General features: G+C 38.0%; 2 protein-coding genes across 4 annotated transcripts in view; both read left to right on the top strand.

Moving 5' to 3' along the window:
- The window catches only part of mgll (monoglyceride lipase), a 31,162-nt gene extending 24,668 nt beyond the window's left edge, over positions 1-6,494 (top strand). For all 3 annotated transcript variants that reach the window (XM_008413205.2, XM_008413203.2, XM_008413204.2), the window contains 4 exons: positions 2,602-2,712; positions 3,099-3,188; positions 4,799-5,014; positions 6,074-6,494. In XM_008413205.2, coding sequence (XP_008411427.1) covers positions 2,602-2,712; positions 3,099-3,188; positions 4,799-5,014; positions 6,074-6,205 — 549 coding nt within the window. In that variant the 3' untranslated portion in view covers positions 6,206-6,494. The remainder of the gene's footprint in view (positions 1-2,601; positions 2,713-3,098; positions 3,189-4,798; positions 5,015-6,073) is intronic.
- A 10,225-nt stretch (positions 6,495-16,719) lies between these two features.
- On the top strand, positions 16,720-58,951 carry prkar2aa (protein kinase, cAMP-dependent, regulatory, type II, alpha A). Its single transcript, XM_008413198.2, has 11 exons — positions 16,720-17,410; positions 18,859-19,130; positions 43,059-43,094; positions 50,304-50,440; positions 51,796-51,902; positions 54,511-54,652; positions 55,009-55,110; positions 55,230-55,304; positions 55,404-55,469; positions 55,746-55,884; positions 58,121-58,951. Exons 2-11 carry the CDS (start codon positions 18,893-18,895, stop codon positions 58,243-58,245), a joined length of 1,167 nt encoding a protein of 388 aa, XP_008411420.2. The 5' UTR covers positions 16,720-17,410; positions 18,859-18,892; the 3' UTR covers positions 58,246-58,951.
- The last annotated feature ends 5,677 nt before the right edge of the window (positions 58,952-64,628 follow it).

Raw genomic sequence — 64,628 nt, 5'->3', positions numbered from 1 at the left:
TGGATGGATGGATGGATGGATGGATGGATGGATGGATGGATGGATGGATGGATGGATGGATGGATGGATGATCATGTTGGGTGTTAAATAAAACCGAACACATTTTCACCCTGAAGTAGAGTGATAATTCAGGTATCGTGTAAATGTTTTTATTATTATTATTATTATTATTATTATTATTATTATTATTATTATTATTATTATTATTATTATTATTATTATTATTATTATTATTATTTATTTTCATACATTGAAGTTTTACTGTCGATATGAGGAGGGATTCAGGAAACCAAACATGGAAGAAACGGGCTACTCGTTTCCTAAAGAAATGTGCGTGTTTGCAAGCGGACATGTTGTCCTGTGGGAAATGGCCTGTCTTCCTGTGGTGCTTCTTTTCATGAAGTGGACCTGTCATTGGCCCTGAGCTGATGAATATTCACACAACTGACAAAGAGTGCACAGATAAACAAAGATGAAGGCAATTAGTTTCTAGTGAGAGAGTGAGAGAGTGAGAGAGCAAGAGAGTGAGAGAGAGAGAAAGAGAGAGAGAGAGAGAGAGAGAGAGATTTGCCCAAGCAGGATGCCTGTGTGTGTGTCTACCACTTGTTGCACACAAGGAGAGGAACTGTACCAAAGTCATCCATGGCTAATTGATTTTAGCCCTGATGGTCACAGAGCTGCTAATTATCATCAGCCAACATCACAAGGTTCAAATCAAAAACAGGAAATGTCTGCATAGCTGTCAAAGTGTGGACTTGTCCTCATGTGAAGCAGCGAAGCAGTGCGTGTTTCACCCTGAGGGCTTTTCAGTCACATTTCACTCTCAGTGTGTGTGGATTACTGAGAAGGCGGGTGGAAATTCACACCCAAATAAACAAAAGATGGATTGTTTTGTGTTGGTCTTGACCTACTGGTATTTTTCCCACTGCTCGTTGCATCAGAACCTCTCTGGAATAACCTTCCCATTGCTGCCACAGGGGAGACGAATCTCCCCATCACTTGTTACAGACAGATGGATCATAATATTGAACCGTAACACGTAACTTCGCATCTATTATCTGTTGCCCTTTCCTTTTTTTCTGTATTGTCAGTATCTGTGCATCTTTTACCCACGTTACTTGCTAAGATCACTATAATTGGTTTACCAGCACATCTCTGAGGACAGCATGTACGTTCAGCACTTTTAACATCACAAATCATGACAGCATGGTAGTACAACATGAGCTGTTATTAGTATAACATGCAGCCATTTTTATCTTGCAGATAATCTTGGTGAACTACTGATTACATAAAAACATTTATGTGTATTTTACTTAATTTTCCATTTGTCGGCACTCATGCAGTTTAGACAAGTTTTTAGTTCAGGTGCCTCATTCTGAACCATTAAATTTGTTTTCAAGTTTCAATGTGATAATCCGTGAATTACAAATCTTGAAAGACTCTTTCTCATTAGAAAGAGCCTTTTATTCTAATGTTATTCTGAGAAATTGTGATTGAAAATGAGGATAACTTTTTGATTGGAATAAAATCCACAAAAAGCCTGTATTTATGATCAAAATGACTAGCTTGTATGGAATTACATCTGGTAACTTCTTTGCAAATCTAATGAACTGGATTGAGTGGGAATATTAAAATCCGATATTAAAGAAACAAATTAGCCTCCCAAGCTTCAGCTCACGTCTAAAGATTTGCAGAAGGCACTAAAATCTCTGCCTTAGTCGACATTAATGCAGACTGGAAGTAGAAAAACAACATATTGACATTGAAATTTTTCCCATTAAGCCTTTTTGTATTGAACAGGAGACGGGATTCCTTCAGGTTCAGCAAGTTATTCATATCCAGAAGAAACAAAACATGTTATGCTTGACTGTTTCTATGATTTATTTAGTTGGTTTTTTTTCTTATCTGATGTGTTATGTTAATTTTACAGATTCTCTTACGAAAGCCTTTGTGCCCAGTCTCTTTCTTTTTGTTAAATCAACAACACTGACAAATCAAAAACAAAGAGTCATCGATGAACTCTTGGAGTAATTTTGTCAGGTTCTCCCTTCCTGTGAATAATTTTCCACATGTGGATAGTGGCTCACACCCAAACCTTGGAAAACGATTTGTAACTTCTCCCTAACTGATAGACATTGAGGACTTTGTCATCTGTGCTTCGGTTTCTTCATGGCGAAATGATGTGTTGCTTTTTAAGATCTTTGAGCCTACTTCATATTGTCAGACAGGCTCTGTTTAATTCTCTTGAGGATACATTTCTGGGAGTCATCGGGGATGAATTGAGACCAAAACCAGTGATAATTTATGATTTCATAAACGGGGCAAGTTTCACATTTAACCAAGTTCTTGATAGTTTTCTTCCCTTTATTAATGGATTCATCATGTGAAAATGGGTTAGGGTCTTTACTGAAAATTTCTGTCTAAATTATTACATTATTAAAATTAGTGTGATGATGTGAAACTTTAAGGAGCCAAATATTTTTTCACAGTTCTTTATAGTCACAGTTAATCTGAAGGGGTGTTTAAGTTCCAGCATTTACTACTGCAACAAAAACAAATTAGGTGAAACTAAAGCTTTATCTGACGTTTACTCCTCCTTAGGGTGGTGCTATCGCCATTCTCACTGCCTGTGAAAGACCCAGTGATTTCACTGGAGTGGTCCTGATAGGCCCGATGGTCCAGATGAACCCAGAGTCTGCGACGCCGTTTAAGGTACTGCCTCACGGTCTATGTGTTTATTATCAGAATTGCACTTCTTTTCTCTTTATTTATGTTTTTCTTCCCTTTCCTACTGCTGTCAATCAGATTTCAGTTCCTGCAACCAGTGTCATTTTTTCAAAGCCAGACTTCCGCTAAATCTAAATCTTTAATGGGACAGAGAGGGTTTGTTTGACCTAGATATTTATTTTAATATGAACACATCTGTTTGTTTGTTTGTTTTTTTTAATTGGTGCCAACTTAAAATAGCAAAACACTCGGATGTGAAGAGAGCTGTGAAAATGTTCAGACAAAGTAGGATTCTCCTGACGAAGGTGTCAGATTGTGAAAACAAACTAAAAAATATTTAAAAAATCTCAGCCGGCTTTTTCTCCCCAAAGGTTTTCGTGGCGAAGCTCCTCAACCACATGCTGCCGAGCCTCACTCTGGGATCCATCGAGTCCAAATGGGTCTCAAGGGACAAAACACAGGTGAGAGACAGACACTGGTTGCTGTGAATCTGAGTAGGTATGCTCTGTTGCTGATGTATCTGACTTGTCAAGTGGTTTGTGTGTGTGTGTATGTGTACGTGTGGGTGTGTGTGTGCGTGTGCGTGCGTGCGCACGCGTGTGTGTGTGTGCGTGTGGGTGTGTGTGTGTCTGTGTGTGTGTGTGTGTGTGTGTGTGTGTGTGTGTGTGTGTGTGTGGGTGTGTGTGTGTGTGTGTGTGTGTGTCTCTCATGGGAAAATGTGTTCAGTAGTGTACATTCATGTGAAGTTGAGCAACTTTTGAACAATCCCAGGATGAAGACCGCACCTGTTTGACAAAGACAAACAAAGTGCATTTACTTTTTGTGTTACATTTAAAATAGCTGCAGGTTGAACCACGAGGGAGCCAAATACAAACATGCCATCACGTTCACACACCTGTGAAACCACGTATTCATGCAGGTTTGTGAAACTTTACATGCATATGCGTCTCAGCGGCCACACATCCTGTTATTTCTGCTTCCTATAATAAGACAGGGAAGTTTTTGTGTTTAACAATAGGAGGCTTTAACCCTTGCATTATGTTTCGGGTCAATTTGACCTGTTTCAGTTTTTGTGTTGATAAAAGTGCAGGTTATACTTTCATTTCTTTCCGTGAAATGTGATTTTTTTGCATCTAAGGTCATGAACTGCTGCGTCAAATGTCTGCATGCAGTTTGCATACAAAAATGATGTTGCGGGTCAGATGGTAAAACAACACGGTCAACATCACCACACCAAATCCCAGGTAGATTGTTGTCATCGAAATGACTCCTGGTCCTACAAGATTTGCTGTCACAAGAATTGATGATATTGAATTAACATTTCAGCTCTTTATATCCCCACTCGTGGAGAAGATAATCCTCGACATGATTAACTTGGAGGGGAGGCGTGTCTTTAAAAAAAAATGGAAACCGCTGGATCTAACTGTCTTGTATGCATACGTTTTAATCCTGGTATTAGCTGGAATATACAGGTCAAAGGTTTGAAGCAACTGCAAGTTTTTGGAATGAGATGACAGTAAAACAAGTACCTCTTGTGTGAGATGCAAGAGATACATCTGCAGAAAGCACACAGTTACATTCTGTCTATCATGTGGGGAACAATGAAAATGTTGAATACTGAAAACCCTAACCCTAACCTTAACCCTATCTGCTCCAGTAGCCAGCCTGTAACCAGCTGCTTCACCGACACGAATCCAAAACTGCAAAAATCACCAGCGACCCAAGAAAAACAAACCATAAATCTGTGCTGGGAAAAAAAATGCATAACAGTAAGAGCAATAGAAAAAAAAGATTTCAAAAAACATAACGACTAAACCAAAAACATACTGTGTAGATGAAGATGAGTTGTTGGTTTGGAGGTTATGTTTGCATCTATTATCATTGTGTTTCATAAATCTCAAATCTGCTTCTGGGTTTATTTTACTGCCATGTGGGATTTATTTTCTTTTTGTTGTTCTAAAACATTGCTTGATATCAAAGCATGGAGGAATGCTGCATTAACAACGTTACGGAGTCCGTCCAACACTGTTCTTTCTGCTCACAACTCTTTTGTACGGCTGTCTCCCGTCAGGTGGAGGCGTATGACAACGACGAGCTGAACTACCACGGCAGGTTACGGGTGTCATTTGGCATCCAGTTGATGGCGGCTGCCGAGAGGATCGAGAGGGAGATCCCATCCATCAGCTGGCCCTTCCTGCTCCTCCACGGCGACGCTGACAAGCTCTGTGACATCCGAGGCTCCAAGATGATGTACGAGAATGCTGCAAGTTCAGATAAGAAACTAACGGTAGGTGTGAGTTCTCAGAGAGGCGAGCCCTTCTGTTTTTTGAGAGGTGGAAGAAAAACATGTGACGTGATATTTTTAGCTGAGCAAAGTGTGGTAGGTTTATTTGCACAGCATCGTTGAAAGATAATGTAATTCAAAGTGCTATGCAGGAAAATCAACAGCACAGAAGTAATAAAAGTCACATTTATATCCAAGACATGCTAAAAGAATTGTTCATTTCGAAATTGCATAAAAAGAAAAAACCTCAAATTTAAGCAAATGAACAGATGAGAAATGACATAAACTAACTGATTAAACTGTATTTGACCTTTTGAAGAAAGATACAGAAAAAATTATGTTTTGGTTCTGATCTATAAGAAATAACAGTTTATGAACTAAGAGTTTCTTCCTGAGCTGAGGAGAGTACTGGTAAAATATAACAACTTCTTTCTGATTTTGGTTAGCCGCAGTTCATTCAGGATCAACTGCAGCTGCCATGTTTATGTATTTACGGTGACATTTAAAGGCACAATTAAAACAAGCGTACTAGCTTTTGTTAAAATAAAAGCTTATATGAATTTTTTTGTTGTTGTTTTATTACAACAAACATCTATTCTGTCTGTTTTAGGGTGTAATGGTTGATTTAGTAATAGATTACCTAGTTGTTAAATTTCAAGTCCTACGCCATGGCATCAAATCTAGTTAAATGATGACTTCTAACTGTGCATTTTTGTGACTAAAAACAATTATTTCTGAATTAGACTGAAGTTTTGTAAATTGAAGATTTTGTAAGGGTGAAAGTGAGAGTGCTATTTTTGATTATGTCAAGGTTTCTAAGAACCTCCAGACATCCGGTCCACACATATACAGTACAAGGTTTTTAAAATATTCACATTTTCTCACCAAAACTCACCCTGAAATTGTGTTACTCCTTACAACCCAAACAGATTCAGTGATTTAGATTTAGTGCTCACCAAATGGCTGCCATATTAGAAAATGTTCTGTTTTCCTTAACAATAACAGATTTCAGAGGGGTTTTTATGCATATCGTTTCTCTAACGTGGCCAAATGTTTTCCCAGATCTTTGAAGGAGGATACCACGCTCTCCATCACGACCTCCCTGAAGTGGCCGAGACTGTGCTGAAGGACGTGACGAGCTGGATCACAGATCGACTCCCTCCAGCTTCAACGCCACCGCAGCAAGGCTCGTAGATCTCCAACGTAAAAAAAAAAAAAAAAAAAAAAGAACTCAGTCAGCGCTCCAAGGAGACTCCCAAACCGTATCCCGCCAGATGTACATCCTTTCCCGAAGCCATGTGAGGCGTAACACTTCTTTCCTGTCCAAGTGAGGTGTTTGCGCTCACTGATCTGACGTCACGTTCTCTGTCTGAAGGGTTTACTAACATCATTTTCCATCTTCTTTACGAGGATGATGCCATCACAAACTTTGATCCTAGAAACTCAGCAAAAATAAAAAAAAATTTCCGAGCAGCATCTACAATCAGGGATGTGCCTCATGCGGTCCGGCTGGTGGGTGTGTTGGTTTTGTCATCATCTCCTGGTCTCCTGCACTGCTCGAGTGAAGTTGAAATCACATTAAGCTATGGTTCTAAGTGCAATAATGACATTACCCTCTATTAGTTACTGAATTGATCTTTTAGATACTAATACCAAATGTAACACATTGCGTTACTGACCCGAAGAAATATCTCTTGCTTATCCCTCCCTCAAATTCACAATACATCAAAAGGTCAAGTTGTTGTCTGATCTCCGCTGGGGGCCGATGGCTAAGGTCACCTCAAACTGTCAATAACTGGTTTCTCCAATATTCCAACATAAACGCTGTCATAAATCTTTCTGAGCTTTCTTTATATTATTAAGAAATCCTATCTTTTCTTCTTTCATATGTCTCCTTTGGCCTGAAGACAGAAGGTCTAATAAATGGCTCAAAATCAATACTTTTTCAGTAAAGAAGATTCAGGAAAGTTTTTTTTTTTAGCTGATAGATTTGAAGACATTTTATACATGGCATTGTTTACCTTTTTTAAATAAATGAGTGCTTTCAATGACAGAATCGTGAGCACAATCGTTTCTAGGAGGCAATTTGACCAGGTGACGCTGTTGTGACTTTCTCTGCAGATGGGGCCTCATACTGAGAGGTCAAAGGTCAAATGTTTTGACCCCATTTAAGGCCACGGTTGACTTCACTGTTAGTGGTTCATGTAGCATCTGTTTGGTGAATAGGGAATACCTCAAAGCTGTGAGAGGAATTAACGTGGTTTTCTCGGGGGAAGAAGCTCCACTGTCTCACAAAACGAATCACACCCTTGAATTTAGTCAGATTTTGTCAAACACATTCTGTTGGACTTCTGTGTGACAGAACAAGACAAAGTAGCAGCTAAGGGGGAAGTTGAACAAACAAATCTGAGCAGTCAACACTCTGTCAATGTACCTTTTGTATAATTGCAGAGCAGATCTTTTGAGGTCGCTGCCAGCTTTGCACATAACATTTTTTGCACCTTTTTGTAGGCAGCATAGCTCAAGTTCGGTCAGATGGTGGGCATAAATGATTGTCAGTTCAAGTCTTCCCACAGATAGATTCTCAGTTGGATTTAGGTCTGGACTTTGACTGGGCATACTGTGATGTGAACCATTACGCTGCAGCTCTGGCTCTATGTTTAGGTTAGTTGTTCTGCTGGAAGGTGAACCTCAGGCTCAGTCTCAGGTCGTTTGCTGTCTATAAAAGGTTTTCTTCCAGGTTGACCCTGTCTATAGCTCCACACTCTTCCCATCAACATTGCCTGGTTTCTCTGTCACAGCTGGAAATGTCAGCCCCGCAGCATGATGTTGCCCACCACCATGTTTCCCTGTGAATACGCATGTTCTCGGTGATGTGCGGTGTAATGTTTCTTTCCATCACAAGGGGCGTTTTTCATGTCAACCACAAAGTTCAATGTTGGTTTCATCTAACTTGGACTCCATTTTTCCACGTTTGTCCCCTAAATACCATGTAAAAAATAAAACTGCATATGGGACATTTTTCCCCTTTTAGTAAAACTTTCTTCTTGCTACTTTTTAAAAAAATTCACTTTAAGTGTATAAATATAGTTGTATGTCAGAAGTCAATATAAAACTTTGTTTTAAGGTAGAAAGCTTTGGAATAGCTGTCTTATTCTGAGTTTGAATGCCTGATAGAAATAATTACTACAATTATTCTAAAATGGACTTCTTTATAGAAAGCCACAGTTGAAGGAGTAACAGAAGCAGCTGCCACCTCTTTCATTCTTTGCCCCCTCCCCAAACAGCAGTGTGTCCCCCCTGAAGTCAACCTTGGCTTTAAACACCTAAGCAATCATGTCACAACGGCTTTTATTTTTGGTAGCTCTTTAATTGTAAGCTAAGCGGACACACACTGCGCCGCACCGTCCTGCGGACTGTAATTAGCCGCTGTCGCTACCTGTTGCTTTGAATCGTTCACATTGAGAAAACATTTTAGAAGTCAGGGCTCCAACATCAGGATCACAGTTAGCTCATTGTCGGTATTCACCACCAACTTTTTATATGCCCCGTTTTAGAAGAATTGTAGTTATTAGTGGTGGATGAGCTTAAATGAATCACACAGAGTTCAAAGACGCTTGTGCAGGAGACGTGGGGAACATGGTGATGACCGGCTGCCATGTTTATCTGCAGCAGCAGTTCTATTGTTTCAAACGCGCTTCACATGTGCCGTCACCAGGGGGATCCCGGCTGAAGTGACAGAATGAGAGGAATCTCTGGGTCCTATACATCTTTCCAACTTTTTCGTCTCCTCTGGTCACGCCTCGTTTTACCGTGAGCTGGGTCTGGCGTTTTTGTTTCGTCTTTCATCTTCCTCTCCTTTTTTTTTTTGGCTACAAGTGCTAACGATTGCTCTTTGTTCTATCCATCACGTACGCCTTTGCTCTGTCACAGATTCAGACATGTTGTCCACGGACACCCACATCGTCACACGCAGGGAACTATCTCGGCAGCAACAGGCTGCGGGGATGCTTTGTGGAGATGTTGTTTTTGCCTTAGAGCGCTCTTGTTGTCCTGTAGGATGTACAACTCTGGTAAACCTGAAAGATTTAGCTCAGCTTAGTGCCGGATCACACCACATAGTGTCCAAGTGAGCATCCTCTAAAATTTCTCTTCCACAGACAATTGTTGTTTTTTTTGTGATCATTTATTATCACATCACACAGAAGATTTACCCTCAACCTGCATCACCCTGTGTGCAGATATAGACAGAAACGTAATGTATTCCTGACTCTCAGCAGGAGTCAGACCCATTTACCCCCAACCAGAACCGCTCGCACTTCAAAGACAATCTCCTCCTGATTAGGCTGCAGCAGACCCAGCAGCACACAAAGGCTGCCCAGTCCCCAGTTGTATTCAAACTCCTAATGGCTCCCCTGCTGCACAGCATCAGCACAATGACCTCAGCTCGCAGCGTAATTTAGAAAAAAAATTACGCTGCGAGCGTGAGCTGTGAGCTCTGACAGGTAAAGAGCTCTACCTGTCAGACTACGTGAGTGGATATTACTGTTGTTTGCTTTGACAGTAGAGAGAGAAACCGGGATGCAGCGAGAAGAAAAAGCGAGGAAAGAAGCCAACAGTAACCATGGCAGCGCTTTCTGTTTCTTCTTCTTTCTCTCTCTCTATCTCTCTCCTCTGTGAAATCACTCAGTAAAAATAAATATCCTCATTAATTTTGTGGATCGTCTGGCAGACTAGAGGGTCTCGAAGCTTGTTGTCCATTTGCTGCTTTGAGGATTCCCTTTTTGTGTGAGTGTTGAGATAAGAGACTAAAGCATCATCAGCTCGCAGTGAATAATAAGAGCTGCATGCGCTGAATCCTAAACAGCAGGGTTTATACACCATTTTTGTCAAACGAGGAGCTTTCCTTGGACATTGTGTGGTTGGAATTTCCCTTTTTTTCTTCGTCATACGTTTGTTTAATTTTTTTACACATACATTCCATGTCTCTATTAAATAGTGATAAAATGCAGTCCAGCACTTTCCCCAATAGATTACATTCCTGTTCATCCCAACAGTCAACAATCTCTGGCTTCACTTATTTCAAAGCCAACACTCTTTTCCAGTGACATGCGTTGTGGTCAGATTGCTCACACTGAGACAGCCATGTGAAAATGCTCAGTTAATAACTGGTGATCCTTTCAACTGTTCAGATCCCGACTTCGGACAGATGCTCTATATTAAGTAACTGGGGAGGGAAATGAAGGGGGCAGAACAGAGCTGAATCCCAATTGGGCTGCGGCTTTTATAACAAAGCCAGATTCATCCTGCCTGCTGGTTTATCAATGGGGTCACTGTTTCTGTTTGAGTTTTCTTTTTTTCTTTTACGACTTTAGGACTGTTTCTATGAAAAGAGCTGTTATTTATGACGGAGGACTGAAGGGGCAAAGGCCAGTCTTTCTATAGTTTCATGAGATTAATCTGTTCTGAGGAGACTCCGTGAAGTGTTCCTTTAATGGGATAGTTTGCATTTATTTTTTGGAGTGAGGTTCTATTCAAAGATTATAAGCTGCTGATATCTTACATGTATTGAAAACCTTCTTGGGATTTATAAAGTCTAACTTAGTATGTGATACAGGCTAAGTCTGACAGTTTCTCTGAGAGGGAACGAGACCAAAGCAGATTTCTGCCATTTTAGAACATCTTCAGTCTCAAAAATGCCATAGAAGTTCATTCAAATGCTGTCTTTAAGACATTCGCTAAATTATGACACTTTTAATACAAAGTTGACATTATTCAAAATGTCTTTGTTATGACAACTTGACATTAACCAAGAAATCATTACTGTTTAAACTTTACCCTTAATAAGATAAAGTTACCTAATTTTTAAAGTGCAATCAGTAATACTTTTATAACAAATTTATATCAGTAATGATTTCTTGGTTAATGTCAAGTTGTCATAACAAAGACATTTTGAATAATGTCAACATTGTATTAAAAGTGTCATATTTTACCGAATGACACTTCATGACAGTCATAAATAAAGGCTTATTCATGTTCATGACATGTGTTATATCATGTTTATGAAAGTGTCATGTCAGTCTTATTCACCCCCCTTCAAATAAAGTGTTACCCCATAATGTGGACACATCAAGCAGAAATGCTGGAATGGACAATTGAAGTGTAACCATACAGTCCAGTAGAAAAAATGGAGCAGGAGTCTTTCTTCTTCTATTCAGTAGCTATTGTGACATTGGTGGCACACCACCACACCTCCATTTCCTGTGTAAACACTCATCAGCACTTTATTTAGATGAACCACCCTGGTAATGTGTTGATGGCCTAAAGGTCTTTAAAATAAAAACAGTTGTTTTAAAAGGCAGACGTGTTGTTTAGTCTGGATCCCGCTGTTTTTTATTTTTATTTTTTTTCAACAGAACCTCATCTCAAAAATGCTGAATTATCCCTTTAAGTTGCTCGTGTTGTTGTGCTCAAGCTGTCAGCAAGATTAGAACAGGCACTTCTCCAATTTGCTGCAAATACTAAAAATAAGTAAATAAAGTCATGGTAGTTAGTTTCACCCTTGTCCTGAAAGAGGTAATGGAGTATGGCAGCAAATTTTAGAACTCCTGTTCAAATCTTGCTGTTGTTAAGAAACCTTGTACAATTACTGTACAATAGCTTTGTATTTATAACACACAAAAATGACAATTGTATTGTATTTTAGCTATTTTTTATTTATCTTGTGTAGAGTACTATTAACAAAGAACTTCCTGTATTGGCATGTATGTACTAGTTACACAATGTCAATGCACGTTTTATACCAGAACCTATTCAGACATCCTGACGTTCACATATTCCCCTTATAAGCTGTATATGTAGTCAGCAATCAAACATTGCTTTTCTAAGGAGATTTATACGGTAAGGAATTTACTCCAGTACGTTTTAGATGGTGCTGGACGCAAAATGAAACTACTGCCACATCATTTTACAGAGTATTGAATTCATGTTCATGTTGTTAACATCTAAAGGTGATCTTACTCTTCAAAACGTAAAATGTGTCTGTGAATATGTCATGTTTAACAAATATTCAATGTAACTCAGCAGCTTTGAGAGTGTATGGAACTCATCCAAAATCTTAAGCACTAATCAGGAACAAAGAAAACCTTTGATTGCATTTCTTAATACACAATTTACGAGTTATTCGTGACAATACATGCATTGTAAAACTTTGTTTTGTCTATATTGTTTATGCCTTATTGCTGATGAATGTGCATATTATAGTTGTTTGCCTGCATTGAACCATAAGCTAATTAGAAATGCACCAGAACTGCTAGAGACTGGAATTAGACGCTTTGTCCTGATTGGCTCATCGATAAGGGGGATTGGCTAGCTCACATCTGATTGGTGCATATATAATAAAGATCTTTTAACATACATGAAGGTTAACATTCATGTTGCTCCTGACTTTCTGACATCTACTGTCGTGTCCACCTGCTTGCTCTAATCAGTCTCATTAAATGTATGTCTATTAGTCCTTATTAATGTGCAAACAAGGAAGCAGACATACAGTACATTAAAAACTGCTTCTGCTCCTTTTGATGCAGGATGAACTTCGCTACTTAAATACCTCCCAGCTTTGTTACACACCTGTTCAAGTCCATTTTATGTTAATACCAAAAAAAAGACTTTAGATGAAAACTGTTTGAGTTTACCAAGACTAATGGTAGCTAAATTACTGAGTTGATGCATAAGCGTTGATCAAAATTTTATAAAATAGATAAACCAGGGGTTTTATGTTGTTGTTTTTTGTGGGAGCTTAAAATGGAATTTTAAAATACAGTTTTCCATCAGTGTGACTACGTTGAATGATTGGTTAATTTGCACGTGTGTCTGGAGTAACTCTCTCCATGAATCATCCTGGCTTCTTTCAAGGGACTTTAAGTGTCTATGAAGGGAAACTCCCCGATGTAATACAAAGCCTGCAGAGATTAGATTGTATTTGTAGGGAAATAAAACACAGAGGATTGGATATTTAAGTCTTCCTTGTATATTTTCTGTGTTGATCTGTTTTAACATGTTGTAATGTTACTGAAGGACAGTTTCAATATTCCTGCGCTGGTGTTCTTCTATGTCCTCCAAGCTGTAACCCAACTTAAATTCAGGTATTAAATCTGCTTTTCGCTGAGATAATAGAATCACATCATTGGTCGGGTGTCAGCGTTTGAAAGTTTGCAACTGTAAATAAGATGGGTATAAAAAAATAACACTGAAAATTCTTTTGAATGTCAATCTACTTATTGCTAGACTGTTCACGATGTCCACATGTCTTTTAAAATAAATAACATGACTGTTTAACTGCCCTGTGTGACTTTTTTTTGTATCGTATTCTCTGTCTTGTGGGAGTTTAAATGTTATTTTACTCTTAACTTCATGTTAAAACTTATTTTAAAGATGAAAATGTTTCTGAAAAAGTAAAAACGCATATTTAGTGTAATGAGGGTAACTAGCTCCTGCATGGGGCAGATTTTTCCACAGCATATAAATCCTTGTTTGTGCTGATCTCAAATAAGCGAAGTAAAATTCATATTTATTTGTATTTATTTATTAAGCTTATATTATAGAGCAGACACAATAACATGGACCGACTGAATAAAGCAGCAGGTGTTTACAGCATGAGCCAATTTGCAGCACTTGTCCCTAGATGGGCTTTTATGTATATTAAGATAGTATTAAACAGTGGAAGGGTAATGAAAGAGTAACATAATTGAAAATAACCACACTTTATAGCCACAAACCAAAATCATAGATAGTGTCACATAAGGTTAGTCATTAAAATAGAAATACTTCTGATCTTACAGCTTCTTTATATTCTGCTCCATCTTTTGCTCACTGGAAATTGGAAATTTTGGAGAGGATAATCACCCATACTTCAGAGTGTCAAAAATTCACAGCAACACAGATCAAATTCTATTTGTAAGTATGTTGCACCCTCTTGTGTCAACATTATGCTTTCCATTATTATTAGGGTTATCATAATTGGCTTTTTTTTTTTTTTTTTTTTACTTCAGTCATTAACATTCCAAACAAATATTTTGGAATTTTATTTAGGTTTGATTCCTTAAACTCGAATTTTAGCAATTAAAACATCATCAGACTTTTGGATATCAACAAAAATGTTTATGCTTTCCCATTCCATACATGCAAACTGAAAGACTAATGTTAAATGAAAAATCGACATTCTCCCTCCCCCAATTGATTTCAGCAGTCCGGGAAAATACAATAAATACATATATATTTATTTTCAGTCTTATGTAATATTTTAATCTTCTGAGACTGTGACTTTGAGGTTTTATTAGCTGTAAACTATGTGAACAAAAATAAGTGTTTGAAATACATCACATGGTGTAATGAAATATTATAAATAAGCTTTAGTTTATGAATTGGGCTTTTCATTGATATTTTAGTTTATTGAGATGTGTGTGTGTACCAAAAACTATCTGGTATTCAGGTACCCAGCAGCTGTTCTTCACTTGTCTTATATTTATTGACCAATAGATGGCAGCATTGCATTGTAGTAACAATTAACGTCAGCCTATTTGTATGAATGTGCTGCTTGTTGAATTCATACATGCGATACATGAATGAACGTGGGATCTATTCAGAGATTTGCTTTGGGTGTGTGGCTTTGATTTTACTTTTGTGAGGTCAATATGTCACAAAAACGTCAAACACTGTTTAATTGCCTGCAAGTTTAAAGCATGTAGCTTGACATTTAAAAGCAAAATACCTATTATTTTGTGCTCTGATGTTTAAGTTATGCATCCTCTATTGGTATTGTTGTTGCTTAAATCTAACATCATTAAACATAGCTAGCCATATTGCAATATCAGTGCTTGATAATACTGTTGTCACTCTTTTTATGGTTTCTTTTTTTTTTTCTTTCTGTCCCATATTTCTCTTTCCGCGTCCCTCTCACTCTGAATATGTAGGCCTTGCAGCTCTCGTTGAGTCACTTTTGGAATTGGCTGGAACCACATTAGCTGTAATTCTCTAAGGGGAAACACTTCGAGGAAAGCCATGACCTGAATCCACACTCTTGTTGATTTTCGTCTTTCTCCATACATGAAGGATGCACTGCCTCTAACTCCTGCTCCTGTAGGTCCACGAGGAATTCAACATGCAGAAAAATGTATTCCCACAAGGAGTCCATTTTTTAACATCTCTCTGTTAAAAACAGAGAGATGAGCCAATCAGAAACCAGCTCAAGGAATTAAATAAGGGTTCTTTGTGGCCATGGCAACAGTTTTACCTCAGTGACAGATAGAAGGTGAAAGATAGAGATGGAAGAGGGGCTAATGCATTATTGCCTGGAGTCAGTGGGTTACTGCAAACTTCACTGGAGAGTTTGCAGTATCTTTACAGTAAACCTTGGTGACCTGAGTGCCTTTTGACCTCTTTCTGTCTACGAACTCTAACAGAAGACTTAACCAAATAATCAGAGAAAGCTAAGGTAAGAAAGGTGAACTGGAAAATGGGAGTCATCAGTAGTCCTGCAACTGAAGATATGTCATATTACAACAAAGTGAATGAGAAAAATTTAACATTATACCTAGAAAAATTAACCAATTAACCTAACATGGCTGTTAGGTTAATTGGTATCTCTAAATTGTTCTTGGAATACATGTTTTTTTTCTTGTCCTGTGGGTTTCTGTGTTGGTTTGAGATGGACTTCCAAGCTATCCAGCCTCTCACATTGATGGATAAATGGTGTGTATATGTATTCAGTCGCCCATGTCTTTGCACATCTAGCAATGGAAAAATTTGCCTGTTCAAAATAGCTCAAAGTCAATCAGAATAGTCTGTCAACATCACGTTTCAAATTGGGTTTCCACAATAATATGGTTTAACTTAAACCATTTCATTGTATCTCTGGCTGTTACAATGGAGGCTGCAAGTCTCCTGCAGTCTCCAACTGTTTTCCCAGAATTTATATAACTTGACAAAATGCAAGAAATTTCAAGGGTTGAAATACTTTTGCAAGGCACAGTTCATGCAGAGTGAGTAGATATGCACACACCTATTTGGAATGCAATGGCATTAAGCTTGAATTTGATTTTAACTAATTTATTTACTTGAAAGAGGACAGAACAGCTTAATAAAACACATGTCAATTTACGAAATAAAAGTTTATGAAATAGTGTAGGCTTATGGCCATGAAGTTAATATATTAGTAATATTTTTGTATTGTTGTCGAAACAAAAATGGTTGCTGTTGTTAAACTTCCATATCCTGGAACCTTAGCTGTCGTTTTTCACTTTTTAAATTTGGTCAAATATAAACTACCTGAAAAACGCATCTAACTTATTTTAAAACAGTGGAAATTTTTCTACCATACTCATTCAGTTTTTTCATTTAGAGATAAGTAACATTAGAGTTTGAGGTTATTTCAGTTTAATCAAATCGAGATTATTTTATGGGAACCTTAATGAACTCATTAACCTCTCGTAGATCGATTTTACTTTGTCTACTTTTAAAGTTCTTCAATTATAAATATGATTTAACATTTCTGTCAGGCTCTCAAAGCCACCTTTGTGGGTGCGGCCTTTTTTGGAGTGTACAAATATAGTTCTGCCTTCAATCCCACCCTTTCTTCCATGGTTGTATGCAATTGGCTGTCTTGCTATCATTCTTAATTTTTATTGGTTCTGCGTTCTGTCAGTCTGAGAAGCCCCGCCTTCTCACGCTTTCTGAAACCAGCGGTTCATCCGTGCAAGAGGAGCTGAGGATTACCTCTTTAGGGGGGAGCAGACCTGCTTTCTATTAATTTAGCAGGGTTTTTTTCCCCCATATCATTAGCCGTCTTATAAATTAACTTACCTTAAAAGTTTTGCGTTTTTTTTCTTCAGTGTTTCGGACAGCTTTTAATAATAGAGGTGTGGTGCTACGGTGTGAACGGAGAGCTCGCAGCAGGTTTTTGTGTCACCTGGCCGTAGCAGCTGACTCGTGTCTCGCGGAGATCGGAGTTGCCAAAGGAAAACTAGCGGTTGCTAGTTAGCAGGTCAGCCACTTAGCCCGCCAGCTAGCCTTACTGCCACACTAAGTCCCACCCTCACCGTGTGCGTAAACGTCGGGCTGCAGCGGTGAAGACAAGTATAATATTTTTGCTTCCTCTGAACTTGGCTAGCATCCTTGTATACCTGGCCGGCAGGAGAGATTAGCCCCTTCAAAGGTTAGCGTAGTTAGGTGGCGCTAACGGAAATTGGCCGTTTTTACGTTCGGAGAGTGTTCTTTTTTCTCTATGAAGGAATACTGATAAAGGGACTGGCTCAAAAAGAAGAGGCGAAATAAAGAGCGAGAACAAGGAAGACTGAGGAGGAGGTGACTGGCTTGTTTAGCCGGGGAGACACATTTGTGAACGTAAGTGACTCATACATAGCTGGTGTCGTGAAAGTGGCTTGTTAAACGGCTTACATGACCTGTCCAACACAACTTGCAGCGCTTGCATGGCAACGTTTATCCTGGATGCCGCTGTTCTGGTGGCTTAGCACCCACAGCCAGTGCGCCATACTATAACGTAAGCTAAAAGGGGGGTCGTCTCTCTAGCTAGCATGACAGCTTAGCACTGATGAGCTTTAAGTCGAAACAGCACTTCAGTCTTAGTTTCATTGCACTTTATACAGGTATCACGTTTTAACCAACGCTTACCAGCCAGTTTGGTTAAGTTATTTGTTTAGCTCTAAATCAGCTGTTTGCCAGTAGTATTAGCTTAGCTAGATGTGCTAGCTGCTCTGAGCCGACCACCCACCCAAGTTGACAGCTCAGTTTCAGACGATGCAAAGCACTCGTATTTGTGTGAACCCAACCAGTTTTAGTGAATTTGTGTCCATCCCTAAGCAAACTCATTATCTGCCGCTTGCAGCTGTGAGAACTCTGTGTTCTTCAGCTCAGCTTCAGATAAAGTCGCCACTTAGTTGTAGCAGTGTCACACAAGGCTGGTAAACTCTTTTGCGTTCAAAAGGCTGCGCGATGCTTTCTCCTTTTGGCTGTCAAACTTTAGCCCGAGTGCATCCTTTTTTTTTTTCTTTTTTTTTTTTTTTTGTCGTCATGCTAGGCTGTCATCACCTAGTGCGCCTTAACAGACATGCATTGTGTTGAAATTACAAGTCACATCTGTTTCAATCAACAGTCAGGCTGTTATAGATCACACCACGTGCCAGTCCTCGACACATGAAAATTATTTTGCCAACACCATTAGGGTTGTCACTATTATTCTCTATTAATGTAAATGGAAAGAAGGAGCAATTTTATTTAGTGTTTTCCAAAAGGCAGCATTGTGGTTCCCAGTACACCACAAAGTAAGATGGTAATAAAAAAATATACATCTGGTTATGACTGAACAATATTAGAAAAACATGTAGCTGCAAAAATTATGAAACATTATAATATACTGTTACAGTTTATCCATAATTTCTTACTCCTGCATTTTCTCTTTTCTTTCCATTAGAATAACTTAACCATTTTCTGAGACTCTGGGAGATAGATGTGCTGTTTCAGTGAAAAGCTAACAGAGATTTAGCTTGTAAAACAAGTTCAAAACTTGATTTGATTTTGTCTTATATACCATCTATGTCCAGTACAACCTTATTTTTTCAACTTAAACCTATACCATTGACATATTGTGTACTTTTGCTAACACAGCGGTGTAAGAAACGGTTATAATTTTTGCCAAAGTTTAAAACCTGAAAATGGTTTAATAAATTGTCCACAGATTGATGCCAAGTTATTATCCTAGGCAGCAGCGCTCAAAAGCAGTGTAAAATCAAAGAAATCCAACGTTCATGTCTTTTTGTTTCATCTTGTTTTAGATATCTAGGAGCTATCAACAAGCCAAACACAGCCATGAGTATTGAGATACCGGTGGGGTTGACAGAACTGCTACAGGGCTACACTGTGGAGGTGCTGCGACAAAGGCCAACAGACCTGGTTGATTTTGCTGTACAGTACTTCACCCGTTTGCGGGACTCCAGAAATCAGGATCGATCCGGTAAACCAGGGAAAGGAGTGGTGTTTGATGGGGAGCCCATGCAGACGGAGTCCAACGGCGAGGAGGATGAAGACGACGACTCTGACTTTGAACGTGAGTCGACGCTGTCGCTTTGTTAGACGGGTTTGTCTGAGAAAAATCAGATGTAGTATTTTGGGTTTCCATGAGGAGATAAATTGAGATTCAGACACTGAAGCAGTGTCTGAATCTCTCTTTTTGAGGGATGGGTTACTTTAGTATTTAATCCCATCATATTTTTATAGAAAGTATTTTCCTGGTTGACTTTTTGGGACTGTAGTCCTTTACTTGTCACTCTTCTAATTGACATGTTCTTCATCCTTTTGTTTTTGTGGTCATCAGACTTGCACATTCTATTCATGTTTTGAAGTTTCAGGGTCTTTAGATGTTTCTTTTCTAAGAATTTGTGAAAGTGGGGGAAAAAGCTTGGCTACATAAGAAGTCAAGGTAAAATTCTGCAGAAAATTCCTGTGGTTTTGTGAGTGCTTTTAACTTTTTAGGCTTTTGTCATGTATTTTTTATTTTTTTTTAAACAAAATGTCGGTTTGTTGCGTCTTTTCAGACCTGCATTGAAGCCTCCTGTTTAACACTGCTCAAAGATTGATTCCTTACATCGATGCAGCTCTATTGTGATCCTCCTCCTAGTATGTTTTCAGAAAAGGAAGAACCGCACATCCTGTGGCCTTTAGGTTGCGTGTTTGCACATCTGAAGGGTAGATTAATGGGACCCTGAAGTTCCCACACTGCACACAGCCTCATCTCTGGTGCATCACTCCCCTGTGTTTGAGACACTGGCACAGGATGTAAGCCGTTCCATAGCCCAGCTCTCTTCAGAGCAGTATGGCCCAGATCTACTCGCGTTCCAATGCTGTGAATGGGACTTTACAGTTCATGTATGTGCTTTAATCTATTTGGGGAACCTCTGCAATTCAGAGGTGTGCAGTGGAAAAAAAGTGAAGCAATTTATCTGCAAGTTAATGGTTAATGTTGTCTAAATGGTGCAAGTGTGATTGTGGCTGCAGAGTTTTTTTTTTTTTTCCCCCAAATCAACATTGGATGCAGTGAATTGGAGCGAATGTTAGATTTTTATGGCTGTTTGAAAATTAAGTTTTATTATCCAAGTCTGTCAGCGCACAAAAGAAATTCAGCTCTGGCTGCTGTTGTCTTTTTACCATGTTTTGATTTATAATGCTCTATTTCTGCACTAGGCTATTTACAATAGATGTTAAAGCTCAACTAACAGGGCAATAAAAGTAAGAAGTGAGGGCATGATGTGATGTTTGACAGAGATTGGACTGTCAGGCATTGTAAATGATGACGTTCAGAGAGAACGGGTTCTGGGACACCCGTTTTGCCCTCTTCGGTTGTAATTTTTAGTTTTAGTTTCACCGTGTTTTTATGAGTTAACCATCATCTCTTATGTAAATGTTATTTCAGGTAAAAGTAGCGTTGGCAGATGCTGCAGTCTGGTACAAACAAGATAGATTATGTATTCTGTGTTTATTCTCACACAGTTTGGCTGCTGTCTAACAGCTGTAACCTTAACCGAGAGAAGAGTGAGTGTGTATTCACACATGCGCATCTTCGGTTTCTTCTTGCCTTTGAGTTAATAAGTGAACATGTGTGTGCTTGTTAAGGCACATTGTTGTATTCCGACTTTTTCACACCGGTTCAGATTCCATTCTACTGACGTCACAACGCTCTTGTACCTCTGTGTGCCCTGAATAAACCTCAGCAGTACTCGTACAGCTCATCCAGTAAACGTAGAGTAGATACAGTCATGCTTCAGGAGGAAGCTTTACTCTAAATGCTTGAGGTTACACACATGACCTCCATGGCATTAAGTTATCCAAGCAGGCCTCTGTGTGTGCTGCTCCCAGAGGATTCTGGCTCTGTGGAGGCACACAGGACTGTATATTGAAAGAAATCATGTGCTGTTTGAAAGACGACTGGATTAGCCAATGGATGTGAATATTATAGATCTGCTGAAAACAAATCTTTAAACATAAATATGTGCATTATTAGCTACATTACTTCTTCTTTTAATATTTCAGCATTGTCTATATTTAGTATGTGGAAAGTATTCATAAACTACAAGTTGTATTTCTTTTTGAAAGCAAAACTAAAGCTTATCAGTTCAAAATGGATTGTTTTTTGCTGTTCTACTGTTATGCACGGGCTGGTTACTGGTAAAAATGAATTTAAAAAAAATTTAACTACTATAAGATACTGGGCCCAAACATGCAGTAAAATAATTTAAAAATCTGTTGAAAAATACTATTTACATTAAAAGCCTTCTTAGTGAAGTGGTTTAGAGATAAACATAGGTAGTAGAAATTAACATGCACATTTAATTAGGGTCAAACTGTAAGTATTACATTTAAAAACCTGTACTTTCATAAGCATTTTTTTTACTTTATCAGCTGCCACTGAAACTAAATGACTACATTTTTTTAAAGTGATTAAACTCCTTAGTACTGCAGAACTTTAGCAATTAAGCTAATCACACTCTGCAGCACTCAGTGACACTGCTCTAAGGATCATTGTGTATTAATGAGTATCATCACCTTTCTGTTTTAAATGCATCTCAACAGCTTTATAGTGCATTACCCATCATCAAAAATAAAATGTATATTTCAAACCTATTGTGGCTTTTCTAACCTATTTTGGTTTGAGGTTCCTGAAAGCACGACTGAGATGCTCTCGTTTAGAGGATGAGCGACATCGCTCCCCTTTTAAAGCATGTCAGAGGTATCTAGTGTTGTCTCACAAAGGCTTTCTGTAAGTAGGCCAATCACACTTTTGGGTGTTGACACTTTGTTTAAGAAAGACATAGTTGTTTCGAAATGTTTGAGGCAACTCAGAATCAATTTGCTCTCTGAAAGGTTGTTTGGTTTGAGCTGTGACTGTGTATGATACTTTTTGTTTCGCATTCAAAAATTTTGCCAGTTTTTTTTTTTCCTTCGTAGGCTTCTTACAGTTTTGATGATTCATCACTGTGCTCGTAACCTTTAGATTGCACCGCAGGAAACTGGTGTGTGTGTGAGAGAGAGCGAGCATTGGCTTAATGCTTTATATGTAAATGAAATATATGGGGTTAGTACACTGTAATCTTGAAAGCATGATATCATTTTTTGCATAGATTCTCTTTAGCTCTTGTAGCTTAAAGCTACTGCAGGATCAGTATATAAGCCTAAGCTTAGCAAAAAGGAGGTTTTGTTTTCAGTACAAACTATCAGACTGTCATTATATGCATCACTGTTGCTGATATGGAAAGTTGCCTCATAAGTTACCTGTTCAGTGACTTATCAGAAATCGAAATTCTACCAAGATGAACCAATGAATTTTGCTTTTACAGTATTACATTGTCTTAATTTTGGCACTAAATTGCCTGAAAAACCTGCCATCTCTTTATTCCATGAATTGTTTCCATTGCTTGTGTATTAACTTATTTTAAATAAAATAATCTCCTATTTGTGTTTATGGTGTACTTGAGCTGCAGGGTTATTTTGTGTGTGTTCTAATTTTCTCTATTATTCCAGGCTTTGTTTTATTACTCTTCCCTAATTAAGCTCCCTTAAAAAATTTACGGGCAGGCAAACATTAGCTTGCATGTAATTTGACTTGTAATATATTTTAATACAGTTCTAATTCATTATGTGTGACTGGAACTGACAGAAAAAGATGCAGGACAGCATCATCATTAATTATTGACTAGCATGCTATGCTAGCACACTTAGCTGGCACACTGATGCAGGTTTTAGTTGCTGAGATGCTAAATGTCAGAGTGGTTTGGACATCTTGATCTTAACATCACTAGAAGAGTTTTACTACCTCTTCTAGAAGAAGAGTTGGTAAAAACATGTTATTTGCAACCAATGTCATTATTTGTATTACTTTTGCAATATTACAGTTTCATGTTGTCTTTATACAATGGCGCCCTAATGTCTGCCTTACTTAATATATTTGCAGATTGTATTTTACATTTCTGCTGGCATATGTTTGGCTGGACACTAAAGACTTATTTCAAGAGTAAATGTGTTTGGCTTACAACAGAGTTATAAATATCTTCTTTCCTGAAGAAGGCATACTTAGGAGCACCAGAGCACAGGCACCATGTTTCCATCTTCCTAATATGTTAAGCCTTTTTCTTAGAGCTGGCCTGCGTAGTATCAGTTTAGCAGTGCATGTGTGTCTAGACAAACTCTGAATGAATGGACACCTTTGTGACTGAAAAGACTGCGGCTATTTATAATGAGATAGATGGGGGTGGGAGACGGTGTGTCCCAGTGATGATATTGGAAATGAATTAGATGTGTTTTTATATGAAAGACGGCTGGAATGAAGCAGTGGCTGTTGGAGGAAAAAAATATGTCAATGAGTATTCAGAGAGGCTCTCTGTCTATTAGGAAAACATCTGTGTTGTTTGCAGAACATGACAAAGCCATGCAAATGGATCAGCTACCTAGACAATTAATACCTTTTGTGTAAAAAGGGCTGGGGTTTTTTTTCAGATCACTGGGAAATGTTAACCAACATGATAATGGGGGTTTTTCAAACTATCAGTTGGTATATTTTGCTGTCCGTCTATATTTTTTTTTAAATGCCTCTCAGGTATGTGGTGATTATGCATAAACACTGGTATTTTGAAAGCAGAAGATGCATAACATCCCTAGAAGCCAGCCAAGTGTTTTCTTTTCATTCCAACAGCCCTCTTCCGTCAGTATATGCAAAACTCCACAGATGGTTGGTGTTTATTTTTGACAGCAGACCTTCTCTTACTGGTAAACACTTCAGTAAATAGGCAGATGAGCGTGGATCTGTGAATACAACCCAGACCAAATATTGAACATAAGCAGTTAAAAAAAAAAAAGATAAGAGGATGATTTGTCTTTACTTTATTTTAGATTTTTATACGCTTTATTAAATGTAATTAGATTCCTGTTATTTCTAGGGATTAGTGTGAAAAATCTGCATTCATAGCTTTATTTATTCACAGCTCACTCTGGTCCAAAGTAGTGCAGAAATCCATTAACTGGGAATAATGGTGAAATTGTGACAAATGCAACATGACTGTTTGTATTAATAACGGTAATACAATCTCTTTCAATCATTCCAATCCTACTGCAAGCCTTTATTTAATTTATTTGAGGAAATAAATGTTCACCAAGGACACCTAAATGCTATTGGCTTCTTAAAATCTTCATACCAAATACAGTATTTCATGGTGCAAATGTAAAACAAACTCTTTAGAGCATTGAAGCAAGTGATTGCCATTCTTCACACATGCGCTGGAATCCTTAGGTTTTGATGAGTGGCATGTATGAAAATAACTCTAGACAGTGATGCCCCACAACAACTGACGTACAGTCAATCTGCACAACCTACCAAACCTAAAGTTCAATCCTATATTTAAAGAAACTACCATAGTTATCGTCAGACTTTTAAACTATGCAATATTTAATTGACGTCAAACACTGACTAGCACTTTGCCCTTAACTAATGATAGCCTTTTTTCCTGGTACATTTGTGATCTTTGACTCTTTAGTAGTGATGTGTCGATCATGTTTTTTCCTGCCGATTCTGATTCTGATCACCCATGAGGGCCGATCACCGATACCGATCACATAATTATTTTTTTAATCATAAGCACTACCAGTTACATTATGTGGAAAAAGGAACCATGAAAAAGGAACCGATCACATAATTTATTTATGTTTTTAATCATAAGCACTACCGGTTACATTATGTGGGAAAAGGAGCCATGAATTTACCTTAATTTAGACAAAAACTAGTTTTTAATAACTTTTTCCAAGAAAAAAACAAAACAGACATTGTGCAAATTGTACTGCTATCGGTAATACTATCTTTAACAGACTGATAACATATGAAGGCTCTGAAGAGGCTAAATAATGCAAAAAGTCAAAATAAAACCTCTCAACATTGCCAAAGAAATTCAAGTATAAAACTTAACATTCAAAGGCAAATACAGGATCCATTACAATAAACAATCCTGAGATACTGAATGAAAACTTCCTGTTAGCATGGCGGCTAGCTGATTACTGCTAGTAATTATGCAGAACAAGGAGGAGATCAATTATTTTTTCAGAGATTATCTGTCTCATGTTAGGACAGCGAAAGTTTTAATACGTATGTAAAATGTATTATTTTAAGTTGGATGCCACAGCTTTAAGCAGAGGTTCGGTGTTAGAGTCTCTACCAGGTGGAGCAGAAGCGAAGCTCCGTCTGTCAAATATTACTACCTGTAGCGCGTAGCAGCGGTTCAACAGCGAGAACTGAACCAGCGTCTTACATCGCAGCTCGAAGACTTAAATAATTTTGCGAGTTATTTGTTTAGCTTTCTGACCGTCATGCTAATCCGGGTGAGTGTTTGTAGCTGTGCGCTGCTTTACCTGCTGAAAATGTTTTGTTTTTGTTTTTTTCTTCATCATAACGTCCGAGTTGCTTTTAGCCCCGTTCCGTTTTGTTGATTCAGCCTTTATACCTTAATTACCCAATTATTTTACTTTGACATTGTTGGAAAAATTGAAGACCTTTAGTGAGCTTCATTGTTTTTTCTTATGGACTGCTTCTGCACATGCACAGTAGAGATTAAAACTCAGAGGTAACATCTGTGAGCTTAAAAGGCACCATTACTGTATACAGTTGGGAATCTACATGTGTTTGAATGCATGCATGTGCCTGGTTTGAGTGTAATGCTATGCAACAGGTGACCTGATTAGTATGCAGCAGTGTGTGTGTCCAATGGGTTTGTAGCCTGTTGGTAAATCTTATGCTGCCTAGCTTAGAGACCAGGCTCACTGACAGACTGATGGCTCTAAGGACAGATTAAACTCCTCATACTGACTTTTTTTCTCCTTTTCTTTTTGGAAAAGAGTGACATCTGTCTTTTATACTAAGTAATATCATATCCATTATATATTTGTATTTTCCTTGAGCAACTAGAATTTGCAGGCTACGTTGGAACTGTTTGATTCTGTTAGCTCCAGTCTGACCCTGTGAAAAGGGGGAAAAATAAATGCAACTCTTTTTGAATTAATGGTTTAACCTTAAAGTATAGCATCTACTACATATTTAATGTATAATTTGCCACAGCTGCCAATTCCTTCATTATTTAACAGAGTAGCGATGGGAAGGAAATGCTGGTTATTTTGACCTTCACATTTCAGTGTTGCCCGTTTCCTACCCGACTGAATAAAGTTTGGGTTTGCAGTGAGACGGAGTCATGATTGGACTATCAGCAAGTTGCTAATATTCAAACAGGCGACATTAACTTAAATGCCAGCCACCTTGTTTAATACTTTTATAAGTATAAGTTAACTGACCTGTTTAAATTTATTAAATGGTGTTGTTAAAACCAAGTATGTAGAACTAACTAGACATTAACCACTAACAAGCTGTCACACTTTGAATAAGCGCTTACCTTTTTTTTTTTTTTTTTTTTCTTCCCCTGTCTGGTTGCCTTGCATCCAAAATGACCCCAAACACATTTGTCTTTTTACAGGAAAGGTGGTCAGAATGACTCGTTTCCTGCCATGTCTGTGATGTTACTGGAGTTCTGAACTTGTCAGCAACAGCTCAATATTTTTACTTCTCAGCCAATTCAGTATGCTCTCATACTGGTAGTGGTTTTGGCTTGTCTTTACATTCAGAATGTAAGTAAATCTTAAGCAGCTCCAACAGTTATCTGCTATAAGATCAGTGAACTTAAAGCCTGGATCAATTCAAAGTACCTCTGGGATTTTTTTCATTATTATTTTAATCTATGTAAGTGTTGTATGCTGGCGTTTTTATTGTGATGGTGGGCCACAAGGAAATGATTACTTTGAGCATGTTGTCTCTCAATTAAGTACTTTTGTTCTGTTCACTGTTTAAATGCATAATTTCTTTTCTACCATAAACACAGCTGCAACTTTTTCCTTGCGGTCAGGAGTTCATTAAAGCTGACAGAGCTTCCTGTGCAAGGGGCAAAATTTGAACAATTCCTAAATAAAGGAAGGAGCTAAATAAGATAATTACAAGTAAATAAAACGCAATGCACACAATCATAAATCAACCATGAGAAAAAGGGATGAATCAAATATAGAGGCACGTGAGCTTGTGTTACGTGATGCATATATGTACTGATAAAGATCATTTGAACTTTGTTACTTCCTCATCTTGTTCTTGGGCATCTTTGGTGGAGTTATAAAAAAAATGAGGAAATGGTAGGATGTGACATGCCTTTAGGAGGGAGTCTGCACTGTGCTTCATTGCTCCTTGGAGTGGGCAGGCTTCCTCTTTTCCCAGCAAAACAATATCCCTTCTGAATTGTAAACAATGCAATATTTCTTACTACGCTGAAATGTAGTTGAGCGAAACAGTTGAGCGTAGTAACTTAATTCATTTCTTGGTAGTCATCACCCCACTGTTGGACCCACAAGACTGGTTTGGTTTTATGGTAATCACAAACTTAAGAGTTGCACAAAAATCTAATGATGTTTTTTCCTAATTAAATTCAGCTTCACCTCTATTCAAGGTTTCAAACTGGCCTCCGCCTGACAACCTCCCCACTACACCAACAACCAATCAAATAGGCTAGTTGGGAATATTAATTTCATTAAATAGCGCACTTTTTACACTACCTATATTCACATCATATTATCAAATAAATGTACTTTGCCTGCTCTCATTGAACTAACAGTGAGCAGAATATGATCCCAACAATTCTGTGTAATTTCAGATGCTTCTAATTCTGAAGATGGGTTGTCGATCCATATAGGCTTTGTAATCCTCCACTTGTTTTTTATTCATTTTATTTTGGTTAAAAAACATCTTCTAGGTGAGGAATTATCATCAGGTTTGGTCACTCTAAATATTTTAGACTTTGAAGAGGTGCAAAAGCTTTTTGGATCTTCCAGAGGTGAAATTGTTTAACACCGACAGGAAGACGTAAACAAGTGGAGCAACTGAGAGTTTGTCTGTTCTTATTTCAGAATAAGTTTCAAACATAGATATGACGAAGAATGACTGCCAGTTAAAATGTTTATTATTCTGTGGACTCACTTTCACTTATGTATTCACCCCCAAAAAAGCCATTTCTAAATAAAAATGTACAATTTTCTTTTTTTTTTAACATAACTAAATAAAATATAAAGGTTTAGATTTTAAAGTGTGAAATAAAACTCATCTTCCAGCTTTACAAAAATAAACTGAATGGAAAACCTTGTTTATGCATTTACATAATGTGGACATTGATGAGATTACACTGGGAATAAACAAAAATCTGTTCAGTCATGACTGAATGAAATGAAAATGCTGTTTACATGAGGCATTTGCAGGGTTTTTCACATTTCTTTCCATCTGTAACGTCTCCAGCCCAATCCTTCTTATCTTTACAAACCTTGGAACAAGGGGCTTCATTTGTTGTTCTGACTTGCACCCAAATCTTTTCGTACAGCACCTTTTCTGCTCAGGTTGAGGACCTGCACCGTAGAACAGCTGTGAGTGTTTGAAAATGGCACAAATATCAATATAACGAGGTATAAAGCAGGCGAGCTCTGTTACTGAACATGATTGTGTTTGAATATTCTTTGATTGCTTAATTTAAACCTGATCTTATTTAAGCAAAGGTTTGCAGAAAATATTGTGAACATGGCAGTCTCCTGTGTAGAATTATTGTGTGTATGAATAGTTGTGTGCATGTAAACATACCTACTGAGAGAGATGGCATTTAAAAGATGAGGGAAAGAGCCAGAGCAAATGGCAGCACTGCTTTAGTTCTGTCCAAACTAGCATGCTAAAAAGCAATCTCAAATAAGAATAAAATGAAACATCTTCGACAGTATGTCTAATTATAAAGCGGGTACTAAAGAAACATTACTCGCTTAAAAATATGTAGACGTATTATCCTAACAGATATTGTTCAAAGAGAATTCATGATCATACACTCAAACTAATCTTTGCTCCCTGGTGCTCATAGAGAAAAATCCAGAACCCCTGAGGTTGAGTGTCATTGTGTTTGCATAAAGAAGCTGATTTTGATTTGACAAGCCAAATCTTTTCAATCTCATTAAATGCTCGAGATCTTGTAAGCTAGATAGAATGCAGAGCAAAATCAAGCAGTGGATTAAGAATACTTTAACCTTATATCGATCAGTTTGTTTTTAATTAAAATTGACTGCTCAGTCATCACAGAGGCTTTTACAGTTGATGAACTGACTGCAAGCAGTTGTTTGTGTTTTCCACGGAGTGTCAGATAAGCTTGAATTCACTCGGGGTTTAGGGTTATTCAGTGGCAAAGCGTTCATTCTTATCTTCAGCCCCGTGCTCCGGCAGAAAAGCCTCTAAAAATGGGTCACACAAACACATGTAGTTTGTCCTCCATTGTTGTTGAGTTGTTTGTCTATTTCTTAATACTTCCAGAGATAAGCCATGTGTGAGCCATGTGTGACATTTTCTCTCAAGGCCTGTGCATTCCTGGGTGTTTAATTAATAAAAAAAATCCATCACTCTCTTGTCCTGTTGGCCTTCAACCCACCTATGTCACATTTGTCCCCTGGTACTTGCTTTGCATGTGTCTGTCTTGGTGCAAAGCCCCAATCTCATTAGACCAGATGGCTTAGAGGGAAGATGTTATTAGGCCGGTTTAGCTGAATGCCTTCAGCAGGGTAAGAAAGATTTGACAAAAAGAGGAGAGAAGACAAGAAAGCATGAATGAGAAGAAGAAACTAAATGAATGTGGAAGCTAGATATGCAGTTAACCAGATATTGCCAGATTTGTGTAAACTGTAAACATTTTTTTCAGAGAACAGTTAAATACTCGGCACATGTGTTAAAATGCTTGACAACTAGCTGTTCTTAAGCCATTAGTCAAATTATGTTGAAACATTAGAACAATACATATATTTTAGTATTTTGTTCAGGAGCCTTGAGCTGAGTAATAAACTTTCTTCATGTGGTAACGGCAGAAGCTTACTGGCATGACAGATAAATGGTTTCCTGCTGAATTGGTTATTAGACCAGTCAAAAGGATGGTGGTAGACCTATTTACAGGAGCAATTTGGGTAGCATGAATTAGTCTGACAGGTTTCCAAGTAAACTTTAAGAGAACTCTAGTTGGCCCAGCTTATATAGAGTTAAAAATTGATTCTGTTAATGATATTCTGACTGAAGTTGTGTTTTCCAGAAGTTACTACGAAAACACATAATGGGAATGATGGCAAGGACTTTTAATTCTTTATACATGACTAATGTCACAATGAATCTTGGACTGAAAGTCCATGGCAGACTGGGCGCAGTAAGTATGGAGTCTACCTGACTGCAGGGTTTCCCCCAGTGTATTATAGGCCTGGCGGCCCGCCATGCTTTACTAGCGCCACCGTCAGGCTAAGCCTTTCTTGTTTATTTATTTTTTTTGTAGGAAAATAAAATAAAATAAAAAATCGCCTTTTCTTTAAGCCGGATTGCTCTGTTGCTCTGAGCGTTTCACTATCATAGCAGATTTATTCCTAAAAGATATGTTTATAGAAGATATATTTATAGTTTATGCATTTAAACCATTTAAACCCACTGCGTTAGCTCTGGTTGCGCAGCTCTACGTGAACCGCAGGAATATCTTGTAGTCGTGCTTTGAGGAGCGGTGAGAATGATGTATATTTGTGAACAAAACATTATGCGACGTTTACATCTCAACACGCTGCCCAGCGTTTGGCCCCGTCTTCCCGATAAAGTTTAGGTCTGTGTTCCTGGTTAGCCGGTGCGTTAGTGGTTAACGACCCAGTGCTAATCACTCATTGTGCAGGTTTAACCCGGTGAGGAGCTTTTGCGCTCTCCTCGCAGTCATGCATCACGCTGATTTTATATTATTTTATTATTATTACTAGTATTATTTTTCCGGTTACACTAAGCACCAAAGCCGTATCAAATGTTTTGCCCAAATAGTCAGAGTTAATGCGCGCGGCCACCGGACATCTGAAAAACTCGTCCAGAAACTCGACCAATCAATCAAATTTTATTTGTATAGCACATTTCAGCAGCAAGCATTTCAAAGTGCTTTACATCAATAAACACAAAAATTCTGAGTTTTGCAACATTGAATAAACAATAAAAAAACTAAATAATTTCTGTGTTCCCTTGTAAAAAGCTCTAGAGACACGAAATGAAAGAGCTACTAAAGCCACATTAGCAGCATTGAATTAAATCTCCCATTTGTTGCGCATCTCTACTCAGTGCAGCGGATTACTATATCATGCAGGGCCGGTCCAAGGGTGTATGAGGCCTGGAGCAGAATCTGACTTGGGGGCCCTTTTTGTTGATAAAAACATCAGCACCTCTAACAGCTTCTGTGTTGGATTTAGTGAAATCTAGGACAGGGGGAGTAGTTTAACCTAAAAAGCAATAAATTATAACTGCAGCTTAATCATTTGTATTTGTGAACAAACGGAGCTGAAACTCAAAGATTAAACTCACAGCATCAGATTGTAGCTGTGGCAACAAACCAATCTGACTATGAATATTGTTCTTTGAACTTCTACAAAGTAAACTTGCCAGCTCCTTAAAATCTTACATATAAATGTTAAATAATTTAAAGTCTTTTAATTTATATACGCTGAAACCATTATGTCCAATTTAGCAGCAATGATAATCTCATTGCTGGTCTATGTTAAAATATTAGCATTTATGGGGCCCCTGAAGCTCTGGGGGACCTGATGGAGCCGCTGACTTAATTTGGATTTAACAGAAGTGGACATAATTTATATTTATTTTAATTGTATTTTTTGATTAGTTGTTTTTAAGACTAGTTGTGGGTTTATATAGCAGTTCACTGACTATGTTTTCCCATAACATATAATTACCCAGTGATATTTTTACTTTTATTGTCTACTTAACATCTTTTAATACAAAAACACGGTGGACCGCCTCGGCGCCCTGACCACCGGGCTTAGCAAGTTTTCTGGGGGAAACCCTGTGACTGTTTAACATAATATTGGTACATAGAATGTGAATGTATCATACGGCTTTGAGAGGTTGTTGCATAGCTTTGCGATTGGGATATTAAACATACTGATACCACAATGGCGATGTTATGCAGCTCTGGTGGCTTACGTAGCCTTTTGATTGACTTTTAACAAAGCTGAAAGATGATCATTACGAATTAGCTGTTTGTTTGTTTTTTACTCCTTTTTTATGGAAATTAAAAATGGAATTGTAAATATAAACTTTAAGAAAATGCTTTTATGGATTGAGCAGCAGAGTAGAATATGTGGGTTGTGCGCTCATGAAAAACGTAGCCAAATCCTTTCCAAATGCCAAACTGCTCATTCTGCTACTGTCTTCTCATTGGTGTCTTTCTTTGGATTGGGGGATTGAAGAATTACTGGGAATGGAAAACCCATGCACAACCCCGACATCCTGGCACCTGCTCTTCATGCTGGCCACCAGCTTGGTCGCACACTGCTGTGGGATGGCATCCAATTTTCTCAACCAGCATGTTGCGAGTCAGTCAGCAGGGTTATGTTGAAAACTCTGGCATGAAGAGCACACCCAAGCTGATCCGAAAAGCGTCGAAAGACAAAGATCGGGCAAACTTAAATATCCTTGCTTTTTGGTTTCAAGTGGTTCTCATTGGGATTTGCGTACGCTGATGGCTTTGTAGATCTGTGAACCAACACAGTCAAGGTCACTGTAGTGACAACAGTCCTTGAAACCAGTTTCAGCCCATTTCTGCTGGTAGTAGCTGTGATAGGCGGTGGCCTCATTTTCTGATGGTTCAGATAACGAGTGAAAGGGTTCTGTGAACTACTAGATGCCTCCAAACATTCCCCTTCTGTAAATTTCAGTATCGTCACAGATTTTCTCAGTGTTGCAGTTTTGATTTATATTTGTTTTTTGTTTTTTTCATATTGGCTTTTTTTTTTTTTTTTCCTGATCAACTACAATTGTCGGTTGTTTCCCAAGTATGTTGTATACCCAAATCATTATGCATATTCCTTTTCTCAAAGTACCAGTCCATAGTCAAGATGCTGGCCCTTTACCAGGATAGCTCAATATGGGAAACTGTTTCACTTCCTGTTTGCTTTGCCTCCCTGTAATAAAAAGATAGATGTTGGGACTTTTCATGTAAAAATTGCCTTTGCCTTAATGATTCATCTCCAGTGCACAAGCTTTCTTAGTCAGAGTATAGTTTCAGTCTTTCTTCATGAAAATTTTTTATTTTGCAAGCTATTGATTGCTGGAGCTGAAATTTGCCACAAAAGAAAAACCTGGAACATCATGGGGCCATGAATCCTGCAGATCTACAGATTTGTGTCTCATTCTTCAGATGACTGATAGGAGTTAAGTGGTTCTTCTAGTTTTTAATTGTGCACGTTTTCACTGATGATGTTGAGGATTTTGGCAGATGGCTTAAACAAACTTTAGACTGGTCTAAATGATTTTAGTTGAAAGGGAACTCATGTGGTTTTTGGGGGCATAACCAGTCATCAGCAACCAAGGCGGCTTTAAACTTACAGAAATAAAATGCGAGGCAAATATTTAGATCTTTTTTTATCTTCAAAGGTAAAGTCATGCACAGAAAGCTCTGCACTCTGCATGTTTCTCAGCAGCAGAACAAGTTCAAATTACACCATGCATCAGCTTTGACGTCAATATATTAAGCAGTCATCAGCAACCAGTGCCTACCGGTTCCTCCACACATTAGTTACTTCTGGGAATCTTTCTGGCCAGCGACTTCTGAATGAAGGAAAAAAAAAACAACGTATTTCCCCCTGAGTAAATAAGGCTGGGAAACTAGATTTGAAACAAGCCACAGTTTAGATTCTGCTTTTGTTATAAGTCATAGCTGGCACCAGGGAGAGGTAATTATCTAAGCATTTGCTAGTATCATATACTTTTTTTTAGAAATAATTCTCATAATAATGATTTTATAGTGACAATCCTATGCCATGATGGCTGGAAACCAAATTTTTTTATTAACCTTTTTATCATTATAGCAAAACACATACCACACTGTATGGTAGTAAATGTTTTCAGTCTATTTCTAGAAGAAAATAACAATTACTACAATATTAGTGCTTTAAAATCTTTTTATAAAATTATATGTTAAAACTGAGTAAGATGAATTCTAGTAACCATCTAGATCAGGGGTGGGCAATCCTGGTCCTCGAGGGCCGGTGTCCTGCAACTCTTAGACATCCCTGGTTTGTTGATGTCTCCCTGGTCCAGCACACTTGAATCCAACAGTTGAATCACCTCCTAAGTGCAGTCAGGTTCTCCAGAGTCCTGCTAATGACCTCATTATTTGACTCAGGTGTGATGAAGTAGAGATGCATCTAAAAGTTGCAGGAGACCGGTGCTTGAGGCCTGGAGTTTCCCACCCCTGATCTAGATTTTAAGGTTTAGAATATGGAGTTATTTACGGAATGAGAGATGGGTGGTTTGCATTTCAAGGATTGGGGTTTAGGTGAAGACTACAGGTTGGGCATTCTTATTTTGATGTTATGTGAATTTCTGTGTTTTTCATTATTTTCTGAAAATATAAATGCAGAAAAACACATCTGTTTGTTTCTTTCCTCTCCATACTTCTAACCTGGTGAACGTAAAGGGAACGGCAGCATATTATCGGAGTGGGGATTTCCACGGACGATAAATGTCTTCTCATGATGCTCTAAAATGCTTCAACAGAGACTCCTAATGATGGGAATACATGTTTATGATGCTAAACCCTAATCAGGAGGTAGCTGCTGTACCAAAAAACATGTAGACGTCAAGTACCATAAAGTTTTATAGTGACAACAAAAGTGTCCAGTAACCGTAAATGAAAAGTAAGCCGATTGTTGCTTTCCTGTTTGTAGCCAAAAGCTGTTTCTCTCTGACTTTTTTTTTTTTTTTTTTAACAGAGTGAAGTTCTTGTCTTGTGAACATGTTTTAGTTTGGTGAGAATTGCAGAAAGGGGAAAGGAATAATTTCCCTCTTTTTTTTTAAGCAGCAGATTGGCTTAACTTTTCAACTCAACTGACATAATTTACCAGCTGTAATTTTTTATTCCCCCCCCACTTCCAGTTTTTTTCCCCACTGTTTTGGTCAGTGGATCCTAATGTTAAACTGAGTACACAATCTATTAGTAATAAATATAGAGTAAGAACAGGGCCTGTCAGGCTCAAAGTGGGTTAAATTACATCACCAAGAGTTGAAGTGCAATGAAAGCAATGCTGCCCAGCTATAAGCAGGCCAGAGTTACTTCCTTTTAAGGGCTTAAGTTTCAGCGAGTTTGCGATGAGAGGGTTGAAACACTGGGAAAGTAGATTGAGTCACATATGGGACAAGGGGAAAAGTTTTAATAGGAATCTTGCATATTGAGTTCTAAGAAGAGAAATGCTTAGGGTTAGTGGGAAGCTGAAACTTTGGATAAAACAGTAACTTCACATGATGAGCAGTATGAGAATAACAATGAGTTCCTGATGAATGAGAAAATGCTTTTGAGTTTCAGCTTTAGCCTTTTTAAAGCTCCTCTACATTGTCACCTCGAACATAAAGTTCAATGTAACCCTTTAACTGACTATTTGTTTGAAAGCTTCTTGACATAATTATCATTGAAGTATTCGTTCTAATAACTAAGTTAGTGTTTGTTTTTTTTTTTGTTTTGTTTTAGAGGTTAAAAATGTTTGAACGCTTGGGTAAATATTCTAAAACGGAAATAAACTTTTAATTTAAAAACCTCCAAGTCTTTTAATAATATTTGCAAATATCAGGGCTGTTCAGTTATGGGGAAGAAATAATTACTATTTTTGTGAATAATACAATCACAATTTTACATAATTGCTAATTGAGTTTGAAAACCTTTTTATACACTATAAAAAACACAGGCAAAAACTATTGTGGAACAGTAATTACTGTTTGTTGATACAATTTTCTGTAATTGATTGGAGCCAAAATTGAAATGCAGATTTGATTAATTGCCCTGCCCTCTCATTTAATAAACCACAAGCTTTTTTTTTTTTTTTTTTAGTATTTATTTTGTCTGATATGGTAATTGAAACATATTCAAAAGTTATCTTTTTGGTATTGTTGCCTGAACAGCTTTGGGAAAACTGATGTCTTCAACAACCTGAGCGATTCCAGTGTTTTGCGTTGGGCTCTTTAAACTGTGACAAAAATAAACAAAAGCACATTACTCTACTTTATATATCAACCTTACTCCGGTGACATCTTTTCTCAGCTGACTCTTGTCTGTCTCTGACGGCACACAATAAATTCCTCTAGCAGCAACAAACTTGACTGTAAAACACAATCACATTGACATCCCAGATACTGGATAAGCATTCAGCTCCTCCAGCTTGTGCTCAGTCCATGTAGTAAAGCTTCAATTTGCAAGAGGCAATAATTGGCATGTTGTTTGACACTCATAATTTGACTGTGGTATGACGCACTGCAGCCTGAAGACACACGTCAGCAGACCTGATGCCTGCATGGCACTACATATTTTACCTAGAATGATACAAAAGATGCCATCAGGATGATTATCTGCAGTCTATCTCTTGTATGACAAAAACAGTTTGGAAATGGATAAAAAGATACCCGTCCTTTCTACTGTGTGTGTCCAGTTTGGGTGAATTGGTTTTATTTGATGTAATATGGCTATAAAAGGCTTGAACTTAAAGTATTGAGAAAGACAACATAATCTTTTAAATGCATCATTACCCCACTGGAACAAGACTTTTTTTTTGTGGGGGGGGGGGGGTATTTAAAGCTAGATTTGACTGTCCCCTCTACAAGGACATGATGTACTGATTATAAAAAAGTTAAATTGTGTTTCAGAAAAGAAGCATTTTTATATAACTCCACAGTGAGGTTTCTAGTTCTTTAATCTACCTTTTGTCTTCTATATTATCAGTTTGTCAGTTTTGTAAAAAAAAAAAAAAAATCACAAACCTTTATTATGGAAAGAAAATAACGCATTCAGTTTCTATGCACCACAAATCTGGGAGAAAGTTCCATAAAATGGCAAAGATGCTGAAACACTGACTTCCTTTAACTCGAGGCTAGTAGCACATCAGCCGTGTAAAACAAAGTACACAGATGTTCATTTAGAATCACTAAAATGAACACAGAAGAACCAAAAAAAAAAAAAAGTTTTAGGATTGGTCATTTTGAATTTCAGTCCATGGTGAAAAAGCTGAGTTGCCTCTTACTGTATGTCTCTTCAACAATTCTTTTTGTACCGTCTGAGAGGAAGTATCGTATTGTGCCAGAGTCAAACATTCAAATAATGGCGGAAAACAAAAATCCCTTTGTTTTTGTTTTTTTCCCCCCGTTTTGTTTTTTCCTGTTCAGACTCCGCACGCATGCATCGCTAGGGCAATATTCAAGGGGGAATTGGGACTTCATTGCATGGTGGGTGTACAAACTGAAGCTGAAGCTGATGGGTTTTCTGCGTTTCTAGTTGTCTTCCATTTGCTGTGTTTTGTGAGCCTGCACATGTCTCACGCTGTTTGTGTTTGCTGACCTCACTGTGTGCCCAGATGAAGGATGCAGTTGTTGTTTTTTTGAGGGAGTTAGACTTGTTGGGACATCCAAGGCTGCTTGCACTGGAGGAGAAGTAACACATGGGGGGGAGTTCCTTGAAACATATCTCTCCCTGTTGTTATCATTTGGGCCTTGAGGCTGATTTGGGGGTGAGGGGAGGTGGGTGAACAGAGGTGGGAGAGCTGGAAGAAGAAATGTGGAGGGGGCAAGTTGCAGTTTAGGGATAAATTAGACATTTGTGACTTTGAAATGTATTAGTTGCAGAAACTCTTGCATTTAGTTGGAAGCAATAAAAACATCAATACCCTTTCTTTTTTTGTTTGTTTTTTAAGTCAAAACCTTCCACATGGAGCTGTAGCTCTGCACTTTAGAACAGGAAGTTTACTCGTAAATACTCGGGTCTGGTGGAAAATGATGATGATACCCCTTTTTTGTGACATGCCAAACGCATACGGGCTCAATATTTTGACAGGCTCTGTAATCTATCAATTACATCCAAAGCAACGGTGAGACAGATTCACAGGCTCGTAAACGGGCCTGCTGAAGAGAAACGAGGTTGAATGGAAAGACTAGACTCTCATTTAAACACTTTGCTATGATGTATAATTAGAAGCATTTGGAGAAGGATTTCCATGTGCAGGTGTGCTGCAGTGGTGCCTAACACTGAGATGCTAAAAACTCAGTGTATGATGTGAGACTACTAAATGTTAAGGATTAGTAATTTGATTAAAAGATGCACAAAATCATGTCTCTTTCAAAGTTTTAAATATTTTTTAGTTTTTTATTTCACTACCAGAAAAACATTTATTTGTGAACATGAAGTAACAAAAACAAAAAAATTCAGTTGAATAAATGAATGGCTCCAAAAGGTTGACTCGCTGCCAAATTTCTGTTCCAGACTAGTCTGTTTAAAAGCTTTTTTAGCCTTTCACTGTTTCTATTCCAGGAAGTAGAATAGTTGTAGGAAAATCAGGGGGGTGTAAGTTACAGCAGGTTGGTAAAAAATTAAAAAAGGTTAAGCTGTTGTTATATATTTTATTATTTTGCCCCCTCAAAGCCAGTCTTTGCTTTCTCAATACACATTAAGTTTTTTTTCCAGATTGAATCTTTCTTTCCTTTCTCATCCATCTTCACTCACTTTGTCAAGGGAAATTATTAAATGTAATTTTTTTGTCTCAAGTACCGCAGCCACATTCATCCCCTTCAGCCAGCTATATGAGCTATTGACGGACAAGGCCGACAGTCTCACAATTAGAAGGACTGAAAGATAAATCAATGGGAAATGCCAAGCAGAGATAGTTCAATTGCTCTCTTTTCGTTCCCATGGGTTTTTGTCTCTCCTGCCTCGTTTTCAACATTTCTTTTTTTTTTTTTTTTGAGTGTGTAATTACATAAAAGTGACAAGAAAAATGGGCTTTGTCATTTTTCTCCCATCTTTTCCATATTTTTGGGTTCATGTAATGGCTTAATTCTCATTTCTTATCACTATGTCCCTATACGTCTTTTTTTTTTCTTTTTTTTTGTCAGCGATTGTTGTAGAACTCACACTTCTGCCCCTTCTGGTCTAATTGTTTCCCCCTCTGGTTCTTCTTCTGTCGTTCCTTTCTTCTTTTCTTTGCTCCTAATTTTTTTCACTGCTGTTAATGCTGCCATAACACCCAGTGGGTGTGTATAGGGAGGATGGACAGACCGTGTATGTGTGAAGGACAGGAAGGGTGATCTTCCACTTATCACTAGCTGGATAGAAAAGGGGGATGGATGGTTACTGGGGGGGCTGGAGAGGGAGGTGAAAGGGACTGTGTTGTTATGGTGATGAGAGATCCTCTTTGTGTTTGGTTGCCAAGGCAACTTCAGTCACACTCTTCATACAGCCACCACTACTACCCCATCACACTCCGAACCCTATCAGCCACATGACTGCAGGAAGAGCACTTCACACGTTACACACTCGGACTCCTGCACCCACACAGTCTGTGTGTACACACACACACACACACACACACACACACACACACGCACACATCCCTTTGTTTTATGTCCAGCTGCCCGGCAAAATTGACATATAAGGAGATGGAGATGAAAGTTAAATACTATGATGTATATGAGGTGTGGCGTACTTATCCATCATTTACATCAAGTCGCCAGACATAATTCCCCCCAATGGTGGATCAGCTGAGTGCAGTGGGATGAGTTTGTAGTCGACTTTGAGACTTACTCGGTTATACTTTTTAACTGTATTTTTGATTCTATGACAACAATGAGACAAATAAAGCAGAAAGCATGCTAGTGTGCTTATGTACGCTAATGTATTGGTGTTATTCTATTTAGTGGACAATAAGCTGCTGCTAAACTTTGAAGAAACTGAGCAAGGTGAGCCCACCAACGAGCTAAAAGAGCATTAGGTTGTCCTGTTACCAAGACAACTCAATGTACTTCACGTCTTCAGTGTTCAAGAAGCGATCTGGATCATTTGTCAATTAGTGAGCTGCAACAGCCGGGACTCCCATTTTGCCAGTCAACATATCTGTACACTTTGTTACTTTAACATAACCAATGAGGACAGTAGAGCCAGATTTTGGTTGGTTTTGCCTGTGAGTTGTTAGTATAGCTGGTCTTAATAAACTGGAGCCTGTGAGAATGCGCTCCTCTGTTTTGTCTGTTTTGTTGTTGCATATCTTTTGCCTCACAAACACACACACACCCTACCCCACAGCAAAGGGAAGGTCGGGGAATATTAATGAAGTAGAACAGCTGGTTTGCATGTGTTAGGCTGTGAACACTGGTTGCACAATGTATAGTAAATGTATTATTAATGGAATGACAACATTCATAATGTCAATATTGCCAAGAACTGCGTAGAGTATAATTAATATAGTATAGTTAATTAATATATTTGCTGATGCTTGTTTAATGCTGCAGGAAATGTTGAAGGAAGCTAGAGCTGCCACAATTCAGTTTGGGTTAGATTTTTTTTGAGTCACAATTTGTGTTGTTTTAAACTCTTGTGTTGAGTTTATAATAAAAAGTACACAAGTAGATTTAAGCCCTCTGGATAATTTTTGGACATTTATGTTCTTGCCTGTATAAACAGAAATATGTTAACATGAAAAAGAAATATCTGAAAATAAAGCAGTAGGACAATAATACTTGACATTACATTATTGATATCAATATTGAAGTGCATGTTACTGCATTCCTTACAACAGAAATATTCTCTGTGTACACGGTGTGCTTATTCATTTATTACACATCTTTACTTGCAGAGCTTTTCTCAATTCCCAGTGTCACAGTGACAGTGATGAGACGGTCAAGGACTTCCTCACGTTCCTCATCAGAAAGAAAGGGCCAGGCCTCGAAGCGTCGGTCTAGAGCTGAGGGTGTGGAGAGTTCAGCCTTCAAGCTCATGTACCTTGAAATAAAAATAAAATTTTAATAAATATTATTTTCTTACAATCCTGAATTTTTTCCAGGATCGTAAAGATGATTGTGTACAGGGAAAAGAAAGTCCTGATTATATAAACATTAAACACCTTTTCTGAAGATCAAGTTGTACAGGTTGTACACTGACGGGACGTACCATGTTACCAACATTATTGGTGACAATTGCAGGCACTTTCTCCATTAATCCCCATTAATTCATTACTTCTGTCAACAATTTTGCTATATTGCTCTCTGTGTAGCTTTTGTGCAGGGCTTGGTCCCCAGGACATTTGACTCTTCACAAATGTAATGAGAAGAGACAGTCATGTAGGGGTCAGTTGCTCTGAAAGTCCAACCATCGCATCATCTTCTTAAAAAAACTTTTTTTTGTTCTATAACACTTTGCAATCGCAGGTGCTTGCATATGAACACCACAACTGACGCCCTAGTTAATCAGAGCATTTTTCTGAATTATTACTCAATTGGAAAATATTATATTGTCGTGCATTGAATAGATATTTTAAACACTCTAAAGGGGACGATGAAGATATTCTGGTGAAGTCATTAAAGAGCTACAATAGCACATAAAGACAGCTTCAACTTTTCAGTAAAAACCATGTTTTGTTTTGTTTTTTTCTCCTTTTTTTTATTGCACATTTGACTTGTATCATGCAGCAAAGCCATTGTGGTGTGGAGATTCTAGGAGAATGTCTCTAGCAGACCTAAATATTTCTGTTATGAGCCATAATCAAATTTAATATTATATGGTTTCCATCCCCTTTTGACCCTGTGAAAAGACAACAAGGCCTCTGACAGGGCTTCTCTGTTTCAGTTAAACACCGCACAATCCTGCACTGCATGACTATCAGTGTCACATGCCTAAACAAATATCACATGGACAATGCTACCTAAAACACAAACAGCAACAAGATGGAGATAAACATTGGTTGTTCATATCAGACCAGTTTTATTTATGGCAACGTTGCCAGTTTGTGATACTAGCAACAGATGATATGGATGGATGTTAAAGCAGGATAATAAATTCTGCCCACTGTTGAAGCCTAGCACTATGGCAGAATGACTAAAGTAATGCAGCTGGCTAATCCTGAATATCTGGTGTGCGTGTCTGTGTGTGAGAGACGGTTAACACGTTTATGCAAATGGGGTTGAAAAAGCTCCAGGTTTTTGATTTTTTTTTTCTGTGTATGAAAGCTAATCTAGTTGATTATAGCGCCATTTTTAGAAATTCACAAATTATATGAATTTTTGTGTTTAATACACATTTGTGTGTGAATAAGTAACCTGGCCTCTCCTGTGGCTTTTTCTTTTTATTGATGATGGTCTCCTGAGAGTAGTGTGTTGATCTTTGACCTCATTCTCAGATAACTGCAGGACGGTATTGTGTGTGTGTGTGAATACCCCCTTAGTCTCCTAACAGCCTAGATCTAATGGACTCTGACACTGAGCTATGAAGAGAGTGAGTGACGCACAGTGTGTGAGTGTGTATTTATGTGTGAGTTATGATGGAAAGATTCTAGTTGGTTCCTTCACAACTCTGCAGTTTTGATTTGTTTCTGGTTACTTTGCTTAAGGAGGAACCAGCAGGGCATCTGGCTGCTGTTGTGTGTTCTGCAAATAAATTGCAGACGGACTTAACTCTTGGGATGATGATTCTCTTTAACTTAGGAAACACTGTACCACGGGGACTTCTCTACAATTTGCAGGAGCTGGCTAAATGTTACTGTAATTCATACTGCAAATCTAATTTGATAGTCAGACTGTAATAGAACACCAAACTTGAAAAGCTTTTGAAAACAAATCTCAAGTTAATCTTCTGTTTTATTCTTTTACAGTTGTGAGATATAATCAATTTTCATCTATTGAATTATTACACCTATCATGTTTCCTCCTTTTTTCTTTTTCTTTTTATAAGTCTCTCTTCTCTGCCAGCCAATTAAATCTCATCTGTTCATAAATATCCTCAGGACTTCAGAGTAATCACAGATTTGTGGTACACGTTATGACAGTGATGTTAATTTTTCTTTTTTCTCTTTGCAGCTCCACCACCAAGCAGATTCAACAGGAGAGTGTCAGGTAAGGAGTCTGGTTGTGAATTCAATTATGTGTAAATCTATGCGTTTGTGTGTATGCATGTGGGTTTGACGTCATGTCCTCAGAGAGGGGAAATCCACCATAGTTATGTCTCTGCGTACATCTCTGCCTCACTGACATTATATTTAGGCTTTTGGCTTCTTTTTTTTTTCTTTTTTCTTTTTTTTTTTGACGAGTCTTGCGTCGAACCATGTTTAGTCAATGTTTTAATAATGAATGTTTTTTGCAACGTTTTTCCTCTGAGGATCTGGTGTTTAGTGTGTCGTCTCCATCTCTGTGGTCCTGCCTGGAGAGCACACTTGTTTTCTCACGCTCTGCTGTGCCCGTTTAGTGTTTACATATGAGTGATTGAATGTCGTCAGCCGTCACAGAGCGCTGCACTTAGATTAGGCCGTGGGTGTGTCTTGAGTGTCGACTGATGTTTATCTTTTCTAAGCTCTGCTGTCTTTGTTTCAGCAGCTGTCCTCCTTGTTAATATTCAATGTTGCCGGTATCTTGATCATTATGATGTGATGTTTTTCAATTGTAATAAGGTTTTAGAGGTTCTTGTTGCCATAACATGGCAATTAATGTTGAATGGACCATACAGACACTTGTGTTTTTGCTGTAAGGTAATGATCCTTTTTAAACTATGATTAAGCATCACTGGTTCAAATAGGTTAGTTATACTGGAGAGGAATTCCGCTCAACATGCAGAAGAATATTTTAGAAATTAGAAAAAGTTTACTGCTGGAGGAAATGAGCATGTTTTTGTGTTTTAATAGATTTAAATAAGTGTTTGTTGCTTGTTCAGTTTATGTAGTTTGTTTTAGATTAATCAACCCTGTCTGGTAACCCGTTTATTAGAGACTCTACAACCTGATGTCTTTCTGGTCTGTAAACGCACCGAATTTGGTCTTGCCATATTGTTTTATTGACACTCTATAAGAATTTTTCCACCAAAAAAAGTTGCATTTCTTAACTAGGCTGATGCTGCAGCCAGTTCTTTGTCATGTCTGTAAAAGAACCGCTTTGTTTCTGTCTTCATAAATATCTCATCCAGTTAATCCACCTGTGTTATATCCTCTGTTTTGTAGAGGATTATATTGCATGTGCACAATTTAGCCAAACAAAAATTACTTATCACAACATCCCTGCAAACAGGTACATCAATATCACTACCTTAGTTCATTAACAGCGGTAATTGTGAATGCTTCACAATTCTAATCAACTAATCTCTCACACTCACCAGCGTGAAAAGAGACGGTGTTTAGAGACGGATATATTAACACGTGGAATATTAAAATACTGACAGTGTTAAAGAACTGTCAACATTTATGGATTCACAACAAATTAATCAGCTGTGAGTGCAGCCATTAGAAATGCATCTACTGACTTACGCTTTGTGCGTAGTTCAGTCACCTGCTCGACCTCACAACTGGATTTAATGATATATTTCGTAACAAGCTGCATTCTCTAGAATATCCACATACAGATATAATTGTCTCAAGATGCTGAAGCAAGTTTAAAATATCAACTCTGGTGAAACATTTTTTCTTTTAAAATATTTATAAAACTTACTTTGAAAGCAATTGAGCTCTCATACAGCTACATGACGTCATACCTATTAACTGTAATGCTCACTCGTAGCAGGAATTCTAGTAAAAATATTTCCATGCTGTTCTTCTGCAAAAGTAAGTTCTAGCAGGTCAGACTAATACCAAAGATTAAAAATCGGCCACAAAATCCTAATCTTTGCCTCTAGTAGCGCTGCACAATAATAGACAGATGTAGTATAGCGACGTTATTGATGCAGAAAGTCTAGATCAGGGGTGGGCAATCCAGATCCTTGAGCTCTTAGATGTCTCCCTGGTCCAACACACTTGAATCCAACAGCAGAATCGCCTCCTAAGTGCAGTCAGGTTCTCCAGAGTCCTCCTAACGAACTCATTATTTGACTCAGGTGTGTTGAAGTTGAGACGCATCTAAAAGTTGCAGGAGACCGGCCCTCGAGGCCTGGAGTTGCCCACTCCAGGTGTAGATTTTAGTTTGAAGTACCACAAGTCTATTCATTTAATTTTGAGCTATTTATATTGCAGAAGCAACACTGCAAACTGCATAATAAACCAACTTAATTAGATCCTGGTCAGTACCCACTTCACTGTCTGGTTTTATGTCTCCATATTTCAGCGCGCCATGTTTTTAAATTAAACTCCACTGCTTCAGTAGAACTTTGAAAAACTCTAAAGATGATTAGTTCCTTTCTATCAGGACTTCAGGTGCAGGGTTACACCAGAAATGTGCAACAGAATGTACCAAAAAGGCAAAGATGGGAACATTCTGCATTAATCTGAAGACTACTAATCATATTTGTGAGTAAATCAAAAAGGAAAAGAACCAATTATGGGTGAATACTGAGTTTTTATATGGAAAACGTCAAAGTTGATTCATCGTGGGACAATGACACTTTCTTAGGGATGAGGCAGCTTACTTTTTCACTGCTGCTTGGTTTTGCTGCATTTCAGAGCAGGTCACAAGGCAACTTTGAAAGTTGGTGTTCTCACTGCAGATTTTTAGTCCTCTACAGCTTGTTTAACCAGTAAGGAAGGAAGATGGATGCAATTGCTCTGGTTTGCCGTCTGTATATGGGAAATGAGTCTCACCCACTCTGCTCTTCGTGCTGCAGGGAGATGGATCCTGCAGGTCACTGGTGATGACTTATGCATGAGCAAAGAGGCGGTAATTTTCATTACAGTCAGAGACATGAGCCCAATTTATTGGGTGGCTGCAGTGTTGCATGGTTTAAGTGAATAAATAAACGTTCATCTCTTCTACCATATTCCCCATCTTTCTTTTTTTTCCCCCAATCCCATTCACTGCTTGTCAGGAAAGGTAAAGGAAATCAAATCTATGAATTTGTGGGAATTGCTAGGGATGGTTAGTTTAGGTAAATGTATGTAGACTAACCATCCACACATAAAAATTCATCATTGAATATTTAATATAAAATCTGAAAGAAATGGCATTCAGTCCTAAAAGCGGCTTCACATTCCTGGAGTTAATTTTACTTGAATGTTATTCTCTACTAAACATTTACATCAGCATGGTGCAGTTTCTCTGACACTCATACTTTTAAAGCTTTGATTGATTGTTTCTGACCGGGAGCAGTGTATTTCTTCAGATGGCTGTAAGACCACAGGGGGAGGCCTTTAATTTTTTTTCAGTATATGTCACGACAGTTTTAACAAGTATGCTTAAAATTATTATTTTTTTATAGAAAAAAGGCTAGTCTTTTTTCTATATGAAAGACTTGCATTATTATTTTATTTTTTTATTTTTTACAAAAAATGGTAATACCAGGTCACAGTAAAAAATGAAACAGGAAAAAAAAAAACTAAAACTTGAGTTGCTATTTTTCAAGGTTTATTTGGTATGTATTTTATCTGGTATATGAAGAGAGCTTACTGGTAAAAAAAAATCTGTTTTCTACTTGGGAAATTTTTTTTTTTTTGCTTTTATTTTTTTAAAAAATCCCATAGTTAAAAATTTACTCTAAAATTTGAAATCAAACACTTATTAGGCCAGAAACCTTAAAACAATCATGTATTGTTTACAGATCTAGATAGACAAAAAGAAGGAAGTGTCCCTGATTTAAACTCATTCCTCTGTCAAGATTTTCACACCAAACAAACACAAATGTATGCAGGAAAGGCTTTTGGTTGCTCACTGGGTCCTCAGGAGTTACAATTTTTTCTCAGTAGCTATTAAGTTCACCATGGCAACATTTACTTCCACCCGGAGCACTCGGCTGCTGTTGAAGCCGACTTTGTTCACACACTCTGAGTTTAACCTAAAAAAGATACTTGGGACGGAGCTGGCTTTTCCTTTTTAGCAGTTGGTGCCAGATGAGAAGCAATGCTCACAAGCAAGTTCATCTAAAAACTGCATATGTAAACATAGATGTATAAATAATAGTGTTTTGCTTTTTTCCCCAGTTGGTTTAAATCAAGATAGTTCTGAAGTCTTTTATCCAGCAAGGTTTGCCAACTTTATGTTTGTCCTCTACATTTAGATCTTTAGAGTTTTTGCTTAAGATCATTTTAAAAATTTTGATGGATTCTGCTTGTTGGGAGTAAGAAAGAACCCCCTTACCTAAAGGTGCTTCAATCAAAACTTTGTGGCCTATTTGAAATCTAGTTTTTAATAAGATTTTCACTCATTCTGATGTGCGAGAGCAGTCACTGTGACAGTGCTGTCTTGTTCTATAACAAGACTACTATCATGGTGTTGTACGACGGTAAAAAGTTAATGATTTAATGGTTTGTGTTTATATCAGATCACAGATAATGAATAGTTTACGCAGCTACTGGAAATAAAATAAAGTTAATTATTTTCATCTCAAGGTTTTATGTAAAGTTGCTTCTGGCAGACAACTTCTGTTTTGGCAATGAAACAATTTAGTTGTTCTGTAATGACTTGACTAACTCACAACCGCTTCACCGTCTAAAAATCTCTTTGCTGCTTTAACCCGATGTCACCAAAGCTATTACAAATGGAGTGCAAAAATACCTTAATTATGACCATTTGTTGTCGTCCAAGCAGTTATTTGGTTTATGTACAGTTTTTGACTACTTCAGAATCCATAACAAGAATCTTCCAGGATTCTTAAATTTGTTGGCAATTAAATAGCGATTCTTTTCCCTTTGGGATCAAAAAAGTATTTTTGAGTGGAATTGAAAATTATTATACAGATCCCTTCTCCCTGATGTCACGCAGCAGAAGCGCAACTCAAATATAAGTACTCATTTTGTACTTGCTGTTTAAACCCCAAATTGTATATTTTCCAAATGATGGAAAAAAAAGAAAAACCAGCAACTTAAAAGTTTAGCAATTAATAAAACATCCTTTTTTAAAAAATAGGTAGTGTTACTATTTGCACTCAGTCATAGCATTAAATTCTTTCTCCTTCCACAAACATAAATATTCAATATTTATTGTTTTGTTGTTTTGTTTTTCTCCCTACTGGGTTGTTTTTGCTGCTTATACCCAACACAAAAAAATATGAAGCAGCATAATCTATTGATATTGGAGCTACATTTGATAGAAACTAAAAATATGGTTGATATAGTCAATCCCCCCAATCAACTATAAAACTATACATTCCTGCTAAGAGATTAGCCAATAAATGGTGTATAAATAACATTTTCTCCAGTTGTTTGTTTACTGCTTATTGGACTGAGCAAAAAAAAAAAAAAACTTAACATTCACAATTAATTCAAACATTAACATGTTAAACATTGAATTTTATACATAAACAGATCGTCCTATTAATTGTGTGTTTGATTTGCATTTTATCAGAATTCCAAATATAAGTGCCATTTTTGCACCAGCCTGACCCTAGAATCCAATGTAGCTGCCATACCTTTAATCCCTTGATTGATGCAATGAAAATCAGTTGAACAATACTGGCACATCTGCCAATGTGCATCTCATTGAACCTTTGAAATACATCTCCTACCATCTCCTTCAGTGAACAATTTGCTGTAGTGTTCAAAAATGAAAAATTCTAACAAATGCTGGTAATTAGACCATAAACAATAGAGGTTTGTGTGGGTTTTTGTGATTGTCATCACAATGCTTCTATGCAATTAACTGTATGCCATGGAAAGCACTTGTGGGATCAGATTGGGCTTTGCGGTTCATGTTGGACTGACCAACACAACCACGTCAGCTGACTTCCCACAAAAAATGGTTGAGGAATGGAATGCCATCCCACCGCAACACGTGACCAAACTGGTGACCAGCATGAGGAAGGCGGTTCCTTGTTTGTTGTGGTTGTATATGGCTCTTTAATGCATTACTGCCAGGATATCTGGCTTCTTCCTACAGCAAATCGAATAAAGGTCACCAAGCGAGATCCAACAGCAGAACAAGCCGTTTGGCTTTGGCAGAAAGGCTCTGGCGCATTTTTATTTCATTTTATTTGTTTTTTTTCATGGGCACAACCCACATACTCCGCTCTGCTGCTCAACCCTCAAACACATTTTCCTTACAAACGTGACCCCATTTCAGGGGGAAATGTTACAACTTACCATTAGTGGGTATTGCTGCAGATGCAAGTCAATGGGACCATAATAACATATGGCTCCACTGGGGAACAACGCTGTTCGTGTTCACAGAAGCTGCTAACATATCCAGCCTGCCAGGCTGCAAAGTGATGACCAGCGGCTCTCTGCTTCCTGCTGTGTACATCTGACTCCCACAATCCAATCACAAATTAAACTGTCTTAATATTCTACTCTACCGCATCTGACAGACGGTGTAATACGACCTCTTCCTTTAGAAGCTCATACGTCGGTTTAGAACATTTTGACAAAACACGTGATATACTTATACATCTGTAAAATATTGTTTCAATATTTTTTGTATTTGGCTTGACCAAAGTACCATGTCAGAAATGAACTCTGATTTTTAAGAGTCTTGTCCTTAATTTCCCCCCCGGCCTGGGGAAAAGGATCTGTCGGCGCTGAGAAACAAAATGTTATTGCAGCAAGCCTGCCTGCTCCATTATCTGATCTAAAAGGATATCAGTGAAGAATACACATCACTGCGTATATTCACACCAACATGTTGAGGACGAGGTCTGCCTTTTATAACCTCATATTCAGTATTTTGATTGGTCTGGGTTCTGCATCCAGATTCACACTTTTAGCTGTGTTTTCTCTTCTATTTGTTGTTGTTTTTTGGGGTTTTTTTAAACTACCTGATCAAGCTGAACTAAAGGAGCTGACACGTTGACACTCCCGAGGTCACACTGCTGCGAACATCACTGGCACCGCTCCTGGGAGGAAAGACGTTACTCGCTTGATTTCCGCACACACACGCACACATTCTGAGACGATAGTGTGTTTAGTATAGATGTCATGTGAGAAGTGTAGTGTGTCTGCAGAGGAGGAGAAACGCAGATACGTAGTGACAATTTGAAATGACCTTGTCAGGGTTTGTCTTCTGGTGTGGCAAAACATGTTTCAGTGTACGTGTCATTTCCTCCTCTGGGCTCCTCCAGCATCTCACTTATCCTGCAGGCTGTCGCCTCATTATATGCTCTCCACTGTCGTCTGTGTGTGTTTTTTTTTCCTCTTTATGTAATAGTTTATTTGTATAAATGTGGAACATGGATGAATGTAATGGAATTGCATGTCTTTCTGTCAGTTTGTGCCGAAGCATTCAACCCAGACGAAGACGACGAAGACGCTGAGCCCAGAGTGGTTCACCCAAAAACAGACGAACAGCGCTGCAGACTGCAGGAGGCCTGCCGAGACATACTCCTCTTCAAAACACTAGATCAGGTAGACTGTGTTGCGACACTGAGGAAATGTAGCTACTGATGACATTGGAGAATGGTGAAATTAAAAACAATGCATCTTCAATAGGTATTTTCTTAACCTACATACAAGAACCACAGACAACATATATCAATTTTAAACCAGACTTTTGCAAAAGGAGAAAATACAGTGAACCTCTACTCCAAGCGGTTCACTGTATTTTCTGAAAACCTCTGGTCAAAGCTTGTCTTATCAAGAAAAGGGAGGGGGGGAGGAAAGGCAAGAGGGGGAAACAGAAACTGCTTCTGCACACAGGCAGTTTCACAAGTAAGGATTGTCCCGGTAGATAAGGATTCAAGATGGAGGGAAAAGCAAGTTTTATCTTTTCACACAGTTAATTCTTTCACATGAGGGCAGAAAGGAAGATGGGGCCTCCTGTTATAATCATGTTACAAAGACATTCTTGTAAATAATGGGAAGACACAGGTTTCAACCTAATATCAGCTCACACACAGTAGAAAGCTAAATCCCTTTAAATAAAAAAACAAACTAACTACTATTGTAAAAGTGATAACACATATTTCTAACAATCTTCACCGAAGATGTGCATCCATCTTTATGCTACCATATGCACATTCGTTTTAATCGAAAATGCACAAATCAGACTGATCAATATCAACTTTTTTTGTTTAGTGATCTGCATGTTGAACACTAGAATCAAGTTTTTCTTTTTTTACTTTTTTAATTAAATACATCAAAACAAAAAACTCCCTTTATTTGGTCTATAAATGCATCAGTCAACATTTTTTTGTTTGAGGAAAAAAATAAATTGAGACTATCTAGTAACGTTTTTTTACTATTCAGAACTATTATCTGGGTTTTTTTTTTTCATCTTTAATTTTGCTTCAAAGAAAATGTTCAAAAGAGTCTTTGTTTTGTTGCTTTCCTTTAAGAATAATCTCTTTTTTTCATCTTAATATTCTTGGCCTTATTGAAGTTTGATATTAATCAGATGGATGTTTCCCAGCAAAACGTTTTTTTCTACTTCGGGGATTGCTGAATGGTTCCAAAGGAAGACTTGAGCGACACTGGACTGTTGGTTGTTATGGTTGCAAAAATTGAGTTATTAAATTCACATCTTTTAAGTCCTGCTGTTTTCAAGGGAGCACCAGCATTTCATTTTATACGAAACGTATCCTAGAAAATCATAGACGCCACCTGCACTATTGAATTCCAACCAGTCATTCATTCCCCTGTTTTGTCTCTCAGTTGTTCTGTTGATGTCATTATGAAATCTAATCATTTCTACATTCAGAAATGGTGCCCATGTGAAATTCAATGTCTCACTTCTTAACTTTTGATTTTCTTCCATCTTGCAGGAGCAGTTCTCACAGGTACTGGACGCCATGTTTGAGTTGAAGGTTCAACCACAGGAGCATGTCATCGATCAGGGAGACGATGGAGACAACTTTTATGTCATAGAGAGGTAGGACTTTTTTTTAATTTTTTTATAAATGGCTACTTAATTGCATTTAAAGATGATCTATTTCCTTCAAGGGGTGTTGAAGTCTTTAAAAACGTACAGTGTTCACATTCATCGTCACGAGACGTCAGCTGTTTCAGTCACGGATGTTGGTGCAGTACTGTTAGTGCAGTTTATTCAAACTCTGATTGCAAATAATATTGTATATGTGGCCAGTTGAGTGGACTTTCACTGGCTTTTATACACACACCTGAATTAGATCTCGGTGACTAAGACGCTTGAATCCAAGGAAGCGAGGTTAAGACATCACAATAATGGAAAAGAGTAGCGATAAAATTCTGCTGTTAACTGTGGTCTACATCACAGCTGAGATGTTACCACCTTATTTTCTTCCTAAATTTGCGCAGCCATAGTTTAAAGCTACAAATCTGCAAGTATTTTTGCACCTTTTCTAGATTGCCTTTAAACACCTATTGATGTTTTTATGGATGTAAAAGAAGTCGAGAGCAAAATTGCTGCAGTTTTATTCCGATTTTCATATCCAGGCATTAAAATACCAAACTTTTTTGTATGTGCCATCTCCACTTAAACATGTCTAAGTTTTAAACCTGCCATTTAGGAGAGCGTATCGTTGCCGGTGTTTGGCCGGTGGCTGGTTTGTCTGTCATTTGCCTCTATTCATTCTCGACACATCGGCTCAACACATTGTTATAGCTCCATTTGGGCTCAATCTCCCACACCTTCCCGCGCAGCCTGCCGCCTTGTACAATGCAAGCGATGACCTTTGAGAGCGGCACGCCTGCCTGGTCGTATACTGTGCCGGGGTTTTCCGTGGACAAAGTAATGAGTGGTAGTTAATGTCATCAGCAGGGTGGGATGTGAGCATTAGCACACAGATACTGCTATCATGAAAGATGAGCAGAATACAGCAAAATGACTCCCGTTTTGTCCCTATTTAGGCAGTGATCACGTCTCCTCCTCCACACTTCAGTGTATATCAATTTATTCATCAACCTCTGGGCAGCTTTACTTGTCCCTTGCTTTCAGCTGTTTCTAAATCCAGCCTCTTGCCCTGCCAGTGTGCTCCCATTTGGCAGCGTTTCAGTAAAGAATAAACAACCTTCTCTGAGGCCCATAAAACAGGAAGTAGCTGAAAATCCTGTGCAAGTCCGTAGGGAGAAGCCGGAATATGATTTGGACGGAGCATGGAATAAAGCGATAAGGATCATTGTAAAACATTATGGAGCACGCTTGCGTAATTTACTCCAAGACTTTAGTTTTAACCTCAGCATGTCAATCCAGTTGTTTCTCTTTTGTGGACCACATGCTTTATTGTTCTAGATGCTTGCGTGTAATTGCGATTCAGCAATCAAGATCAGTTGTTTAATGCAGTGACAGGTTTTCATATTTTATCACAGGAAATGAAATCATCACAGAGCAGAGCAGCAACGGGATGGATAGTAAATTATTTCCAATGCAGACACTCGCCCTGTGTGTCTTCTCTCACCACTTTGTGCACAAGTCAGAGCACTAGCCCACTCCATTATTACCATTGATTATTACTGCCTTCATTCAAGCATTTATTTAAATAAAATACTGCTTCTTCCTGCTTAAAGTTAACTCTGTGCTGACCGATTTATCGTTGATCACGGCTTCTTTGCGCGTCGAATTAAAGGGCTAGAAACTTAGCCGTTCAGTGGCACATGCATACAGAGCTACCTGAGAACACAGGCGATCGCTGTCCCCATGGTCATGCTAATCCAAAGTAAGCTAATACTCCCAACAGCAACGAGGGCTTTAGCCCCTCCGCACAACCAATGAGAGGACAGGCCTTCTTAGAAAATGACTGATTAATCCTGCCGAGCAACATCAATGCAAATTACCTTCCTTATGTATAATCCTCATAGAGATGGAAAGAGGAGGCAGTTCAGAGCTGCTCTGTTCAAATGTTGCACTCATTAGCAAAGCATTGATCTGCACTTTGTGGCCTTTCCTTCTACATACAATTTGTTTTTGTAAAGAATTCAGTTATTAACAATTAAACAGACGAGGTTTTTATTTGGGACACGTATAGTTAAGACCAAAACTGTTCAAACCCCTGGCAGATTTGGATTTAAATTATTACAATTTCTTGTTAATTGTGAAATGAATCCCTAATCTCCAATGTTTGGATCCCTAAACAAGTTCTCTAAGAGTTGGAAGAAATGTATAGGTAAAAAAAAAAGTTTACTTTAATTCTGAAAAAATGACTCGACATATTAAACATACTATCCTGCAAAACAAATGTGAAACAGAGATTGGATTCAGGATTCCGCAAAAAAAAATTAATGGTGAATTTTGAAGAAAAACTGTGGAAGTGGTATAAAAATCAAGTTGTGCTTTTTTTGAGGTGAGGATATTTTGTGATGGATTAAACAAAATTGGTTTCATTTGACTGCTTTCACGTACTGTATATAAACTCTTAATTATATTGTCACCCACTGTGCAGAAAAAAAATCCATCCAGGGTCGCTGATTAAAGCATTAGGCCAGTTTACAAAATGACTGTCTGATGTAATATTTTGCTAACCTTTTGTTTTGTTTTGTTTTGGTCCAACTCTCCCTCTCTCTAGGGGCGTGTATGACATTGAGGTATCAGGAAATACTGTGGGTCAGTACAACAATAAGGGCAGCTTTGGAGAGCTGGCCCTCATGTACAACACGCCACGTGCCGCCACCATCGTAGCCACCGAGGAGGGCGCACTTTGGGGCTTGGTAAGAACGCAAATGAAAAGCTGAATTGTAAAAAGTAAAATAACTGAAGGGACACTATTTAAAGTCTTACAAAATCCAATCTCATGCTTTATTTTTGCTAAAAGCAAGAGTGGAGTTTTTGCATACTGTCAAGATAGACCACAGTCTGAACGCCTAGCGATGCTTTCTGTGATGCTCAAACTGGTTAAGAATGGAGCCATGTAATCTATGAATGGAGCTCTGCTCCAGTCTGATGATTTATGCTGCTGCAGCTCCTCCTGGTGGCTAAAATCAGAAAGACAACAGCCAGACATCCATTCTGTGCAGGAGAGATATTTTTTCTTTTTTTTATGTTCTCACAATGTTTTTGTTCCTAGGACCGTGCAACATTTCGAAGACTCATTGTCAAGAACAATGCCAAGAAGAGGAGGATGTACGAGACTTTCATCGAGTCCGTGCCGCTGCTGAAATCGCTGGAGGTAAGCTTAGATCACCCAACAAGTGTGAAATGGTTGAATGAGAGTGAGCGGTGAGTGAGACGGTCCCGACCGCTTCCTGGCTCTGCTTTCTTTCAACATCCTTTTTTTTTCTTTTCCAGGCAACAGAGAGGATGAAGATAGTGGATGTATTAGGAGTGAAGCAGTTCTCAGATGGAGAGTGCATCATCACACAGGTGGGAAACTACAGGTTTCCACTGTTTTTTACCCTGAACTTCCATTTCTGATTTATTGTTGTTGTTTTTTTTTTTTTTTTTTGCTTTTTTCATTTTTAGGGAGACAAGGCTGATTGCTTCTACATTGTAGAATCTGGAGAAGTCAAAATCATGATGAAGAGTAAAGTAAGGCACAGACCCTCCTCACCTCCACTTGTAGTTTAGCAGCTTTACAATGTAATTCTTTTATTGTCTTGAACTGTTTTCACTAGCTGATTTCTATTGAGCACAATGGAGTACTGCAGCCCACACACTCAATTAATATCTGCCAGGCTGCAGGAGGGCTTCCAGGTTTTGCTTAGCAACAGCAGGGAATCCATCACAGCCTCTCAGCGGCTCTCGCCGCGCCAAGAACAGGCAGCGCTCGGGGAGCTCCTAACCTTTTCATCTTCCTCCCTGCAGACGAAGGCAGACCACGCAGACAACTCTGAGGTGGAGATAGCACGCTCTAACAGGGGCCAGTACTTCGGGGAGCTGGCCTTGGTCACCAACAAGCCCCGGGCCGCCTCAGCCTACGCAGTAGGAGATGTCAAATGTTTGGGTAAGACTAATTGTTGGACAAACTCCCGTTAGCATTGGTGGTAATCCTGAACATTAGACAATGATGAGATGAGATCTGCTGGTGTGACGCAGCATGTGGATGTTTAAGGAAAAGATATTCAGCATCTAAGCTAAATGGCTCCATAGGGATATTGTGTGGTTCCTTGCTTCTCTGATTATTGGTAAATAAAATAATTTAATTTAGAGCTGATAAGTAAACATCTGACGACTTCAGCACCGCGTGTGTTTATTTCTCACTGATTGAACAGTTTTGCGGCCCCTGAATTGATTGCATGTGGCCCACCAGAACAGGTGGTTGAGACTTTTTTATCTTTAATTAGAGCAAAATTCTTGCCAATAAAATTTTTATAAAATAGAAAACATTAAGCGAAACATGCTTTTGGTTTCTCATTTATTTTATTGTAAATAGAAGTAGATTTAACAACTGACTTGTACTCAGAAACGGACTTTAGGGGATCTATATTTGCTTTTAATTAGTTTATCAAATTGACTTAATACAGAATATATTTTTTTCTTACAAAAATTGACCCAAACTTTGCTGTCAATCCTGAAAATAGGCTGAATATTTTTCTTATTTTCATTTGAAGAATTGATTCTACAACGTTTTAAACTAACCTTTCCGTTTCCTACAAGAAAAAACTGACATTTCTTATACGTTTAATTTCAAATATTGTATGCTTAGTTTATTCTTGAGTAGTAAGACATCTATCTTTTATTTGTGGTTTTAGTATTTTGAAATTTGCATTTCTTTGGCCCATAAATAAAAAAAGACTTGACAATTTTGGCCCATGTGACAAAGTTTAGACACCACTGGTTTAAAAGTATTATTATTTCATAATCAACTCATCTGCCATAACCTTGTAGTTTCTAATTTTCTGAGTGGATGTTAATATCCATGCTTTTCTTTAAATGGAAGAAATGAGCAGCAGTTTTAACAGCTGTGCTTCAGCTTGTCACCTCTCCCCTCCTCCTCCTATGAAATATGGACGCCGTCTCCTCGTCTTCATGAGTGGATCCATGCACCTTTCCACACAAACCTGTCACTCTCGTCTATCAGCTGACTGAGCTGGCAGTTATCACCAGCTGTCTGCCACAACTGCTGATTGGCTTGTGAAGCAGAGAAAATGTAATTCAGCTGTCCTGTAGCAATATTGTTTGTTGCTCTGGGTTTCTCTTTAAAGTTTTTTTTTTTTCTCGTCGCTCTCCCTGCCTTCTGCTGCTGTGAAGGATTAGCACTAATTCATTTTACCGCTGAGCCTCCTTTGAGACTGAGAACATTTTATTCTGCTCTTTATATTGGGGATTATAAGAGAGTAATATTGTTTAATTAATAGAAAACAATCACTTATAATAGAAGTTACATCTTGACTTTTTTTTAAGCGGATTTTGCTTGTTCACAGTCAACGAGCGCATTCTGGACTCGGCTGAGGAGCTCCTCGGTATCATGGATGTTATTCATACGAATGGCAGGATTTAGGACCTCACAACAAAAGTGCTCGCAAACTCCCTACGTTGGTAACGAGATTCAGAGAAATGCCTGGAGGAAAAAACGTTGACGAGCCCATAGTCAAAATGTACCTTTTGTTTTACTTGACCCTTCTTTGAGGAGTGGAAAGCAACTTTTGTGAGTGATTCCAGTGCTAACAAAATTCTAAAAGCTCTTGTCAAAGTAGTTTAGTATCAGGGAGTTTGCTTGCAAAAAGGATTTAACTACATTGTCTAATGTTCGGCTACTACAACTCTCCTCTGTCGTCAACAGCCTGTTTTTAGTGCATTTCTGACAACAAAAACTGAAAATAGCGGATTAAAATGTTTAACAGATCATTAAAGGGACAGTATTATGAAAAATAAATATTTTGAGCTTTGTCATATGTTATTCCTTAATCATAAACATACCTTTAGTATTGTTTTGACTCTTTTATGCATATTTGAGAAATCCTTGAGTCTCCCATGGCAACCATTCAGGCTCCCTTAGTGCTTGATATACAAAGCGGTGCCTATTTCAACAAAGCTCCTCCCAATTTTAGAGTAACTGAACGTAACATAGTTACTTGATTGTACCATAAAACAGCACTGTGCGCCCGGAAAACGCATAACACCGCCCCTTTAATAAGAACCAGAAGCTTTCAGGAGATAAAAGTTGATCCGTATGTGATGTAGTTCAGTACTTGGGGCCGCTGAACGGCACATAACCTCCTCTCCTCCTCTCTGTGCAGTAATAGACGTGCAGGCGTTCGAGCGCCTCTTGGGCTCCTGTAAGGAAATCATGAAGAGGAACATCGCCCACTACGAGGAGCAGCTGGTGGCTCTGTTCGGCTCCAGCATGGACCTGAGAGACTGAGCCTCCCACACCACCCTCCGTGCCTTCTTTTACAAACACACAAACAAACACGCAAACAGACAGACAAACAATCAACACACAGATACAAGTCCTCTCCAACAACAGGAAGTGGTTAAATGGACTCATGTGCTTTACACCCGGTGCAAAAGCACGGGAAAGCGTGCTCGGCTCACCTGCAGGTACATGAATCCTCAGTTTTCAAACACTCAGCCCTCTCTTTTTCCTCACACACACACACAAACGCATGCGGTAGGCACTGAGAGACGCACACTCCAAAATGTTTGCTCACCCTCGAGCACATCCAAGCTAAACAGATTCCTTGATAAGCTCACTTTGGTTAGATGTACACACACACTCTCACACACATCCTACTACAGGCCACCCAAGTTGTTGCTTGAGTTAGTTTCAACCTCTCAGTATGAATGTCTTACCTGCGGTGACCTTATGCAGGCAGAGCAGCGTAAGGGCATGAACTACACACACACACACTCCAAACATATTCAGCATCGCACCTTCGAGCTCTGTTAGTGCAGGCTTTATATTCACATGAGCACTTGAACAACTCAGACTTGTTCCCAGCCTCAGCCAAGGACACATCAAAAATACAAGCGCACACATGTGACAGGTGTAGATGCTCAAACACACACACAACACACACTCCCATACACACCATGGAGACAGAAATCTTTAAAAAAATTAAAAAAAATTAAAAAAAAAAAAGCAAAATCTCTGAAGGGAGATGAATCCAAAAATGCAAAAAAAAAAAAAAAAAAAAAGTTTAGACAGATAAGTTTTAGAAACATTTTATGAAGATAAAAACAGAAGCTTTGATAAAATATTATTTAAATAATAAAAAAAAAAAGTGTTTCCTCTTTGGGAGGCTGGGTTGCAGAACTTTGTGAGCGCACTCCGTTTTCTTCCTCTGCTGTCGTTGATTGAGTTGAGTTAGTGCTGGTGATTGTTGCAGTACCACGGAGGAAGCAGTGAAAACAACAAACCTACACCTTCTGGGCCATTGTTATTCTGTCGGACGCCACACTTCATTGTATTGAATTGATTATTAATGTATTGTTATTATATATTCTTTTTTTTTTTTTGTTTGTTTGTTTTACGTTGACGAGTTCTGGATAAAAATTCACCATCCATCTCTGACAAAATGTAAAAAGAGAGAAAAATCTAATAAACATATTAGTGCTTAATTCTTCTTGATTGTTCTTGAATGAGTTGTCCTGAATTAAAATAAAAGCTGAAAAATAAAGTAAACATTTTGGTAACACTCTTGCCTCCTTTTACTTCCTGCTGAAACGCAAGATTTTTTTTTTTGCACTGGGTCTAAATGCTGCAAATTTGTAATGATTCAGGCATACAAAATTCATATTCTTTACCCTACAGGATGGAAGCGAATTAGCATGATATTTTTTTGTTTTTACAACTGAAATAATCCAATTTTGGACACATCTGCTGTGTTTTAGATTTTAACCCTTTTTAAAATTATTTTTAAGAGTCCAATACTGTTATCTTGTGGGTGAACATTAAAGACAGACCCATTTTTTTCAGTGATTTTACTGATTAGCTTTTATGCAGCTTTGTTAAAAAAATACCTTGAGTACTTAAGAATCTGAGGATGTTGAGAGATATTCTAATCTCATTCAAATACTGTAAACAAAACAAATCTGTAGCTATTACACCTTAGGTGGTCATAAATATCTAAATGTACCTTAAGGATCTCTGGATTTAACCCTCCTGTTGTCCTCGGGTCAAAATGACCAAGATTTGTACGTGTTTTCCCTATACACAGAAAATGAGGACTACAGGAGGGTATAGGTGGCACATGTGCAACAGAAGCCCTTTTCTGACATAGAGCTACAGGAGTCGCAATCATTTGGAGGCTAAAGCATAATTTCTGTACAACATAATTCAAAGTATTTTGCAGAAAGAAAGGCAGACATTAAAGAATAACAATAGATGCTAATAAATTAGAAGAAACTCAGATGTACGTAAACAAATACTGCGCTGGCCACAATCATCTCTGGTAAAGATTTATTTACTGCTCATTGATTTTTATGATATTTGTATTATATATGTACAGCACTTTGGTCCTGTGGGTTTTTCAAGTCCTTTATAAATAAAATTGGTATGACGCATTCACTTCAGCTTCGTCTTTGGGAGGTGATGAGGCAGGAGTTGGTGACTGGTAACTCCGGTGTGTTTCATGAACACGTTGTGAATGGGATTTTAAAAAATCCCAGACCTGCTAAATAAGCTGGTTTTATTGTTTAGCAGCTCTATTCATTTTATGTGTTGCAGATCAGTGTTTTTACCCCGAAAAGTGTTTCCCAGCCATGAGTGTGCATAAAGGTCTACATATATGAAATTGATTTTTAATTGATCAATAATCTCGCCTTGCCCAGACATTTATAGCGGTTGTATTTACGTTAGCGACGGGATTTGACTCCTGCATTCGTCACCAGGTGTGCGGTATTAGAAGGGAAAGTGATGACAATTCTAGGGGCCCTGACCAACAGGGGGCCTCCACAATTTAATTATTTTCTGTTTATATAAAAAAAAAGAAATCAGGGCCCTGTCAGTTACAAAATTAATCATATTGTATTTTCAAAGATTGTTTTTAGCTGTAAAAATTTAATGTTCCCACTCCCAGATCAATAAACACATATCCATATTTGCCCTGAACTCCCCCACCCCCTATCTGCGTTAAATGGTTCGTTAGCAGCAGACAGTCGAAGACACGAATGATTGTGACAGTTACTATGCTGCTACGAAAAGTTATAAAATCAGGTTTTCAAAAAAAAAGAGGGGGAGAGAGAAAAAGGCAAGAGTGTTAATTTATAACCCAGTTTTTCTCCGAGAGGTGGGTAAACTGTGAGATTATCAACCATTTAGCACAATTAGCTTAGCTACAAACTAAGCTAATTAATTCACTAGCATTTAATGAATTAAGGAAAAAATTATACCAACATATTCATATTCTTAACTTGTACCTTTTACCACTTAACAGATGAGTCAGTCTGCAGCAGCTCTAACCCACATCCCTCCTGACCTGTTCTCTCCTGAGTGAAATTAAAGCTGCAGTATGTCACTTTTTTATCAATATTTCTGTCACATATTTTTTAAAACTCATTACGTTGTGACAGTATGGTATGAGAGGTAATCTGTGAAAAATCTATTTCCTCTGCCTTCTCCCAGTGCTAGAAACAACCAGTCAGTGGCAGGAGAGTTTTAGTGCTGTCAATCACAATCTCATGTGGTACTGCTCATTCTTCCTCCCCCTCGATTTGTGCTGTGCTGCAGTTAGCATAGCACAGAACTGGCAGATTCAAACTGTGAGTTTAGTTAGCATAGCTACCAATGACGGCAGATAAACGGTTTCTTGTAATGAAGTTGTTTCTCCACCATTAGCACATTTAGCAGTGAGTGAATGAGGCTAATTCAAGAGCGTCCTACTAGTTCTGATTGGTTGTTTTGGTCAGAAGGGTGCATTACTAGTAATTCAGGAAGGAGATTGAGGAGATTGATTGTTTATCTGTCTCATAACAAACTGCTACGACATTGTGACAGCTTTAACAAATATGGAGATAACATATTTTTTATTAAAGTTATGTACTGAAGCTTGAAAAAAATGCAATTACATAGCATTTTTGAGAAATCTGGAATTGCTTTATGTGTAGTTGCATGTTGCTCTTGACTGTTGCTTGTGGGGAGAGACATTTCAGTATCTAAAAGTAATAAACATTTATGCAACCTACTTGCATGGACTGTTGGATGTTAAATTCATGAGCAGTAAATATTGTGCTAATTATCAGTTTTGAACCAAAGAAAGCAAGGCAGATGCAAGCCTTTAAAATTGCGATGCTTTTTATTGGTCAAATAGACCCAAAAAACTGTAACAGCAGCTGCGCAGGGGGGCCCAAACAATTTTGGCAACAGCAGCAGCAAACGTTTGTAAGTTACATTTAATTTTACTTTTAAGATCTTCTTAAGTCAAGTATGATTCAAAATTTTAAACCTGATTGATGAAAAATCCTACTTAAATTAATGGTTTTAATTATGATTTTCTACATACAGCTAATAAAGACATTTCAAATTATAATTAAATCAGCAATAAAAAAAATAATAATAATGTGGGCTCGTTGTAAATAAGGTTATTTTCAAAATATACTTTCAATCAAACGAGACTCATTGGAAATATGCCTATAAATGTGGGCGCTACACAAAGTTAAGAAAAGATAGGAGACCATTGTGTAATACCACTCCAATCCGTAGAGTGTCAGTGATGAGATCTATGTTCTTCTGCAGAAGAAACTATCAACAAGGATGGTGTTTATGATATTTAGCCCTGATTCTGGATCAGTTGCAGCTGACTGTTCTCTTTGTCTTTCTCTTGCTATTGGCTGCCGCCGTTACCGACGCTGACTGGAGATCAGCTGTCTGTCCAATGAGAGCGCTTTGACGGGAGCACAACCAGCGTCTGACCGCGAGACTGAAAATGTAGGTAGCGTTTAAATATCACTAAGCTTCTAATTGAGGTGAATTAGAAGTTAAACATGCGGTTCCTCTTGGTATTTAACATAAACACTGTGAATTAAAGCAGTTTTTAAAGTTCTACATGAACAACTACGTCAACCAAAATCATGCTATTTCTGCTCTTACCTTACATGGAAGTGGCAGCTACGGAGACAGGAGATGAAATATTAACTGTGGGAGAAATCGGTATGAATACGTCCCCCTTATACAGAAACTCTGAATAAGATTTATGATTAGAACTGAACAGTCTATGTTTGGTGCTATAAAAATAACGTAAATCATTCCCACTCAGTTATGGTATTTTTAACTTGCCCAGCCTTTTCAATATACCACATCCCACTAGTATAATATTTTTTTGTGAGAGCTGTTCAGTTCTCCTTCAAAATCCTAGTTACTCATTTTTGAAATAATATGGTCACCGTGTTAAAACAGTTATATATTTTAGAAGTGTTTTCTTGTTTTAGTACGTTTGCTTTTTTTAAAAACTTGCTCAGAGATCCTAGATTGTGTTGACTCTTGCAGGCTTGTTCGGTTAAAAACGCTCAGTGCGCAGGTATGAATCCTTGAAATAGAAAACACCTTCTCTAGCTTTTTACAGGGAGTGTTAAATCGAATGAAAACTTAATCGTTGTGCTACATTGTATAAAAGCGTACACTGTCTTAATTTTTTACAGTACACAGGGTTTGAGCAAGAATAGAGTGGTTAAATAATATAAAGGCGTGGTGATTTCCGTTGCGTTCCCACAATGCATTGTGTCCAAATGAATTTGCTTTTAAACTATGCGTTTAACACGTAAAGTCGTGTTATTACGTTGTCCATGTAAAGTTTTCAGTATACTCAATGAATGACTGTGAGGTTGTTTTTTTTTAGGCTTAAATTCGTTCTTATGTTTGCCAGTCAAATAGCACCGTAAGTGAAACGGGTGTGATGTCGAAACAAATACAGCGGCTACATCTTGTGTAGGTCATGCACTCTTGTTTCTCTTCAGATCGTATAAATCTTTCGCCTTTTACTAAAGATTTCCGTGGAGAGGAACAACAAGAGTTTATCCCAATTTTTTGACACCCTACCTTTTGGTGGGGTTACCTGTTTCTGTCAAATAAGAAATTTTTATATAAAATATGCCTAGTGTTCAGCATTAAGAATTTTCAACTGACACATAAAACTTTAATTTTCAAATCTTACGTTTTTCACAGAAAAAGTCAGGTTGTAATTAAATATTATGCATATTTACACACAGTACACAATGCATTTTGTCCAAATGGATTTACTTTTAAACTATGATTTTAGCTTGTTATGCTGTGTTTTTGCGTTGTGTGGTAGGTCACGTTTCCAGTCCGTTTAATGAATTTTTGGGTAAGGTTTTGGATTTTTTAGGCTTAAAGCTGCAGCATGTAACTCTTTTAAAAAATATGTTTCTCACATACTTGTTAAAACTGTCAACATGTCGTGACAGTATGTTATGAGATAATCTGTGAAAAGATCAATTTCTTCCACCTCATCCTGAGTTATTATAGCCTCCCTTTACTCAGGGGCGTTTTTGGTCCACTCCTGATCAAAAACAACCGATCAGAGCTAGGAGGAGGGTCTTCATGCTGTCATCCAACTTYATGTACTAGCTGCTAAATGTGCTAATAGCGGAAAAACAATGTACTGAAAGGAGGAGGATGAGCAGATTTTGATTGACACCGCCAAGACCCTCCCCCTGTGTCTGATTGGTTGTTYCTAGATAGCACAGGGCTAAAGCAGAGGAGCTTCATAATTTCACWGATTATCTGTTACATACTATACTGTCAGTACATAGTGACAATTTCATGAAATATTTAAAAAATATATATTT

This window comes from Poecilia reticulata, linkage group LG7 (genome assembly GCF_000633615.1).
Source record: "Poecilia reticulata strain Guanapo linkage group LG7, Guppy_female_1.0+MT, whole genome shotgun sequence".
Classification (NCBI taxonomy): Eukaryota; Metazoa; Chordata; class Actinopteri; order Cyprinodontiformes; family Poeciliidae; genus Poecilia; species Poecilia reticulata.
This window is presented reverse-complemented; position numbering and strand designations above follow the sequence as displayed.

Coding starts and splice junctions, on each gene's coding strand:
- prkar2aa (XM_008413198.2), top strand. CDS start 18,893: ATGAGTATTGAGATACCGGTGGGGTTGACAGAACTGCTACAGGGCTAC. Junction 55,111..55,229: donor CGCTGCTGAAATCGCTGGAG/GTAAGCTTAGAT, acceptor TTTCTTTTCCAG/GCAACAGAGAGGATGAAGAT. Junction 55,470..55,745: donor AAATCATGATGAAGAGTAAA/GTAAGGCACAGA, acceptor TCCTCCCTGCAG/ACGAAGGCAGACCACGCAGA.